The sequence below is a fragment of the Notolepis coatsorum genome, assembly GCF_963971535.1.
Source record: "Notolepis coatsorum genome assembly, chromosome: 5".
In the NCBI taxonomy this organism is placed as follows: Eukaryota; Metazoa; Chordata; class Actinopteri; order Aulopiformes; family Paralepididae; genus Notolepis; species Notolepis coatsorum.
Genome location: NC_140169.1, coordinates 4,359,377 through 4,431,465, shown reverse-complemented (window position 1 = coordinate 4,431,465; position 72,089 = coordinate 4,359,377). Strand labels below are relative to the sequence as shown.

The 72,089-nt window shown below is 45.9% G+C and overlaps 1 pseudogene across 1 annotated transcript; it reads left to right on the top strand.

Moving 5' to 3' along the window:
- Positions 1–37,361: 37,361 nt before the first annotated feature.
- Positions 37,362–48,578, top strand: LOC311229316 (retinoic acid receptor RXR-beta-A-like; annotated as a pseudogene). The gene is made up of 2 exons: positions 37,362–37,820; positions 48,021–48,578. The product of its transcript is annotated as a retinoic acid receptor RXR-beta-A-like (transcript).
- The last annotated feature ends 23,511 nt before the right edge of the window (positions 48,579–72,089 follow it).

The following is a 72,089-nucleotide window of genomic DNA, read 5'->3' as shown; positions in this document are numbered from 1 at the left end:
GAGGTGATTAGGGAAATAGGGAATAGCAATGTAATCATAGGGGGGGACTTCAACCTAGTTGGAGAAACCTAGATAAATCCTCTCAACCCAGGAACACTGACAATACAGGGAGGTTGGCGATCAGTGTATTGGTAGATGAACCAATTTCCCACAGGAAAGAGACTATACGTTTTACTCTCACCCACATGCCTCATACTCTAGAATAGACTATTTCCTGATCTCTAGCACACTGGTGGAACAAGTAGCAGATAGTAGGATAGGGAACATTGTACTGTCTGATCATGCTCCAGTTGAATTTATAATCACATCCGTAGAGGAAGGACAGCGGTCCTTGAGATGGCGCTTCAACAACCTAATGCTGAATGACGAGGTATCATGTGCATATATTAGAACTATATTTAAGGAATTCTGGGAATTTAATGAGGGATCAATAGATGATAGTGGCATAATGTGGGACACATGTAAAGCATATATGAGAGGACGACTCATACAATACGGTGCATTACTAAAAAAAGGCAGAGAAACAGAAAATGACAGCATTAGATCAAGAAATTAAAACACTCTCGAACCAGCACAGCCAAAAGACCAGGCCCAGAAACATGGAGGAAACTGAACAAATTCAAATATGAGATGAACAACATATACCAAAAAAAGGCTGAGTTTGCTCTATTTAGGACCAACGAAAGATATTATGAACAAGGGTGTTAACAGAATCCGGCTATAGGGCGACAATAATGTGGTCAAGAGGCATGGTTTCCAGTCTTTAGCCTTTAACTGTCTTGGTTTGTTTATTTACATGGTGGGAGCATTAACACATGAGTCCTCTCTTACTGAGAGACGGGGGGGGGGGGGAGAGCGAAAGGGGTGTATACCTTTCATTTTATAGTTGCCATAAGGTAGAGTACCTGGGTTGCTCCGCCTAGAGCACCCTCCAGTGGGAACAGATATATATGCAACTAGGCAATCACTGGTGGAGACAATTGTATATGCAGGTAAACAGTTACTAGTGTAAACAGTCATATGTAGTTAGACAGTTACTAACAATCCTACACAGAGCCTCTACCTTCAACACTCCCACTTTTTAGCATACTGGCTGACTTCTTGGAAAAACATTTTTACAAAGGAAATAATATAATCACAAAAACATCAACAGAACAGGGCAGTCAATATCTACACACCAAACATGGCCTTTGCAAATCTCTTCAATTTCAATTTGGAGGCAGGTTTCGTCATTGCATCTGCTACCATGCCGTCCGTGGGACAATACATCAGTGTCATCCTTTCTTCTCTGATGACAGATCTAATGAAATTATATTTTATATCGACATGTTTACATCTCTGCCGACACACAGGGTTTCTAGCAATCGCAATGGTTCCCTGGTTGTCCTCATAAACAACAGTCTTCTTATATACATAGGTATCCATCCCTTCGAGCAGTTGTTCCAGGTAGATACACTCCTGTATGGTCATAGCTAGAGCCATATATTCGGCTTCACAAGTTGATAAAGCCACGGTGGGCTGTTTCTTTGTTTTCCACGAAACCAATGAGCTGTTTGGGTTCAAACTCACACAATATCCTGTGGTACTCCTTCAATCTGTTGTGTCAGCTGCCCAGTCTGCATCACTGTAGGATTTAAGCCCTAGGCCCTCGCTGCTCTTTCTGAAACACAGTTGTCTGTCGGCTGTACCTTTAAGATAACGAAAAACATGTTTTACCGTAATCCAGTGCTCCTCTGTGGGATCAGCAAAATGCTGTGACAACTTACTCACTACAAAACATAGGTCAGGACAAGTACATGTCGTCAAATAGATGAGGCTACCCACTGCTTCCCTATACATTTTTACATCTGTCCGTTTCTGACCATCCTCCTGGTAGTCCAGCTTTTGATCACATCGTGTATCCCTTGTTCCTCATTCCTGCATGTCAAAACGTTTCAGAATCTTTTCCACATATCTCTTCTGGGATACTGTTACACAATTGGCAGACTGCTCAAAATCCATACCTAGAAAGTGTTTTAACCTCCCAAGGTCTTTCATCTTAAATCTATTGGAGAGCATCTCTTTGACCTGAGCTAGGCTCCTGGGCCCTCATTTATCAACGTTGCGTACGCACAGATATGTGCTTAACCCGTGCGTACGACCATTTCTAAGCAAAGTGTGGGATTTATCAATTTGAACGTGACCTTCCTTGACTTTGTGCTTATATTTACGCACAGCTCGGAGCATGCGTAGCTGACGCCCGTGGTAGAAGATCGTTACTGCAGACGGACGGCATTATGCGCTCCTCAGTTCATGCAGTTTCAACGCGGAAATAAGCTTTCGTGCATTACTCCCGACACTGGCGCGTGTTCTGTATGAACCGTAATTCATTATAGTTCATTGTGAAATAGTGACAGTAGTGTAATTATAACGGGCTCATGCGCGAACAATAGGTTGGCTTGCTTGTTTGGCACAGGGGGCAGACGCAGAACACCGACCTCCAAACGCGATTAAATATTGTTTTAAATAAAAAGCGACATACTATTATTTTGTGTCATGTTTCCAAATAAGATTGGCCACAACGAAATGCTTTCTACTTCAATTTGTTGGTTAGAATAGATTACCTCGCTCCGTTGAAACTTCACTGAGACTAACAGTAAAAGACAGTTTTCTTTTTTTTGTGAGCTCTGCGCACATACGTGATAATAATAATAGCTTCATTTTATATAGCGCCTTTCAAGAGACCCATGCAAGGTCGCTTTACATAGATAGGGGGGGGGAAATAACAAAGTAATAAACATAGTGGACAGACTATGTAAATATGATGATGGGATTCAATAGCCCCTTGCGTGACTGTGATGCACCGAGTGAATCCACAGTCACTTGCTCCTCAATGGGAAAACAACCTAGATTTACCATGAAGGACTGGTTCTGGCCGAACCGTTCTATATACAAGAATCACAGAGACGTTTCAAAGGTACTCACAGTTGCACGAGGGTTTCGGACACAAATACGGGATGGTTTGAAAGCTTGGCGTTGCTAATAAACATTTTAAATATATATATATATATATATATATTTTTTTTATTATTGCAAAACAAAATTGTTAAAAGTCAGTACTCAACACACAATGCATAATGAAACTAACAATTAAGGTGGCTAAAATGACATGCAAGTACAGTAACAGAAAACAAAAAAAAGTATATAATAATATTTTACCGTATACAGTGTATATCCAACGAAATTACCAATTGTACCAATGTCTTATACAGGATATACTCCTAATACCTATTATCTAAAACCCTACACACATATGCTCCAGCTCGAACCCCCCCCCCCCCTCCCGGACCCCTCCTTGGATAGTACCTCCATTATCCCTCACTCCTAACCAGACACCACCATTATAAGCTAGCTTTTATTCTCTCCACCACTTCTAACCACATTGACATTTTGGATTTGTTGAGTCCCAGAATTCTTGCTGTAGATATTTCTTGATAAATCACATCGAGATATGTAAGAAACCAAACCTTCCGGCAAATTTTTTCCGGTTGAAACCAGCGTGATGCGATCAGTTTTTTAGCTACTGTGATACCCGATAGAACCAATCTCTTTAGCTGTGGATTTACTGCAAACTCAAAAACATCATTCAATAGTAATACAGAGGGGTGTACTGGTATATTCCAAGATACGAGTTTTGATAATTGATGGGTCACATCTTTCCAGAATGCCTTAACTGGTGGGCAGTCCCAATACATGTTCATAAATGTTCATTCGTCTCCATTTGTACATTGGGAGCATTTTGAGTCTTGTTTGAGACCCATTCTGTTCAGTCTTATAGGAGTCAAGTATGTCCTGTGAATATAGTTAAGATTGATTTGTTGATGGTCCGGGTTCCTTGATGTAAGACGGACATTTGCCCATGCTCATTGCCAATCAAAGTCACTTTCCAGGTCTGGTATATCCCTCCTCCAGACAGAGTCTAGTTGGAGGGTTTCATACGAGGACGTTAGTAATTGATAATAAAAACCTGATACAAAACCTCTCGATGTCTCTCTTTCATAGAAGAATTTGTGGTATCTGTGGTGTTCAACTGGTATGTCTAATGGAACACCGTGAGACTTCAAACATAGCTGTAACTGTATGTAAAAAAGCCATGTGGACTCGGTGAGATTACATTTTGTGCATATTTCTCCATAACTACAAAAACCCTGGTTGTTAAAAACATCCCCTAATGAGTGTATGCCTTGCTCTTCCCATATAGGGAATCTTATAGGACGTTTTTCAATTAAGAGTGCATTGTTATTGAATAAGGGAGTGTGATTGTGCCATTTTTGTGGGTTAGGATATTTCTTTTGTGTTTCACGCCATATCCGGATCGCATGGGTAATTATGGGGCCAAATTTTCGCTCACAGTGCTTGATTGGTAGTTTAGTGTGTGCTATGTCCTTCAGTCTATGTGGGGCTACTATGTTTTCTTCCAATTTTCTCCAGGATACTAATGCTTGGGGATCAAACCATATTGTCAATGGTCTTAATGTGTACGCCTTAAAATATTGGAAAAAATCTGGAACTGCCATGCCACCGTCTGCTTTATTTCTCTGTGCGGTGGATCTTTTTATACGTGGTGGTTTGTTATTCCAAATAAATTTGTATGTGGAGGAGTGTAATCTTTTCCAGTAACCCTCTGGAGGGGGTAACGGTAGAATTGAACTGATGAAGTTGATTCTAGGTAGTACACCCATCTTAACTATTGATACCCTTGCCTGTACTGAGTTTTTAAGTTTTGCCCACCTGTCCAGGTCGTCTTTGATTTTGTTCTGTATTTTTGTGTAATTGTGCTTCACCGTTTGTCTTATGGTGGGAAATATTTCCACACCCAAGCATCTAAAATGTTTTACCATAGGTATCTCACCTGGGAGGGTTGTATCTTTTTTTGCATGGGTGTTAAGTGGAAGGAAAGCTGACTTCGGCCAATTTATTTTAAATCCCGATAGATCACCAAAGTTCTCAATCAACTTGAGTAGATGAGGCAATGTGGTGTTGGGGCTTTGCATGAACAATATTACGTCGTCCGCATATAAACTAATTTTATGTTGTGTGCCCTTGATTACGATTTGTTCTATGGATTGGGATTGTCTTATATATTGTGCTAAAGGCTCTAATGATAGATTGAATAGTCCGGGACTAAGAGGGCAACCCTGTCTGGCTGAGCGTGATACCGGAAAGATTTCGGAGATGAATGTACCTGTTGTAATCATGGCCGATGGGTCTTTGTATAATACTTTAATCATATCAATGAATCCTTTTCCTAACCCCATCCTTTCTAATACTGCCCATAGATACGACCATTCCAGCCTGTCAAAGGCTTTCATAGCATCCAGGGACAGCATCGCCTTAGGTATGGTGTCGTCCTTGTCTGCATCTAGTACGTGCAGTATTCGTCTTATGTTATCAGTGATCAGGCGACCTCTTATGAAGCCAGTTTGGTCCGGATGAACTAAAAACGTCATATGCTTTTGTAATCTGATGGCTAATACCTTAGAGTACAGTTTGACATCGGTTCCGAGGAGGCTTAAGGGTCTGTAACTACCGCACTCGGTGGGGTCTTTGTCTTTTTTGAGAAGGACTGAAATGAGTGCAATATTGTCGTTTTTATGGAAGCTCCCCTCCTTGACTGAGTATAAGATCATATTTAGTAATAAGGGTCCAATTATGTCCCAACAAGAAAGGTACATTTCTGATGGGATACCGTCTCTTCCAGGAGCCTTACCATTTTGCATTTCGGATATGGCCTTCTTGAGTTCCTCTAGTGTGATCGGTGTTTCTAACTGTTTAGCGTCATCCTCTGAAAGTTTAGGGAGAATAATTTGATTAAGATATGTGTCCATTTTGTATTGATCGAAGGTCATTTCTGATTTATATAAGTCGGAGTAGAATTCTTTGAATGTATCGTTTATTGTTTTGGGGTCTGTTTCAAGTACTTGTTGTGCTCTAATGGTAGTTATATCTGCAAATTTTGCATTAATTCTTAATCGCATGGCTAATAGGTGACTAGGTTTAGAACCTTGGGAGTACTGCTGTTGTCTTGTGCTGCGTATTTGCATTTCCGATTGTTGTCTGTATATGGCATTGATCTCTGTTTTTAGTACGTTATTTTATACATTTTAAATATTTTTTATAAACTGGTCAACACTGCATTATTTCCGGCGTTGGGTGCATGATGCGCATGCGCTGTGATCACAACCAGGCAGCCAACGCCGAAAATAATGCCGTTTTGAGCAGTTTATAAAAAATATTTAAATGTTTATTAGCAACGCCAAGCTTTCAAACCATCCCGTATCTCTGTTTGAAACCCTCGTGCAACTCTGAGTACCTTTGAAATGTCTCTGTGATACTTGTATAACGAACGGTTCGGTTAGAACCAGTCCTTCAGGGTAAATCTAGGTTGGTTTCCTATTGAGGAGCAAGTGACTGTGGATTCACTCCGTGCATCACAGTCACGAAAGGGACTAGGGATTCAAGTTCACGTTTTTATTGATCACATAGGCAGGCTATACATGGCGTATAGGCTACATCATACATGGCAGTGAGATTCATTGTTCTTGTATATGCTCTCGTATTATTGTTTATATAGGCTACCCAATACTGACATCAAAATAGATTGTATGCCTCTAGAAATCATATGCAGCAGGTAGAAAAAAGACGGAAAATCCGTTGCGATTTGGAATGAAATTGAGGAGAACTTTAATCCCTGGGTATTAATCGAACAAAACGGGAAAAGGCAGTCATATTCCAGCACGGTCTTTATTAGTGTTTGCGCTGCCCAGGCAGCAATGGTTAATATATATCATATCCGACTCACCGTACGTGTACATGTCTGTCAGCCTGTCTCGTATTTCTCCATAACACCCTTCCCTCGGGTCAGTCCACTTTTCCACATTTCATGGGGGTGTTCCATTACCGTATATGGTTAATCGGGGCGGTTCTGGTATGCAAATACTTAAAACAGTGCACAAGCTCCAGCTTAGGAGCAAGGTGATATTTATGAAGACAGGTGTGCGTAGGACCTGTGTACGCACGTGTGATAAATCCCGTTTTTTTTGTGCGTGCACACATTCAAAATTCTGTGCTTAAGAACGAAAATAGAATACTTTATAAGAAAACTTGATAAATAAGGGCCCTGGACTATAGCTTCCCTCTGTCCTGCAGGTACGCATAACACTCTGATCCAAAACGGTGCATTCTGGTTAGACTACACTTTTTTCCTGTCAGTGCTGTATATGGGGTGGTGCCCGTGTGCTTATTGAAGCACCTGTTTCTGGTGTAGGCGACTTCTTGTACCGCATAGTGCCATAGGCTCTTAGGTAAGTTACTGCCTACTAGCTTACACCTAGCCATCCCGAAAAGGGTGCGCCATTCTCTCTCTGCCACTCCGTTCTGGTGTGGGGAGTATGGACATGACGTCTCGTGTCTTATCCTGTTCTTCCTCAACAGTGATTGAAACTCTCTGTTTGTGAATTCGGTCCCGTTGTCGGACCTCAAACATCTTACTGTACCATAAGGGGCTATGTCCGCCAGGAATTTTTCTGTGGCCTGGAGTGTGTCACTTTTGCTTTAAGAAAGTAAACAAACACTTCCCCTGTGTACACGTCTTTAAAAGATTGTACATATCTAAAGCCTCCTATGGACTCGTTCCTTACTGGCCGGCAAGGTCTGTGTTAACCAACGCAAGTTGTACTTTTACTTTTTCTGTCGGATTCCTGTTTCTCGATTGAGCAAACTTTCCCTTTATGCCCACGACACATTCTTTATCAGGTCTACGCTTATCGCCTTCAATGTGCATGCCTTCTGTCACCGTTTGCATTTTCAGTAAATCCTCGTAATTACAATGACCCATAATCTCATGCCATGTCTGAATATTGTGGCTGACGGTTACTTTACACATATTATTGTCATTACAATCTGTTTTCAGGTAATACATTCTCTGATACACGTCTATGTCAAATTGTATACCGTTGGGCTCTACAAGAACATGTTTACCTTCCATGAAGGACACTCTGGCCCCGTTCGCAGCAGCAGCCATTACAGAGAATAGTCCTTGTGGGAATGATGGCACATAGAGAGAGTTCCTTAACGTCACTGTGAGGTATACCTGTGCGTCCCCTCTTCCTCTCGCCAACCCGTGGATGCGCCTTCCGTCTGCCAGCTCCATGCTGTGTCCCTCCGGGCGGACGGTCTGTCAAAGTTCTTGAACAGACTCCTGTCATTGATGACGTGGGACGACGCACCTGTGTCCACGATCAGTCCCTTCCTTTGGGCCTGTTGCAGCTGCGTTGGCCTAGTGACGTACGCCGTCTGCGCCCTGGGGATGAAGTCCTCTCGTTCCGCTACTCTCCAGTCGTCGCCGCGATCCGTCTCACACCGACCATCGCCGCCATCTTGTCCATGTGCGTGTCGCGCGCCCTGGTCACGTTTCATCATGCACGCTCTGCTTGCGTGCCGCGGCGATCTGCAGGGGCCACACCAGACAGTCCTCATGCAGTTTCTTTTCCGATGGCCTTTCTCTCCACATCGCCAACACGCCTGCTCCGTCGTGGTCCTGGTCCTCTCCCTTGGCATCGCTCGGACCTTTAGCGCCCTCTCTCTCGCCTCCGCGGTGGCTGGTTGGGTATCTTCTGAGGCCTCGAAGTTCCTTAGCTTAGCCTAGCACTGTCCCAACGTCCGTCATGTCCGTTGAACCGTATGTTACCAGGAGTGTGAACGGTTTGTACAGCTCCGGTAGTCCTCTCATTATCATCGCTATCATTAGCCCATCGCTTGGTGCTTCTCCGGCACCTTTCAATGACGTCGTGATTCGCTCCGCTCTGTTGACGTATTCGGTCACAGTCTCGGTTGGTCCCTTCCTCAGGGTCGTCAGTGCTATGTAGAGGGCCATGACTCTGGGTCTTCCTCGCCCGATGAAATGCTCTCTCAGTACCGCCAGGCTTTCTCGGCCTCTGTCTTTAGTGTCGTGGAATATCAGCCCCAGGCTGGTGTCGTCGAGCATCGGCGCTAACTCACAGTACGCGCTGGCATTCCGTTGATCGTCCAGGGCTTCCTCTTCCGCGGTCAGTTCTCCCGTGGGGGCCGTCAGGATCGTCTCCTTCAGCCCCGTACCATGCATGTAGCATAGCATGCGCTCTTCCCAGAGTTCATAGTTCTCTGCTTTTCCATTGAATGGTGGCCCTTTGTTCCTCCCTCTGGCCGCCACGCCTTCCAAGGTGGGGTTCTCCCCCTCGCCTTCGCCGTGCCCAGCGGGCGCCACGCGCTCCGAGGCGGGGTTCTCCCCCTCGCCTCCGCTGTGATCAGCATGCTCCGTCTCCCCCGGCGCCGCCTCCTCGGGGCTCTTGGTCGCTGCCTTCCAGCGACTCCCGGCTGCTGCCTTCTTGGCTCTCCTGTGGGTCTTCTTGGCTTTCATCCTCTTCGTTAATGGTATGCTTAGCTTTTACTCTTGTTGGCCTAGCGACTAGCCATGCGGTGCTCCCGGTGCTATCCTAGTCTATAGCTTCAGCTAAGCTTACTACAGTACCTCCACTATTTCGCCAAGGCGTTATCTGGGCCCATAACCTGTTAACAGAATCCGGCTATAGGGCGACAATAATGTGGTCAAGAGGCATGGTTTCCAGTCTTTAGCCTTTAACTGGCTTGGTTTGTTTATTTACATTGTGGGAGTGTTACGACCCTGGCGCAAGGCCCGCAACCTATGTGCAAAACCGACACCAAAACCTGTGTATTAACTCAAGTGCTACTATATTAAGGAATTACTAGTGTAAGCTAAAAGGATAAGGACTGGAAGAACGTGACAATCTATCTGGTAACCCACACTCTTCTAAACACAGACCCTGCATGTGTGTGTGCCTGGCTGGTTTTAAACCTCCCAGCAGGTAACCAATCAGCACTAATTAACTAAGTGGCAGCCCTCACCTACATGCCCCGTGACACAGAGTGATCAGGCCTCTAGTACATAACACCTCCCCCACCAAACTGGTTGCCCAAGAGGCAACCACTACACAACAACTCATAGACAAAACAAAAAAACAACTGTGACCCCTTAGTTGTCAGGGCCACTACCACAACAGTGATAACGGGTACCACAAACACCGGTACTATGATCGTGAGAGGGCGTCTGCTAGCACGTTGTCCCTCCCACGAATGTGGCGAATATCCAAGTTATACGCCTGGAGGAACAAACTCCATCGCATCAAACGATGGTTCGAGTTCACCATGCTGCGAAGAAAAACCAAAGGGTTATGGTCTGTATACACAACAAGGGGTAAACTGGAGGATCCAACGTAAACATCAAAATGGTTCAAGGCAAGAACCAAAGCGAGCGCCTCCTTCTCTATAGTAGAGTAGTGCAGTTGATGCCTGTCAAACTTTTTAGAAAAGTAGCACACTGGGTGCTCCACCTCTAATGCATCCTCTTGCAGGAGGACGGCTCCAGCACCGAGGTCACTAGCATCCACTGCCAACTTGAATGGCAGTTGAAAATCGGGAGCTGACAGAACGGGAGCGCTAATCAGAATACCCTTGATGCTCTCAAAAGACTGTTGACAAGTCTCAGTCCACACGAAAGGTACCTTAGGACTGAGCAGATTGGTCAAAGGGGCAACAACAGAAGCAAAGTTCCTACAGAAACTCCTATAGTACCCTGCCATACCTAGGAAGCGCTTTAACTCCCGCCTGGTGATGGGAGCAGGGAAGCCCACTATAGCCTCCACCTTAGCTGTAATGGGGCACACATGCCCACGTCCAACCACCTTACCCAGGTAGGTAACCGTGGCCTGTCCAAATTCCATCTGACTTCAAACCAGGCCAACAAAAATGTCTCAGCACACGGTCATAAGTCTTCCTGACCCCCATGTGACCAGCAAGATCATGATCATGTGCTAGATGCAGTATATCAGGACGATACACGGCTGGAACAACAATCTGAAACACACTGCCCCAGTCATCCAGACTGGACAGGTTAGGTGGTGTCCACTTTCTCATGAGCACGTCATTGCTAACAAAGTATCCTTGAGACGTATCTACCATTGCATCCTCTAAAACCGCCTCTTCAAAGAGGGACGACAAGGAGACATCCTTGTTTTGCTCTAGTACCAACTGCTCATGAGACGGTATCACCTTACCAAAACCCTCATCAGGGCCACTTTTCAACTCAACAAAGAACGTGTCACTAAGTGTCATATCACTATCTAAGTTAACAACCTCATGGGTGTCACATTTGACCTTTGACATTGCGCGTGTTACCGCACACACAGGAAACACTCCTGGATGCTTCTGTGCGAGCTCATCAGGAACCTCAGAAACTACAGGAACGGGAACTACAACTGGAGTAGCCAGCACTTTGCCACCGGCCAAATCGTTCCCTAGAATGAAGGACACCCCCTTTATGGGAATGTGAGAACACACTCCTACGACAACATTGCCTGATACTAAGGGAGAGTTTAGCGAGACCTCATGCAAAGGAGTATTCACAAAGCCTCCTCCAAAGCCCTGAACAATGGCACCGGAATGCAATGAAGAATCTTCCGAAAATGGCAAAATCCCATCCAGAATGAGAGACTGGAAAGCTCCTGTATCTCTCCATATTGTAATAGCCTGCCTTGATCCTAATGCACCAACCAGTGAAACAAATCCATCCATCATAAATGTTGAGGAGCCCTCTAGCTCCCTGTCTGCACCTTTGATACTTCGCACCCCACCCTCTAATGTCGGCATAGGTGTCCTGTCCATGATTTCTACCAGAGCCACCGTTTTTACATTTTTCTGCTTAAGCACAGGGCATCCAGCAACGATATGACCAGGCTCCTTACAGTAAAAACAGATAACCCCCTCTGGGAATGCACTAGCAGAGCCACCTTGCCTAGGAGTCGAAGTAAACCGACCAGCAGACACGGGTGCCGGGAACCGGCTCCCCTGAGAAGGATGCCTACTACCCCTGGACTCCACACGGCCCTCCTCTACAAAGACAGATTTGTGTGTTAACACAAACTCATCAGCCAAGACAGCAGCGTCGGCTATCTTCGATACCTTATGCTCATTTAGATGTGTGGAAACGTTATCAGGAACACACCTTTTAAATTCCTCTAGGAGAACCAACTGTCTGAGCTGCTCCCTTGACTCTGCTTTCTGCGAGGTGCACCACCGGTCAAACAGGTTCTCCTTCTCTTTTCCAAATTCAACATAAGACTGCCCCTCCTGCCTACGATAACCTCTAAAACGCTGACGACAGGCCTCGGGGACCAACTCATAAGCCCTCAATATGGAAGCTTTAACAAGTTCATAATCAGCGCTTTGTTCAAGGGACAGAGCAGTGTAGGCTTCTTGTGCCCTACCAACCAAAACACATTGCAGCAGCAGTGTCCAGGCGGTATCAGGCCACTTCAATGTGGTTGCCACCCGTTCAAAAAGGGGGAAATATCTTTCCACGTCTTTCTCAAAAAACGGAGGCACCATCCTAATATTCCTGCCTACATCAAAACCGGAACGTGACTCTGGATGCAGAACACCCGCCTGTAAGGCAGCATGCTTATACTCAAGCTCCTTCTGCGCACGCTCGTGCTCCAGCAACATTTGTCTCTCCTTAAGCTCCCGCTCCTCTTTCCTCTCTTTAAGCTCACGCTCCTCTCTCCTCTCTCTCTCCTTAAGCTCACGCTCATGCTCACGCTCCTCTCTCCTCTCCTTAAGCTCACGCTCCTCTCTCCTCTCCTCACGCTCTTGGTGTAGCTGCCTCTCCTTAAACTCCAACTCTCTAACCCTCCATTCACCCTCTGCACCAGATAAAAGCGGAGAGGCGTCAGACGAAGGAGGCTGCTCCACCCTCTCCTCAAGCACCTGCCCTCTAATGAGCAACACCCTTAAAGCACTCAAGGCAGATGGCTTCAACCGTTTCTCACTGGGAGAAAGCTCCACCTTGTAGTGTACAGCAAGCTCCAGAAGCTGTTCTTTGGAAAACCTCTCCAACAAGTCATGCGAAGGGAGATCAACAAAATCCCTAACGGAAGCCATCTTTCCTACACCAGCGCCACCACCCGTTCACCATAGAGTCACCAAAGAAACACCAAAGAACCACCGAAGAACGACTAAAGAACCACGACGAACCACTGAAGAACCATACTGAATGCCAAAGCCACTAATAACAACCATAAAGGGACGCTGTGGCAATGTGTGCTACGGAGCGCACATTTCAAGGACGTAAAAAAAACCAAAAAAAAAACACACCCACCCTAAATAGACGTGACATACACTCAGGGTGTTAGGTGCTACCAGGTATGCCCAACAAACACTCAAACAAACAAAACAAAATAAATCCAACAAACAATTCCAAACAGGTGCGCCTTCTAACCTGATGTGACCACATATGCTTCTACGTCTAAACTGCAGGAAAAAAAAAAAACCCGGCCTACCACATGTCTACCCTAAGAAACACTAATTCAAGCCCTACCACACTACCTGTGTTTCCTGGCCGCCCTAACCTACCTACCCTTAAACTAATGCCCTGTAGACCTAACTTTCTTCAACCACACCTGCTACCAGTCAAAGATCATATACAATCATTTCATTGACCGCCCCAGGAGTACGTGGTGCACCGGACGCTAACCCACAACCAGAAAATAATGTCCCTATCTACATGTGGTGCCTACTAAACTATATATTTTAACAGCATAAGCAGTCACATCAAATTACAAACAAATACGGCATACTCACCTGTTTGATGAAATGGCTCAGCCCCCACGTTACACCAAATGTAACGAACACCACCCAAACCATAATATGATGACACCCCGTGCAACAAAAAAAAAAACACCAAACAAAGTTCTAGGGGTAAAAGATCCCGGATGAGCCCCCAATTGTTACGACCCTGGCTCAAGGCCCGCAACCTATGTGCAAAACCGACACCAAAACCTGTGTATTAACTCAAGTGCTACTATATTAAGGAATTACTAGTGTAAGCTAAAAGGATAAGGACTGGAAGAACGTGACAATCTATCTGGTAACCCACACTCTTCTAAACACAGACCCTGCATGTGTGTGTGCCTGGCTGGTTTTAAACCTCCCAGCAGGTAACCAATCAGCACTAATTAACTAAGTGGCAGCCCTCACCTACATGCCCCGTGACACAGAGTGATCAGGCCTCTAGTACATAACAGGAGCATTAACACATGAGTCCTCTCTTACTGAGAGACTGGGGGGGGGGGAGAAAGTGAAAGGGGTGTATACCTTTCCTTTTATAGTTGCGATAAGGTAGAGTACCTGGGTTGCTCCGCCTAGAGCACCCTCCAGTGGGAACAGATATATATGCAACTAGGCAATCACTGGTGGAGACAATTGTATATGCAGGTAAACAGTTACTAGTGTAAACAGTCATATGTAGTTTGACAGTTACTAACAATCCTACACAGAGCCTCTACCTTCAACAAAGGGGAGAGAGCGGATAAAATATTAGCAAATCGGGTAAAACAAATGCAAAATCTAAATATTATATCCTCAATTCATAATAAAGACGACAAAATTATTACAGAAATTAACAATGTTTTCAGGTGCTTCTACCAGGATTTATATACCCCACAAGCGGCGGTGGATCAGGTAAAAATGGATGCGTTCTTCACCAAGATTAAGCTACCATAGCTATCAAAACAACAAGTGAAGTCAATGGAAGGGGATGTCTCCATAGAGGAAATACACGCGGCAATCAGTAGCCTTAAATTAGGTAAAGCACCAGGAGACGATGGGTTTACTCCCGATTTCTACAAACAATTCAGTGATATAATTTCTCCAAGATTATTAAAAGTATATCAAGACTCGCTATTAAAAGGGAGCTTGCCCACTAGCTTGAGGTCGGCCACTATTACTTTGCTACAGAAAAAGTGCAAAGACCCTCAATATTGTGGGAACTATAGGCCTATTTCCCTGAGTAATTTAGAAGAAAAAGTACTAGCAAAAATACTAGCAAATAGAATAGAGAATGTTGTGAAGGGCCAGATTAAACCGAATATATATATTTATTATATATATATATTTAATTGTATTTGTATATTCTCTAATATTCCTTGATATCCCTTGTATATTCCTTGTACAATATGCATTGAATATCCATTCTAGCCTACTGAACATCCCATAATAGTCTCCATTCTACTATTGGTCGAGACCTTGGTGCCAGGCTGCCATACCCCCCAGACCCAGTTCAAACGTACCGCTCAACATGTACGAACAAGTCCTAGTTCCGCGTAGGAATCTGGCTACCGCACCACTAACGGTACTATTTGTTCATAGTGCGTATATATACTGCGCTACTAAAGTAGGACTTCCTTTTCAGTCCAGTTTCTTACCCTCCAATAGAGTCACAGACGTAAAGCCTCCCCGCGACGCCACGTGTGGGAGTAAGGCCAAGTTCGGCCTACCATCGGTATTGAGACATCGTGTATATTAATATTTGAATAGTCATATTTGGCACTATATCGTCGAGTTGGACGTAGTCTATTAAGCTAATAATAGTCTGTTAATATATAGTGCTTCGTACGGTGAGAATACTACCGTAGTCAGCACCCCATCGTTTCGGGCAGAAAACTGGCTGCTTATCCAGGATGATCGACCCCATGTGAGATTGCACCCGAGGAGCCCCAGAGCCGACGAGCGAGTGGACCTGTATACCGGATTATTCTACCGACGACAGCCCGCCTTCCCAGGCACGGATTATGCTTTGTATACGTTGATTATTCCATGGATAAAGACCCCCGACACTGCCGTGTGTTGGAACCCCCCCCCCCTGGAGAGGACGCAAGGTGAGGAGACGCTCTGCAAGACGAGGTCGCTTCACGTCTCTCCTCCGTGGACCGGAGGACGCCGGCCCACAAAGAGTCCACCTGCTTTCATCTGTGGTCCAAGGATCGCCGGCGCATTGAACGGCACTACAGTGGGTTCACCTGGGATACCCTTGGCCGGATGAGGCAGCCGGACTCTACCCCCCCCCCCTTCCTACTCCTGTCGGCTTACAAGCGACCGGATTAACCCCCCCTAGTGTATCCAGTCTATAATCATTAAAGTATCATTGCTGTTATTCCTTAACTATTCCAGGTCGTATATGTACCACCTGCGCCTTCAGAGATTGGACATTCTCTATTGATATACCGACGAATACTCTTGCCATAAAAGTGCATACTAATTCCCATTCATAAATGTGATTGATTTGATTAAGTGCTTGCTCTACACACCATCGCTGTGTAGAAATAAAGACCTATTTCTAATTCGTACATTTGTGTTGGATCCGTTTCATCTACGTGACAGTGTTCATCATAATATATTTATGCCGAGTACTGGGTGGCCGAATATTAAGTACAAAGGTAGTGGTAGTAAGTATCATATCTAGTAATACAGTCAGGGAATTGTACCCCTCAGTTACAATTGGTCCTTCGAACCGGATGGTAATCAGTGTAATATTAATATAGTGTTATTAATATTGAAATGGCCTATGATGAACACTCCACGAAACGATCCTCCTAACCAACACCCGCAGCGCGAACGACGGCTCCCTCAGTACTTAGAGGCTTACGCTGTCAGTCAACAACCTAGTCTTCTACTAACAGTAAACGCGGTAAAACTAGAAAGTAAAAGTATGTCTAACCCCAACGCCCAGACTACCCCGACCATAGAGGCCCCTACGGGTTCTAATGTAACTGACCAAGTTCACGGTGGGGACCAGTGGGAACCAGACATGACTTCACACCCCGCCAGTACTGAAGAAGTAGTCCCCGATGAGTCCCGGGAGGAATACAACGCTACCGAGAGAGAACTCGGCACGGAAGAAGACGGGGAGAGCACCGTGGAGATAGAGCTCCAAGGCTCCGCAAGGAGTACCCCGAGGGAAGGCTCCCCTATACAACCGCCTTCTCACAGCGAGGCAGAGAGGACCCTACAGCAGGCCTTCCTCATCAGCCTGAACGCCGCTGCTGAACGCGACCGACTGCAGATCCAGCAGCGGAGCGAAGAAGAGCATATACGTCTAGAAATAAGACGCATTCAGAGGGAAGAGAATGTGGCCCGAGACCGAGCAGACAGCCAGCGAGCAGCTGCTGGTGCTCTACGGGACGCAGAGCGCGACAGACAGCAAGCGCAACTAATAGAACAGCTGATCAGACGGACAACACCCTCTCCCTCCGCCAGAGGCTCCAGGAACTCGTCTAGACACACCTCCAGGGCGGCATCCCCTAGCCGAGTAAACAACCCTGAACTTGACCAACAGACGAGGTCTATACCCCCCACAGACCACCTCCCCCCACCGGTCCAAGCGAGACCTAGCAACCGGGAAGGAGCAGCATATCCTGTGGAGAGGCTAAACCAGAGACTACAAGCACTGGATGACCTAACTGAAGACGAAGAGGAGGAGAACCACGCCCGACGACAGCACAGTACTCTACCGGACCAGGAGGTCCGGTACAGCCCAGGCTATACTCCCGCGGAGCTGCGCTACAGACCCCCGACTCTATACACGGGTGAGCACGACGCACGACCCGCACCGAGGAACAGCACCTGGACAAGCGGGCCATGGTACACTGCCGGTACCAGCCCATACCAAGGAGCGGGAGGAGACTCGCCTAGGTGGCCTCTCCCCCAACGCTCGCCGATGTATCCACAGTCAGCGTCATACATTGGCACGCCTATGGTACCCGACTTCACCCAAGAGAACCGGGCCCAGTATACAGAACTCCGCATGTGTCTGGAGACCATGTTGGTGGATGTATTGGATGAACGCCATAAATACGCCATCCTACTGAAGCACTTAAAGGTACCCCGCGCACATAATATAGCGCTCGCCTACGCGACTTCCACCACCCCATACACAGCAGCGCTGGTAGCATTGGACCAGAGGTATGGGCGCATATGGGATTACGTGATCCAGGAGATCCGACACATCGACCGCTTACCCCCAGCAATAGACAATCGAGCACTGGACGACCTGTCCATCAGAGTGCAGTCCCTGGTAGGGATGTTGGGAGCGCAGAGAGAGAAGGGGAGGCATGAACTTTACGCCAACTCAAATGTGGAAAGGATCTTGGAGAAGCTGCCGCCCGCTCGACAGGAGCGTTTTAGGCGGCAGAGAGACCACCGAGACCCGAATGGCCCCGAACCGAACCTCCTCGATCTAGCGGACTTCCTGGCGAGAGAAGTCAGCAGCCTACGGCTAGATACATTCGGACGGAGCACCCCTGGCTCCAGAGAAGGAACCAGACGACTAAATGATGGAAGAAGATCGGTGACTGTGATGCACCAATCGGAGTCAGTACCGAGCAGCAGGAGCCACAGTACCCCCTCCAGAACGGAGAAGTGGAAGATAGTGTGCCCCTACTGTGAGAAAGAACACTGGCTAGCGCAATGTGACTCCTTCCCCAAGCTGAACGCGGAGGAAGCAAGTCAATGGATAAAGTCCAACAAGCGCTGTTTTCGCTGTGCGCGCTCACACATGGCAGCCGAATGCCGCTTAAAGAAAAGGTGCACCAAGTGCGATGGAGCCCATCTGGACATACTTCACGACAGTAACAGACGGCGCCCTTCACCCGCACCATCCAGCAGCAAAGCGAGCGTCATGTACATCGATCCCGCCAGCAGCAGTGGAGCCCGAGTACTCCTAAAAGTAGTGCGTGTGACACTAAGCTACCAGAATAAAGTCCTGGACACTTACGCCGTCCTCGATGACGGGTCAGAGAAGACCCTTCTGCTCGCCTCCGCTGCGGCCCAGCTAGGGCTGCGGGGAAGCGAAACCCAAATGACAATTCGGACAATAAGACGAGATTTGAAGACGATAAAGGGCGAGAATGTCTCATTCTCTATCGCAGCAAGCGGCCAGCCTGAGCGACGGTACCGGATTACGGACGCTTTCACCAGCCAAGAAATAGGACTGTCGCGGTACACATACCCCGTCGCCAAGCTGATGGAGAAATATGCACATCTGCGCAAGTTACCGATCCCGCTCATAGACAATGCTATGCCGACCCTGTTGATAGGCTCCGACCATGCAGACCTCATTGTCCCGATAGACCGGGTTCATACCGGACCCCGAGGCTGTCCTGCAGCAGTCGAGACCCGTTTGGGATGGACTCTCCAAGGCCCGCTCGCCAAATCTCTCAACCGAAGTACAGCCACTAGATGTCTTCACTCCCGAGTCACAGAGGGAGAAACCGCACTCCTGCAACACGTAGAGCGGTTATGGACCTTGGAACAAATGCCCTTTAAGAACGGAAAGAAAGACATTCGCTCTAAAGATGACATTTACGCCATTCACCTCCTCGAGACAGGGACCAAGAGAGTCCCGGTCAACGGCGTGTTGAGATACGCCACGCCACTCCTGCGGCGAGAAGGAATGCCTACTTTCCACGCCAAGACAGACGCCACAGAACGGTACCTGCTGAACACGGAGCGGCGCTTAGCCAAGAACCCCGCCCAAGAGAGTGTATACCGCGCTGAGATTGAGAAGCTCATCACAGCGGGACACGTCACAAAGATGGACATTAAAGAGGCTGACCAGACCACTGAATCGTGGTACGTGCCTCACCACAAGGTCCATCACAACGGTAAAGACCGCATAGTATTTAACTGCAGCTACCAGATCGGATCCCAAAATCTGAATAAAGAGTTACTGCCCGGTCCCACACTCGGCCCCTCCCTACTCGGCGTTCTACTCCGCTTCCGCCAGGAAAAGGTGGCCATCAGCGGGGACATTAACGGAATGTTCCTGCAGGTGAGATTAGTAGAGGAGGACAAGCCCCTGTTACGGTTCCTATGGAGAGAGAAGCCAGGAGATGAGCACCCAGCCATCTACCAATGGGAAGTCCTCCCCTTCGGAACGACGTGCACCCCCTGCTGTGCTACATTTGCACTACAGAAACATGTAGCAGAGGACCCAGCAGCGGACGAAGAGGTCCGACACAGCGTAAAGAACAGCTTCTACGTAGACAACTGTCTACAAAGCCTTTCAACCCAGGAAGAAGCCGAGGCTCTCCTGATTAAACTCCGCGCCTCATTGATCAAAGGCGGCTTTGATCTCAGGCAGTGGGCCAGCAGCGATCCGCAAGTACTGCGCAGCCTCTCCTCCGAGGACAAGGCAGCCAGCAGCGAGACCTGGATGGCTACAATCCCGGGAGAAGCCCAGGAGATGACCCTGGGATTGGTGTGGCGATTCAAAACAGATTCGCTTCACTACAGACACAAGCCCCTGACTACGGACCAGGGAAGGCCGGCGGCGGCGCCGACCACCAGACGGAGTGTGTACACAACACTCGCCCGACAATATGACCCGCTAGAATGTATTCTACCGTACACCACCAGGGCAAAAATGATTGTACGAGCATTGTGGGACAAGGACCAGGGCTGGGACGACCCCATTCCCGCACACCTTGCATCCACCTGGAGAGAGTGGGAGATGGAGCTCCACTCACTCCCAGGCGTTAATATGCGCCGAAGCTACTTCCCACCCACGGTGAGGCCAGAGACATGTAAAATGGACTTACACGTCTTCAGTGACGCCTCAGAGGTCGCATACGGATCAGTAGCCTACTTGCGGGCCCAAGAAAAGGGGGGAGAGATCTACACAGCATTTGTCCTCGCCCGCTCAAGAATAGCCCCACGCAAGCAACAATCTATCCCACGCCTAGAGCTCTGCGCAGCCCTAGCCGGAGCGCACCTAGCCACGCTCATCCAACGTGAGCTCACCATACCGGTGTCTAGAACAACCCTGTGGTCAGATTCCACGACAGTACTCGCCTGGATCAAATCGGACTCATGCAAGTACAAAGTCTTCGTGGGAGTCAGAGTCACCGAGATTCAAGACTTAACCGAAGAGTTAACCGGAGAAACAGAGTGGCGCTACGTTGATACAAAACAGAACCCAGCTGACGTCATCACCCGGGGAATGCCCCTAGATGACCTCACCCATCACAATGCTTACAGTGACGGCCCCGCATTCCTAAGACTCCCGGAAGGACAGTGGCCCATGCCTATCCCGAGGGAAGCAAGTCCAGAGGAGGTGGAAAATAAGAAGTCTGTGTTCTGTGGATTGAGCACCGTAGCCTCCACCGACCCTAACATAGACGATTGCACGTCCATAGAGAGTGCACAACAAAGGACATTCCTGCGGCACCACCCGGAGTGTAAGTCCCCCGCTGAAATGTCAGCAGCTAACTACGAGGAAGCAGAATTGCTTCTACTGCAGCGAGCCCAGAGAGACTCGTTCCCCGATGAATTGGCCTGTCTACAGGGAGGAAAGCCCGTCCCATCCGACAGCAGATTAATTCATCTGGCCCCCGAGAGCGACGCTCATACCCTCATCAGAGTGGGTGGTCGCCTACGCAGAGCCCCCAATCTACCGGATGACATTAAATACCCGATCGTATTGAACAGCCGACACAAGGTCACAGAGCTGATTATAAAGAAATACGATGATGATGTACATCACGCAGGAGCAGAAAGAGTCTTCGCGGAAATCAGACGTCGTTACTGGATCCTACAAGGAAGAGAGGCGGTACGACGCTTCCAGCGAACATGTCTAGACTGCCGCAAGTGGCGCGCGCAGCCCAGCATACCAAGGATGGCTGACCTTCCTCCATGTCGCCTCCGAATCGGTGACAAGCCATTCCACTCAACGGGTATGGACTGCTTTGGCCCGCTGCACATAAAGAAAGGAAGAGGAACCGAGAAGCGGTGGGGTATTGTATTCAAATGCATGACCACCAGAGCGATACACATCGAGCTTCTCCCGACCATGAGCACAGACTCATTCCTTATGGCCTTCCGTAGATTCACATCACGGAAAGGAAGACCGTCTACCCTATTGTCCGATCATGGGACAAACTTCAAAGGCGGCGAAAGAGAGCTGAGAGAGAGCTTCCAAGCTATGGGCCCAGAACTTAAGACCCACCTCGCTCCAGCACAGGTTGATTTCCAATTCAACCCCCCAAACGCACCCCACTTCGGTGGCACTTGGGAACGAGAAGTGCGCTCCATAAAGACAGCCCTGTACGCAGTACTTGGGGCCCAGACTGTGGCGGAAGAAGTCCTAATGACAGTCCTCACGGAGATTGAGGGAGTACTTAACTCGAAGCCCCTCGGATATGTCTCCAGTGATGTGGCGGATATCGACCCAGTTACCCCCAACACACTCCTGATGGGGCGGCTAGATCCTGCATTACCCCAGACAATGTACCGGCCTGAAGAAGCGAACGGCCGACGAATGTGGAGGTACAGCCAAGTATTAGCCGACAAGTTTTGGAGCAGTTTCCTACTGCACTACCTACCGTCTCTACAGACCCGCCAGAAGTGGGTAAAGGAGAGAGACAATTTGACAGAAGGAACAGTCGTCATGATTATTGATCAATCACTGCCCAGAGCTATGTGGCCGGCCGGCCACGTAAGCAAAGTGATCACCGGTGCCGACGGCAAGGTCCGAGCAGCTGAAGTGCTTGTCCAGGGTCGCACTTACACCCGTCCCGTGGCGAGGCTCATAGAACTGCCCCGACTCCCAGACACAATCGATGATGACCATGACCCTATAACCCTATGACTTTGTGAAGTTGACTGACCCTACAGCAAACCCTTATGTATAAATAGACAACGCGATTAATCTGTCTCTGCTTAACTGATTAGGTCTGGGACCAATCAGGGGGTGGCTGTTGTGAAGGGCCAGATTAAACCGAATATATATATTTATTATATATATATATTTAATTGTATTTGTATATTCTCTAATATTCCTTGATATCCCTTGTATATTCCTTGTACAATATGCATTGAATATCCATTCTAGCCTACTGAACATCCCATAATAGTCTCCATTCTACTATTGGTCGAGACCTTGGTGCCAGGCTGCCATACCCCCCAGACCCAGTTCAAACGTACCGCTCAACATGTACGAACAAGTCCTAGTTCCGCGTAGGAATCTGGCTACCGCACCACTAACGGTACTATTTGTTCATAGTGCGTATATATACTGCGCTACTAAAGTAGGACTTCCTTTTCAGTCCAGTTTCTTACCCTCCAATAGAGTCACAGACGTAAAGCCTCCCCGCGACGCCACGTGTGGGAGTAAGGCCAAGTTCGGCCTACCATCGGTATTGAGACATCGTGTATATTAATATTTGAATAGTCATATTTGGCACTATATCGTCGAGTTGGACGTAGTCTATTAAGCTAATAATAGTCTGTTAATATATAGTGCTTCGTACGGTGAGAATACTACCGTAGTCAGCACCCCATCGTTTCGGGCAGAAAACTGGCTGCTTATCCAGGATGATCGACCCCATGTGAGATTGCACCCGAGGAGCCCCAGAGCCGACGAGCGAGTGGACCTGTATACCGGATTATTCTACCGACGACAGCCCGCCTTCCCAGGCACGGATTATGCTTTGTATACGTTGATTATTCCATGGATAAAGACCCCCGACACTGCCGTGTGTTGGAACCCCCCCCCCTGGAGAGGACGCAAGGTGAGGAGTCGCTCTGCAAGACGAGGTCGCTTCACGTCTCTCCTCCGTGGACCGGAGGACGCCGGCCCACAAAGAGTCCACCTGCTTTCATCTGTGGTCCAAGGATCGCCGGCGCATTGAACGGCACTACAGTGGGTTCACCTGGGATACCCTTGGCCGGATGAGGCAGCCGGACTCTACCCCCCCCCCCTTCCTACTCCTGTCGGCTTACAAGCGACCGGATTAACCCCCCCTAGTGTATCCAGTCTATAATCATTAAAGTATCATTGCTGTTATTCCTTAACTATTCCAGGTCGTATATGTACCACCCGCGCCTTCAGAGATTGGACATTCTCTATTGATATACCGACGAATACTCTTGCCATAAAAGTGCATACTAATTCCCATTCATAAATGTGATTGATTTGATTAAGTGCTTGCTCTACACACCATCGCTGTGTAGAAATAAAGACCTATTTCTAATTCGTACATTTGTGTTGGATCCGTTTCATCTACGTGACAGTGTTCATCATAATATATTTATGCCGAGTACTGGGTGGCCGAATATTAAGTACAAAGGTAGTGGTAGTAAGTATCATATCTAGTAATACAGTCAGGGAATTGTACCCCTCAGTTACAGAGAATGTATTACCGAGTTTGGTACACTCAGATCAAGTGGGTTTCGTGAAAGGGAGAAATTCAGCTGATAATATTCGCAGACTCCTACACATAATGTGGAAGGTTAGGAACGATGTAGAGCCTACAGTGGCCTTCTCATTAGACGCCGAAAAGGCCTTTGATAAAGTGGAGTTTGCGTTTTTGTTTCACACGCTAGAGCGTTTCGGATTCGGACCATCATTTGTTGGATGGGTAAAACTGTTGTACACAAATCCGATGGCCTCTGTCCTGACTAACGGGATCGTATCCTCGCCCTTCAACCTAGGACCGGGGACGAGGCAGGGCTCTCCGCTTTCTCCCCAAATGTTTGTGCTTTTTCTCGAACCACTTGCCATCGCACTAAGAACAAATCAAGACATCAAAGGGGTAATGGCGGGACAGGTGGAACATAAAATTGTTTTATATGCAGATGATATTTTATTGGTGTCCAGCAATCCCCAAACAGCAGCTGGGGTCATTGGAACAGTTATTGAGTCCTTCTCAGCAATATCTTGATACACAATCACCTGGAGCAAATCAGAAGCAATGCCTCTCTCTAAATGCTGTCCCTCTGCTATCAGGAGGGGGTAGCAGTTCAGGTGGATGCTGTCAGGATTGATATATTTAGGAATAAAGCTGATCCCAGGTCTGAAAGAGCTAATATTGCCCCTATAATCGAACACGTTAGTGCTTTAACCCAGAATTGGGCCAAGATGAATATGTCCCTTCTTGGTAAGATAAACTTAGTAAAATTATATTGGCTCCCAAATTAAATTATATCCTATATATGCTTCCACTAACCCTCCCAACTCAATTACTCAAACAATATGACAAGGTAATTAATATATATTTGTGGGGGGGCAAAAGGCCTCTATTCGGTCGGGCCAAAATGTATGCAGCTAAAGAAGATGGCGGCTTATCCCTGCCTAAACTAGACTGGCATCACTATGCGTTCTCACTCTCCCAGCTCTCCAAAATGAACCACTCGGCTGAATAAGCACCTGCTTGGGTCAGGATGGAGGAGGAAATGGTATATCCCTCATCTCTGGAATCCTTCCTTACACAATCAGACAGACCTATACCCAGTGATGCCACAGATTACTTGTAAAAGTAATCTGATTACTGATTACTGATTACTCCTTTAAAAAGTAATCTTAGTTACTTTACTGATTACTTGATTATCAGAGTAACTTAGTTACTTTGAAAGTAACTAGGTTACGAAGTTGTCCCCCCTGCTGCTGCCACAACATAAGAATGACAAAAAAATTTTAGTAAAATGTACTCAGTTTGAGTAAAATGTACTAATAGGGCAGGTAGGCCTATCTTGCTATCTATAGATCTATAGATTTCACAAAAGATAAATGGTCAATAACACCACATGTAGGCTGATATGTAGCCTACCTTTGAGGCCTGCCCCATTCAGATATGGTTCTACGTTATTATTATTTATTATTGTGTGAATGAATGAATGAAAACTTTATTTAACAGATTGCAGAATGGGTACAATACAGTACGGCTCAATACATACAATTGTTAAGGGGATGCAGACCAGAGAAAGACTTTTGTCTTGTTTCCATCAGGGTCCCCCATTTTCAATTCATATAGACATTTATGACATACACAACATACATGACATTTATGGCATAGGGACATATAGGTATTTAGTACTGATACATTTGTGACATAAGCGGTATTCAAATATACAGTACTGTTACCCCTAGATCCTGACAGAGTATATACATATGATGGGGAGGGGACTGTACATTAGGAGGGGGTGGGTGGGTGGGAGGGAAATATACATACGGCGGGGAGGGAATATATATACTGCAGTGTTGTCAGTGTGCTACTGACAACCTACATACTGCAGTATGGTGTTCCATGTTCATGAATAGTGCAATGCAAAAGATGTTTAACTCAAAGGTGGAACATACTGTTTGGCTGGTGCAGCTCTGACTCCGAGTCCTGTAGAAGTCGATGGTCGTGCTGTGCTGTATATTCCATATGCGGTAGACAGTATTTTGTTTCCTCCGCAAAGTGAATGTTTTTTTCACCCGGCTTAGCTTACACAAACGTTAAGTAGACTAGTGAACTTCCAGTGAAAGAAAGCGTTACGAGCGCGAGCGTCTCCCTGCTAGCTCGCAGGTCAGCCTGATAATAACAATAACAGCCGCGCCCACCAGCATGGATCAACACGCGAGGTTGCGTGCTGTGACGTCACTCCCCAATACAAGGAAAAGCTTTCCAAACGTATATTTGACTGTCGAAAACGAAAGAAAATACTGCATTCCGCCTGCATTATGATGAGATAGTAACGAAATAGTAACGCACAGCCACTTGGACAAGTAACTGCAATCAGATTACTGGCTTGTAAAGATTAACGCGTTAGATTACTATTTTCGGGGAAAAGTAATCAGATTACAATAACGCGTTACTTAGTAACGCGTTAGTGGCATCACTGCCTATACCTTTTAAGAACCCTCTCCTGGCATTTACCAGAGAAACTTGGAATCAATCACACAGGCTAAGTAAGGGATAATGTATAGCTACGAGGTCATTGTCGCAAAATAATTGACAGACACAGAGTTTAGAACACCGAGGTTTTAAACGTCAGTGAAGGTCAATTATTTTGCGACAATGACCGAGTATAGGCTATACATTATCCTGCTTATTACATGGCTAACTTACTAACAATATACCTAATTCATCGACAAGACGAGATAAAATGCAGACGCAGTTGTTCTGTGGCTCTGTCAGCCCAAATAAAGTGATTATTATTATCTGCAGCCGGCAGGTCTGTGGTCTAATTGCATGACTGAGTGCAGCTGTGCATATGCTGAGCAGCACTGATACAGTGTGTGTAGTGGGCTTGATTGGTCCAGCTGCGCACAGCGGTCATTATTGTTCAGCAGAGGTCCGTTATCGAGTAATAACGGACCTCTGACGAGCGCTATTGACCAATCACAAGCAAGCATTTCGGTGAATGTGAAAACGCCATGTAATAACTAGAAGAGCCTCTATATGGTTTAATAAAAACTAAAGATTGGTAAGAAATCAGTCATATGGGATGACTGGGTTAAAAAGGGGATACATACGTACTAGGTGATATAGCTGGGGAAGATGGGGTATTACCGTTTGAAGATATTAAAGATTATTTTGGCATAGATAATAAAAACGTCTATAGATTCCTGCAGATTAGACATTGTATATCGTCATCAGTAGTTGGGTCAAAATGTGGCCCGATTACTGTAATTCAAGAAATATTTTATAAAGGATGGCATAGGAAAGGCGGTGCATCAAGGTTCTATGATGTTATAAGGGAACACAATGCACCCAAATTGGCGGGTCTGAGGTTGAGCTGGGAGAACGATGTACGTGAGGATATTACTGAAGAAATATGGGAGAAGCTGGTGACCAAAAGGGGGTAAATTCTCTCGGGAGGCACAGTCACAACTTATCTTTTACAAAGTCTTAAACAGAAGCTATTGGACGCCTCGTAAACTAGCCAGACTAAAATTAAGAAACAGTGACATCTGCTGGAGATGTGAGAAGGAGACAGGTACTCTACTGGCCACCGTAAATGCCCAAAACCCCCACCACCTCCTAATAGACAGTCTCCTCCCCACCGCATGTATATATTCCCTCCCCGCCGTATGTATATTTCCCTCCCACCCACCCACCCCCTCCTAATGTACAGTCCCCTCCCCATCATATGTATATACTCTGTCAGGATCTAGGGGTAACAGTACTGTATATTTGAATACCGCCTATGTCACAAATGTATCAGTACTAAATACCTATATGTCCCTATGCCATAAATGTCATGTATGTTGTGTATGTCATAAATGTCTATATGAATTGAAAATGGGGGACCCTGATGGAAACAAGACAAACGTCTTTCTCAGGTCTGCATCCCCTTAACAATTGTATGTATTGAGCCGTACTGTATTGTACCCATTCTGCAATCTGTTAAATAAAGTTTTCATTCATTCATTCATTCATGTTATATGAATGTGAGAAAGTTCGGAAAATGTGGGATCAAATTGTTATATTCCTAAGTAAAGTTCTGAATGTAAAGGTGAATAACTCCCAAGCGGCATGCATATTGGGTATAGTACCGAAAGAGATTTAACTGTCTAAGTATCAATGAATGTGGTATAGAATGGCCATGATATCAGGATGTAGAATTGCCTTACGACATTGGAAATCACCCATTGATATTACTTTTAACCTGTTAATCTGTAGACCGTTTTCGCCTAAAGGTAAATGGAAGATTGCTCCACTTCTGCAAGGTCAATTGGCATGTTCTTGGTATCTAGGAACATCTAGGGACCTGGGTGTATGTATTTCCAGTGTCAGAAATATTGTGTCTGTTACTAGGCTGAGTAAATTGTAATGAATAAATTAATTATGATTAATTATGATTTATGATTTTGATGATGATGATCAAAAATTTTAAACATTTTCTGAAAAATGCTCACTGAGCTCATTCACCACCTTATTGAGATCATGTGTAAAAAAAACCTAAGCAAATGAACTGCGGGAAGATGATTAAACAGAAGGATTTGTAGATACAGTAATTAATGATAATCGACTTTAATTATAAATTCATATTTGACCTTGAACTTGACCTTGACCTTATTATGGCCAAATCATACATCTATGGATAGGGAAAATGCTCCTCTTTCCAATGGCAGGGTTGAATCTGGATTTAGTCATTTCTTGTGTTTTTTACGATAATTAGCATTTTCCGATACGTTTGTATTTCCGATAAAACATATAAAACATCGGTAAAAATGAAAATATACACTTTGACTACTGTTATGGTATTTACTCTTGGCTACATTTTTTTTTTTAAACATTAACCTCTTAACATCCAAGGACCCACAAGTGGACGATTCTTTGCCGACCTCTAGTGGCTCGGGTGTGCATTTATTTTAATACAATATATAGGTCGAATTAAAGCCCTATTTGTTGCCTGTCGATTTCCCTGTCAGGTGACAAAATCCGTTCAGCGGTTCTCGAGTTACATGCCGATATGTGAGGCGTGCCCCAAAGTACGCAAAAGTACACATTTCCACCCCCGACTCCCGGGGCTCTAGCTCCGTCAATCATTTGGCGATCTCGAAGATCTTTGCACAGGGTTGTAGCCAATGATGATGATGATGATACCCCATGATATGATAATTGGGGATCTAATACGGTCTCTATTGATAAAGGAAAAAAAAGTCCTCTATAGGGGGACCTTAAGGCTTAACAGGTTAAGGAATGGATGGAACTAATGTTCCGGACAGCATCATAAGAAAGGGTGACATATAGAGTCGCAGGGAGAGAGTATATCTTTGCTGAGATATGGGATAATTTTCTACACCTAACTGAACGGTCTGGTGATGAATGATTGAGGTGGTGTTTCAGTATTATCGATGATAAATGTGAAAAGTAGGATCTGGATGGTACCTATATTTTATTTTGTATTATGTATGTGTAGAAGGGTGGATTATCCCTGCTTCGTGGGAACGGGTGTGCACCGTCACTGGGTAGCAGGACACAGTAGAGCTCCGTCTGACTGCACCCTCGTCTTTGGGCCTGGAGCGTCACACTGGAAGCCGGCAGTGAGAGTGGATGGGGCCCGGGATTTACCAACCTGGTCTGGTACTCTGGTCTTCCTCGCCTCTCCGGGGCGGTCAGCAGTACTCCCCAACTCGCTCTCACTTCCCCCAATACCTCTGTAACCCTCCCACACCTAGTGACTGATAGATGAATAAATAGATTAGTTCCCCCCGCAAGCAGTACCCTCCCTTGATGACCACTAGAAACCTTAATGACTGTAAAGGGAAAGTTGGATAGGAAGGGGTTAATTGTATTAACGTTACCCACACCAAAAGAGTTATTCATAGGCTCAGGAATGGATACGCGCACAGAACTCCCATCTAATTCTTTATAGTTAATGGTACTGGTCAGTTACAAAGATTTAATGGCAATGGTTTAAATAGAATGGAATCTTACTATTACCGAATGTGTAACTCAATACCTTCTAGACACTTATATTATACACCAATGTGCTTGACTCATCACCCACGTCTGGGTTAGTACCAGGGATAATACCTCTCTCAGGCTTTAATTATATGGTAGTGATAATACCTCTCTAAGGCTTTACTTATGATACAACCGGTTGGTAACCTTCCCGCAGGGGAAGGGTTAATTAGATGGGAAATTATTATTAAAGAACAAACACGTTATCACACTCAAATAAAATGATAAGGTGGGCCCACTTTACCAAACCAAAAGTCCTATACTAATGCCGGCATGTAATGTTTATGGGGTACCCCTATGAACTGTAGTTAGCAACATTAGCTTCGCCCGTAGGCCGCATCACACTGTGTACGGTGCAATAGGATCCTGAGCCCCGAAGCTCTAATGTACTCAACCAAGATGGCGGCCTCGCCGCGCCACCACTGTCCGGGTGGTAAGATGGCGTCGAACGCTCTCGTCACGGGCGCTAGCAAGCGGGGCTGGAGCAGAGGGAGCAGTAGCTGGCTGAGAGCGCGTGCTGGGTGATGGCGACCTCTGCTGGACGGGACAAACTCCCGTGCTGGGCTGAAGACAGCCGGTGCAGAGCAGATGCAGAACGCCGGCGAAGGCAGGCTGTTGACGACCGGTGCTGGGTCGACGCGCGACAATAATCTGGCCCTACCTTAACTGAAGCTACTCTGTGGGTCCCAGACAGCCCTCCTGCTAGCCGCAACATACAACGACGCAGGGTGCCTCTAAACACCGGTCCTCTTCAAGCCACGCTGGCTGGGCACCTCACTGGAGGGGATATCGTTAACATAAGCCAACACTTGGCTATACCGCTTGTCTTCTAGGATAACTCGTAGTATACTCAAGTTCAATACGTTCACCCGTGTGGTCCACAATGGGGCTCTGTCAAGACACGACCGACCAGATCCAAGTCCAATGTCGAAGAGACTGGCTCGCCTCACTTCCGTTCCCGTTGACTTGCTTCTCCTGCTGTGTCTCTCTCGTGCGCTCCGCCTGCCACCGCCGCCCCCTGCTGGTACCGCTAACTAGCCCCACAGAAAGCACTGGGTGGAAAGAATATGATTCAGTTCACTGTTTATAATCCATATTCCAGCCGGTGAGAGAAGGACAAACCCGCGTCATTGTTTGAGGGAATATCAATGGAAACTAGTTAATATGTCTTTGTGCACAAAGGGGGGATAAAAGGCAAGTCAGCACTTCTGAATAATAGCCACATATTCAGGGTGCTATATATGTATATACATATATTGTATGTCCGAATGGTGTATCTATGGCCTAGCCACTTGCTCTATCACACTCTCACATACGCATATCTAGCCGCATACGCATGTCTAGGACACACACTCTTATGTACACATAACTGAGCTACACACACTTACATGCACATGGCTGAGATATACATATCTAAGGCACACATACACTCATATACGCATTTCGGAGATACACTCACATATAGGAAGCATGCATACACACACATACTTACACACATATCTGAAGCATACGCTCTCACTTACACATATCGGAGATATACACATGCATATGGGACACACACACATACATAGCTGAGACACACATCATATACACATCTGAGATACACACTCACACACATGGCAGAGACGTACATGGGTACGAGACACACACAAAATGTAGATTCACAGTCACATATCTGAGAAGTGCACACACATATGAGACATACACACATACATACGTGAGACACGTACCCACCAGGGGCGGATTTAGGATTGTAGGAGATCCGGGGCTTAGCCCAGATAGATTTTTTTTACTTCGACACCACAACCTTTAACCTTTAATATAATAATAATAATAATAATAATAATAATAATAATAATAATAATAATAATAATAATAATAATAATAATAATAATAATAATAATAATAATAATAATAATAATAATAATAATAATAATAATAATAATAATAATAATACACTGTGTTTGTATAGCACCTTTCATACAAGAATTGCAGCTCAAAGTGCTTCACAGCAGTACAAAAAGACAGGCATAAAATGAGCACAACATTGGCAGATCAAGAGCAATGCATAAAGTGCAGACATAAAGCATAAAATAGATAGCAGTAAAATAGACAGTCAAGGTAAGACATAGAACATTAAATCACATCGTTTTTCATATTAGGATCTAAGATCTAGGGTTAACTCGCCGAACGTTGAGCGCCAGGACCCCCGAAAACCAGAGTATTGTCGGGTTTTCATCGTTGTTTCTTTTATTCGATATTTCCATTCATAAAGACATGCCGGCAGCCTGTGTTATCACTGGAGATGGGTCTGAGATCTCAAAAGTCCAATACCGCCGCCTAACACCTTGCAGCCGTTATTGCACTCCATTTGAAACGATGTGGCTTGGTGTCTGTCATTTTGGAAATGACACCATACCACCCTGAAACTACACTCATATTCACAACGATATAAAACGGAAATGTATGGATGGAAAAATGATCTGTTTTTTACATCTTTGTTTACGGTTTGATTATCACTGATACAAAGTAAAATAGTGCAGTGCAATAAAATAGTTAGTAAAATAGAATAAAATAATGCAATAGTGCATTGCAATAAAATAGTTATCATCGTATTTTTTCGGGAGGCCGGTAAGGAGTGCATTACAATAGTCGAGTCGGCTTGAGATAAAGGCATGGATCTGGTTTTCAGCGTCCTTTTGATTTATAAATGGCCGTACTTTAGCTATCTTTCTAAGGTGGAAGAATTATGTTTTTGTCAACTTGTTGATTGTGATTTAAAGCTTAGGTCTGAGTCTACCATAACACCATGACTTAACTCACTCAAATACAGTTAGCAGCTGGATAGACTACAGATGGAACTTGGCTTCTGCTAAATCTGGTGCAAACATATTTTCATGTAACAATGATTAATTGTCAAAAAAATCAAAAATAAAAAGATTATATATATATATATTTTTTTTAAATAGATTCGGGGCTTTTCAGAAAACATTCAGGGCTTGAGCCCAAGTAGCCACCCCCTAGCCCCGCCCCTGGATAGAACGCCAGCCCTGATTCCAACCTCTAACCTTAACCAACTGCGAAAGAGTCGCCTAAGCTTAACGAGTGATAAACTAGGCGTTAGGTCGTTTGCAGGCAATGGGCTAAGACACTGCTCGTCACGCGATTGGGCACCCATGTCACATGACCAGAAATGTGCGTGGCCAATCAGATTCGCAAAACGCACGAACCGTTTGGTAAAAAAATTGACGCTTCGGGGACAGCCTTACCAAACATTATTTATATTATTCAAATGGCACTCAAACATGTTCCGTTGTGATGTCACAGTATGATGTCATAATATAACATTCTAGAACATTTGTGATGTCACAGTATGATGTCATAAATAGAACATTCTAGAACATTTGTGATGGCACAGTATGATGTCATAATAGTACATTCTAGAACATTTGTGATGTCACATTATGATGTCATAATCAAACATTCTAGAACATTTGTGCTCTATATATATTCAACAATGAGAAGAAGAAGATTATGGTTGTTATGTGTACGGCTCTGCGGCCAAGTTTAATTTGCGAAAGCTGGATGTGCTTCAGTGCAAGGCTTTGAGAATCTGCTGTGGAGCTTTTAAGACCACCCCTGCTTCAGCACTATTGGTGGAAATGGGGGAGTTGCCCCTAAACCTGAGGAGAGTAAAGTTAGGGCTACAGTACTGGGCAAAATTGAGTGGGACAAGTCTGTCCTTCCCAGCTAGGTGTTTACTTTCAGGAGATGGGGATAAGTATAAACCTTTTTTGGCCAGTATTGATCAGTGGGCCAGGAAGTTGAGACTGCATCAGGGGGGAGTGGCGGAGCACACTCGGTGGCTATCAGTGCCATTTTGGCTATTGCCTGATCGAGTCATTGAACTTAGGTTCTTGAAGGAGGAGGATAAGGGCGAGATTGTGGAGGAAATAGAGAGGTTCCTTCTGGAATCAGGGGCTCTGGAGGTGTACACTGATGGCTCTGTGGATCCTGAAAGTGGGAGGGCAGGATTTGGGTGGTGGGTGCCTTGGTTAGGGATCGGTAAGGGACAAAGAATATCCGATGGCAGCTCAGTATTTGTGACAGAGTTGCTTGCCATCCTCTGGGCATTGTGGTGGGTGGAGGAAGTGGGACCAAGCCAGGTGATTATATGCTCTGACTCGGCTGCTGCACTGATGGCTCTGAGTGCAGGTGGGTCTAAAGCTCGCCCTGATCTCATTCAGGAAATAATGTTGGTTTTATATAGGATTGCGAAGGCAGGCTGGTCAGTGGAGTTTTGTTGGGTCCCGGGACACGCTGGGATTGCGGGGAATGAGATGGCTGACTCCCTTGCCAAACAGAGCCTGGGAAGGGAGGAAGAGATAGGTATTTCAATGGGAAGAGTAGAACGGAGGGATATGGGTCAAGGAGTGATAGGGTGAAGATGTGTAGACTGAGGCTGGGGCACTGTGGGTTGAACAGTAGCTTGTTCATTGTGGGCAAACATCCAGATGGGGTGTGTGAATGTGGAGAGACTGAAACTGTCGGGCATGTCTTCCTAGAATGTGAAAGGTATAGGAAAGAGAGGGAAATCTTTTATAAAAGTCTGGTAGAGCTGGGAGTATCTTCCTTCTCTCTTAAATCATTCTTTGGCATGGATAATGAGAACCACCAGTTGATCACAGAGGCAGTGCTGACATTTCTGCATGCTTCAGAGTTGTACCAGAGGATATAGCGTTAGTGTATGTATTAGTATTGGACAGGCAAGAGGAGCAGAGAAGAAGGAGAAAGTGTGAGTTGAAGAGGCCTAAAGATGGAACACCACTAGTGTAGTATAAGAAATCCCGCGGAGGGGGGCTCAGACAGGAAGTAGCAGCAGTAGCTGCACTCCAATGGACAATGTAGGTGATGACGGGGTCCAGTAGAAGAAGAAAAAGAAGGAGAAGAAGGAGAAGAAGAAGAGCCCATAAAAAGAATTGCGGAGGGCAGTAATACGCCTCGATGCGTCTACTCTGCCGGAAATTCAAATAAGAAGAAGAAGAAGAAGAAGAGGGTAAACAATCAAAAGTTGGTATACCAGAGGCCTAACTATGGCACACCACTAGCGTAGTATAAGAACTGAGGAGGGCAGTAATACGCCTGCGGGAAATTCAAAAGAAGAAAGAAGAAGAAGAGCTCATCAAAAGAATTGCGGAGGGCAGTAATACGCCACGATGCGTCTACACGGCCGGAAATTCTAAAGAAGGAGAAGAAGAAGAAGATCTCATTGTGCATCTTTGAACAGTACTGCACAGTACTGAACAGATAGACTAAACAACATAGATTGAAGCCTGCATTTCTCAACCAAGGTACCTTGCCGACCGTTTTGCTCTGGAAAGGTGAGTGTCCACACCGGCTAGCGAGCTGTTGTACTTGAATACTGAATGTTAATATTGAATCAGACAATATTGAATACTGAATGTTAATTCAGGTTGACAGTTGACAGGGGGCTGGAAAGTTGATTTAATAAAAGAAAAAATACTAATTTAATCAGATTAATCACTTTATTCAAATTGAGGATTTAGTTTGAGGATTAAAAAATAAAAAATAAAAAATTGAATAATTTTTTTAATTAAATTTTGTTAATTAAAAGCGAAGGTTCGAACGTCCGTTCGAAAAATCCTGGCGAAGAATTGTGGTGGATTTTGACGTCTCCAGGGATGCTTAAGTAAAATACAGAGACAAGATATTGGCCTTATGAGCGTGCAAACCACCAGGCTCTCCACGGGCAGTCTAAAACAGCGCAACACTGCGAATCAGGTTTTCTGAAATGAAGAAACAGGAGCAGAAAGACAGCCGGAATACTCACGTTAAATGAACACAGGTTTATTAGAGAAGAAAATATATATATACAGTACGCCCGTACGGACGGACTTCTAGTCTGTCAGAGTGCATATCACAGGTCTGTCAGAGTAAAAGTGAAGACAAAGCAATATTGTAATGGCTTAACACAGTGAGATAGAGATGCCTCCGTCTCTGATTGGGTTGGCTTTATATGGTCATTTGGGGAGTCGGATGGGATGGGCCCTTGCGGAGGGCTCGCTGCGGCCTTGGATGCAAGCGTTATCTGGCCTGCTCTGAATATAATGAATGGATAGTGTTTTAACAGTTTTTGAGAGAAGGATAACATGACTTCATGGATTTAACGATCACCCTGTTGTGGGGCCCCATAGGATTAAGACTCTGAAATGACACTCACATTACCTCACTTTGTGCCATTTTTGGCACACAACCTGGTAATTTCAACCATCAATATCACTAAACCACAGTCTCAAGACACTATGCAGAACATCAAATCAATCAACATCAATACATCACAATTTCACACTTGGCAGGAAGTAGCACGATAATTCTAAGCATCAATATCACTAAACAACAGTCTTAAGACACTATGCAGGCAATTGTAAAACGTTGCATTCTTAGGTAGAATAAAAAAACAACCATAATAAGCACTAGGTAGAACAATAGCTCTTGAGAAAGAAAGAGAAAAAAAAGAAAAAAAAAGAAAAAGAAAATAGTAAATGAAAGGTCAGGTGCAAATTGAAAAGGGAGGAGTCCCAGGCTGGGGACAGTTTAGTCGCTGGCGCCTTACTTTAGCGAGTGAACATAAACATTAAGTACAGAGGAACTAATGAGGAGTAGAGAGACGCCCAGGAACAAATATTCTTGTTCTATCGATAGTTTACTTTTGCATTTAGAGGTAAGCAGGTGGAAAATGAGAGTTTAAAAAACAAATGGAAAACAATAAACAGAAAATGAGAGAATTTTTTTTAATAAAAAACGTGGTATCACATCTATAAAGCGCTTCTCAGTGACCCGAAGCGCCGACAGTAGTTAATAGGAAACAAAGAACAAAGAAAAGAAAATGGCAGTCTTAATATAAGTAGTATTTTCAAACTCTGAATATGTACCCATATCTAAATCAGAAATTTGACTTTTTAATATGCACACTGGCTTCTGCAATCAGTGTTGTTTAACTTCCCTTGAGCGTTGCGGCCTGTGTTACCTCGCGCATCCCGTGTCTTTGGAAATTCACAATAAAAAATTAGTTTTGTGATTTTTTAACAATGTGTTGAAGGTGTGCCTGATTGTTGTCCTTCAAACAGATCATCCTCCTCTCCGCTGGGTAGATAAATAGCCATGTCCTCCCAGCAGGACATGCTCTCTCAGAAGCGCCTCTGTGCCATCTGTGGAGACCGTTCCTCTGGCAAGCACTATGGAGTGTACAGCTGCGAAGGTTGCAAGGGCTTCTTCAAACGCACCGTGGGCAAAGACCTGAGTTACACCTGCAGGGACAACAAAGATTGCCTGGTGAACAAGCGCCTGCGCAACCACTGCCAGTACTGCCGCTACCAGAAGTGCCTGGCCATGGGCATGAAGAGGGATGTGGTCCAAGATGTACATCAAAAATCAGTGCAGGAGGAGCGTCAGAGGAACCGCGAACGGGAGGGAGAGCTGGACTGCAGCATTGCGGTGAACGAGGAGATGCCCGTGGAGAAGATCTTGGAGGCGGAGACCGCCGTGGAGCAGAGGACCGAGCTCCACTCTGACGGAGGCTCTGCGGCCAACACTCCCCATGATGCCGTCACCAACATCTGCCAGACTGCAGATAAGTAAGTAAGTAAGTAAGTAAGTAAGTAAGTAAGTAAGTAAGTAAGTAAGTAAGTAAGTAAGTAAGTAAGTAAGTAAGTAAGTAAGTAAGTAAGTAAGTAAGTAAGTAAGTATTTATAAAGCACCTTTCATACATGTCATGTAGCTCAAAGTGCTGTACACAAACATAGGCATATATAACGATAAAAGCAATAAAGTCAAAAAAAAATAAAAATAAAAATAATAATAATAATAATAATAATAATAATAATAATAATAATAATAATAATAATAATAATAATAATAATAATAATAATAATAATAATAATAATAATAATAATAATAATAATAATAATAATAATAATAATAATAATAATAATAATAATAACGTAAAAATGAAAACAGTCATTTGCTGACCAGTTTGGGAGAACAGGTCCACACAAACATGTCCGTTCAGTAGCAACCGGAAGTAGGAAATGCACTAAACCAATGCACTTGTACAGTAGGTAGCAATGTTAGCTCTTATAACGTTAGTGTAGTTACGTTTTTATTAGTGGTCAGAGTTGGGTCCATAAGTGTTGTGAAGGGCCAGATTAAACTGAGAATCTACCTTTATTGTTTGATATACTTTGTATATTATTTATATATATACACTGAATATCCCTTTACCTGCGTTCAAACCAGAGTAATATTCGCTCTCCTTATTGGACAGCGCCCCCAGGCGCCAGCGCGCAGGCCCCCAACGGCAGGTTCAAAGACAAGTTCAGGCATGTCAGGACATGCCCGGAGTCAGCGTATTGATACCAGACAAAGACTGCGGTTTGGGACTAGATATTCACTTAAGTATAAATACAGCGCAAGGTGCGCACACCGTTACATTCAGTACCTTACCCCACCTTCATCACGAGTCAACGTGCAGTGAAGTGAGCAACCTTGCGTCTAACAGAGCGTTGAGAACCACGTGCGAATAGAATAGTAAAGTGTCAGAGTTTAATGCAGTAACGTCGAGTTCGACCTAATCTAATGTGAAGTAAATAGTCGTTCATTTATTGTATATTGTGCGGCCACAGTTCGTTCGTGTGTAGCATTACCCAGCGGTTCGTCGTGTCTTTAGCTAGTGTACTTAGCCAGGGTGTGTGGCCTAAATACGTCGCCCACACCCGAGGAGTCCTAGGCGGAGAACCGTTGGACATGTACACAGGAGAATCGGCGTTGGCGATTGCAGAACCATTACTGTTTGGATTATATTGATTTGGAACGTGGTACCCGGAGAAGAGCATCGTTGATTTCCACTATCGTTTGGGATTCAACCTTGTGAGGATTACAACTCGGGCTGGCCTCGTGGACGGAGGCTGGCTAACTGTCATCAATGCTATCGAGCATTTGGATTACAATTATTGCTTTGCTGCTGATCAAGGGAGTTTACAAGGACCGACTCCTGTACCTGGAGTCTCTTTATTCCTCATTGAATCAGACGGAGTACCCGAACATTCCTCTACCCTCCAGGCCTTACACCCCTGGAGGGAACCCATTGTCTCCAGGCGGTACCAGTGTTGCCCTATATAGTTACTACTATACGACAGGTGGTGTCAACTTAGACCCATCGTAGGATTCCTGCTATTCTTAGTGACTCATGCTATTGACTGACTTTACGCATATTCTTCGCCATACAAGCGCGACCCTAATTCTCATTCTGTAACCTAATGTTGCCTAATAATAATAAATTACCCTCAAATACTATTTCTTTGTCAATGCCGTGTTCTTGTGGGTGTTCACCATCTATATTTGATGTACTGTCTGGCCAGTAATTAAAGTACATAACTAGCAGTGGTTTAATCTATCACAATCTTTAATACAGTCAGGGTTTTGTAACCCCTCAGTTACAATTGGTCCTTCGAGCCGGAGGGTATCAGTGTAATATTTAATATAATATTAATATTGACATGGCCAGTGGTGAACACTCTCCAAGCGGCTCCCCTAAGCTAGAACGCCCGCAGCGCACACGTCAGCTACCTCCATATCTGGAGGACTTCGCTTTCGTTCTACCCCCTAGCTTATCTAAACAGACGTTAAATACGGATAAATCGGATAGTTTAAGCATGTCCAATCCTATCGACTTGGCGACCCTGCCAGTAGAGACCCCAGTGGGTTCAAACGAAACTGACTTAGCTCACGGGGGGGACCAAGTGGGACATGACGTGACTATACCTCCAGATAGCGTCACCGGGATAGACCCCGGAGCGCTCCAGGATAAAGAAATCGCTCCAGGGATAGAACCCGACACACAACCAAGAGAAGAGTACCGCGCCCAGGAGATAGATCTCGGAGCGCGCCAGGAGAACAGATCTCCAACAAGCCCTGTCAGCACCCGATCACCTCCGTCAGTGTCATCCCCCAGCGAGGCGGACTAGAGACTGGCGCAAGCCTTGATCGCCACGCTGACAGCCTCAACCGAAAGAGACCGACTCCAGGGTGAGCGCCACCGGCTTCAAGCAAAGACGCTTAGTGAGCGCGAACACTCTGCCACGGAAAGAGAGCGCCTCCACGCGCAACTCCAAGCACAAGCCCTTAGTGAGCGCGAACACTCTGCAGCGGAACGAGAGCGCCTTCGGGCGCAACAATTAAGTGAGCGCGAACACTCTGCCGTGGAACGAGAGCGCCTCCAGGCTCAACAGATGAGCGAGCGCGAACAACGAGAGCGCCTCCAGGCGCAACAATTAAGCGAGTGCGAACACTCTGCAGCGGAACGAGAGCGCCTTCACGCGCAACTCCAAGCGCAAGCCCTTAGTGAGCACGAACATCGAACGAGACCGCGGCAATGCACAGCGCGATGCCGCCAATGCGCAGCGCGAAGCAGAGCGCGACCGGCTGCAGGCGCAGATGATAGAACAATTGATCGCCAGGGCGACACCCCCTCTCTCCGCACGGAGCTCCCGGAGATCATCACGACAAGGGTCTAGGGCACCTTCCCCTACCCGACAAAGCTACCCGGGACCCGGCCAACAGGAGGAACCTGTCTACGTCTCCGAGCCCCCTCCCCGACCGGTCCATACGAGACCCAGCCAACGGGAAGAACCGGCCTACGTCGCCGAGAGACTAACTAGAAGACTCCAGGACCTAGAAGAGGAAGAGGAGGAATATCAAGCCCACCAGCACGAACGTACTCTGGACCAGGAGGCCCAGTACAGCCCCGACTTCAGCCCCGAGTCACTGCACTACAAACCCCCGACCCAACTCACGGGTGAGTTTGACGTACAGTCAGCACCGAGGAACAGCACCTGGGGACCCGGCCTCTGGTACCCACCAAGTACTAACCCACGACCACACGTACGGGGAGACTCGCCCAGGAGGCCTCTTCCCCTACGCTCACCAATGTACCAGCCATCCATGGCATCGTACCTTGGCACACCGACGTTCCCAGACTTTACGCGCGAGGACAGAGCACAGTACACGGAATTACGCATGTGTTTGGAGACTATGATGTCCGATGTCCCCGACGAGTCGTACAAATATGCCATCCTCCTCAAGCATCTCAAGGTGCCCAGAGCGCATAACATAGTGCTGGCATATTCCAACTCAAGCACCCCATACTCCGCGGCTCTGGTGGCCCTCGACCAGCGTTATGGACGCATATGGGATTACGTGATCCAAGAAATACGGGATATCGACCGTCTCCCCCCAGCCAAAGACAATAGAGCACTGGATGACCTCTCTATCAAGGTACAATCCCTCGTGGGGATGCTGGGGTCCCAAAAGGAGAAGGGGAGATATGAACTGTATGCAAATTCTAATGTGGAGCGAATACTGGAGAAGCTCCCTCCAGCCCGCCAAGAGCGTTTTCGGCGGCAGAGAGACCACCGTGATCCCAACGGCCCAGAGCCATCCCTCCTAGACCTGGCCCCTTTCCTCGCAAGGGAAGTTAGTAGCCTACGACTGGACACATTCGTGTGGAGTGGATCTAGCCCAAGAGATGGAACTCGGAGGTCCAACGATAACCGCCGGTCAGTGACAGTTATGCACCAGGCCGAGTCAGTGCCGCAGCACAAGAACCACAGCACCCCCCAGACCAAGGGGAAGTGGAAGATTGTATGCCAGTACTGTGAAAATGAACATTGGCTGTCTCAATGTGACACCTTCAAGAAGCTGACCGCTGACGAGGTGAGTCAGTGGATCAAAGCCAACCGCCGCTGCTTCCGCTGCGCGCGCAGCCATATGGCAGCTGAGTGCCGCCTAAAGAAAAGATGCAGCAAGTGCGACGGCGCCCACTTGGAGGTCCTACACGACAGCAACAAGAAGAAACCCGTACCCCCAAGCAGCTCGAGAGTGAACGTCATGTACATAGACCCAGCGAAGAGCGGGAGCTCCCGAGTGCTCTTGAAGGTGGTCCGAGTGCTCTTAAGCTACGAGGACAAGGTCATGGACACTTACGCCGTCCTAGACGATGGGTCAGAAAAGACTCTCCTCCTCGCATCCGCCGCAGCCCGGCTGGGTCTGCGGGGGAGCGAAGAAACAATGACAATCCGTACCATTAGAAGAGACCTGAAGACCATAAAGGGTGAAAATGTCTCCTTCACGATAGCAGCGGTCGGGCAGCCCGAGAAGCAGTATAGCATCACTAACGCCTTCACCAGCCACGACATAGGCCTGTCACAGTACACCTACCCCATCCCAAAGCTGATGGAGAAATACGTGCACCTACGTCAACTACCTATACCGCTCATCGACGACGCCACCCCTACCCTGCTCATAGGATCCGACCACACACACCTCATCGTCCCAACGGACCGGGTCCACATCGGGCCCAGAGGCTGTCCAGCAGCGGTCGAGACCCGCCTGGGTTGGACACTACAAGGCCCCCTCTCCGGGTCTTCCAACCGACCGACAGCCACTCGTTGTCTCTACACGAGGATAAACGAAGAAGACACCACCCTCTTGCAGCACGTCGAGAGGCTATGGACATTAGACGCGATGCCCTTTAAGAATGAAAAGAAACTTGTTCGCTCAAAGGAAGACACTTATGCCATAGCCCTCCTCGAGCAGAAGACAAAGAGAGTCGAGGTCAACGGAGTGATGAGATACGCAACTCCACTCTTGAGGCGAGAGGGTATGCCCACCCTCCACGCCTCAAAAGAAGCGACAGAGCGATATCTACTGAACCCCGAGCGGCGTCTAGCCAAAGACCCCACTCAAGCCACTGTGTACCGCGCTGAGATCGACAAGCTGATCACAGCGGGACACATAAAGAAAATTGACATTCAAGAGGCCGACCAGACGATTGAATCCTGGTACGTGCCCCACCACAAGGTCCACCACAACGGCAAGGATCGCATTGTATTCAACTGCAGCTACCAGATCGGACTACAGAATCTGAATAAAGAACTCTTGCCCGGCCCGACACTCGGCCCTTCTCTCCTCGGCGTACTACTACGTTTCCGCCAAGACAAGGTGGCCATCAGCGGCGACATCAAAGGGATGTTCCTGCAGGTGCGACTAGTGGAGGAGGACAAGCCCTTGCTGCGGTCCCTATGGAGAGAGAGGATCAAAGATGAGCAACCATCCATCTACCAATGGGAGGTCCTCCCCTTTGGCACCACATGCAGCCCATGCTGTGCTACGTTCGCACTTCAAAAACATGTGACAGAAGACCCTGAAGCTGACGAGGAGGTCAGACAAAGTGTAGAGAGGAGTTTCTACGTGGACAACTGTCTGCAAAGCGTCTCGACGCCAGAAGAAGCCGAAGCCCTCCTGCTCAAGCTCCGCGCCTCACTGATCAAAGGCGGCTTTGATCTCCGGCAGTGGGCCAGCAGTGACCCTCAAGTACTTCGCAGCCTCTCCCCAGAGACTAAGGCAGCAAGCAGCGAGACCTGGATGGCGACCACCCCAGGTGAAGCACAGGAAATGACATTGGGCCTAGTCTGGCGCTTCAAAACAGACTCGCTCCATTACAAATACACACCCCTGACCACAGAGCAGGGGGGGTCGACCCCTCTGCCGACCACCAGACGGAGCGTGTGCAGAACACTCGCAAGTCAATACGACCCGCTGGGGTGTATCCTACCTTACACCACTCGGGCGAAAATGATTGTACAAGAGCTGTGGGACAAGGAACAGGGCTGTGACGACCCCATACCCGACCACCTAGCTTCCACCTGGAGAGAGTGGGAGAGAGAACTCAGCTCGCTCCAAAATGTGAACATACGCCGAAGCTACTTCCCACCCACAGTGCGGCTGGAGACGTGCCAGATGGACCTGCACGTCTTCAGTGACGCCTCGGAAGTGTCCTACGGCTCGGTGGCCTACTTGCGGGCCCGAGAGGAGGGAGGAGAAATACACACAGCCTTCATCCTGGCTCGCTCAAGGATAGCCCCCCGCAAGCAACAATCGATCCCGCGTCTAGAGCTCTGCGCAGCTCTGGTAGGCACGCAACTCGCCACGTTAATCCAAGGTGAACTCACCATCCCGGTGCAAAGAACAATCTTGTGGTCAGACTCCATGACCGTACTCACATGGATCCAGTCCGATTCTTGTAGATACAAGGTCTTCGTGGGAGTCAGAATCACAGAGATTCAAGACCTGGTAGGATCAGCGTGCTGGAGGTACGTGGACACGAAACAGAACCCAGCCGATGTCATCACACGGGGGATGTCCCTAGATGACCTCACACGTCTCAATATCTATAGTGACGGTCCTGAGTTCCTCAAGCTCCCGGAGGAGGAGTGGCCTACCCCCACCCCACGGGAGGCTAGTCAAGAGGAGGCAGAGATCAAGAAATCTATGTTCTGTGGGTTGACGCACATCCCAGTCCCCACTGACCCTAACATAGACGACTGCCTCACCTTTGAGAGTGCGCAGCTAAAAACATTCCTGTGGCACCACCCTGAGGTTCCCCCTACTACAGACATTGACGCATCGAACTACGCAGAGGCAGAACTCCTTCTGCTACAGCGAGCCCAAAGAGACTCGTTCCCCGACGAGCTAGACTGCCTGCAGGGAACAAAGCCAATCCCGTCAGACAGCAGACTGCTCCACTTGGCCCCCGAGCGCGACACCCATGGCCTCATCAGGGTGGGTGGTCGTCTGAGACGGGCCCCGGACTTAACGGATGACGTCAAGTTTCCTATAGTCCTCAACAGCCGACATAAGGTCACTGAGCTCATCATAAAGAAATACGACGAGGATGTGCACCACGCTGGGGCAGAGAGAGTCTTCGCTGAGATCCGACGTCGCTATTGGATACTGAATGGAAGAGAAGCAGTACGTCGCTTCCAGCGGACTCGTCTAGACTGTCGCAAGTGGCGAGCACAACGCCCTCGAGTACGTCTCAAGTGATGTAGCAGATGTCGACCCAGTCACCCCCAACACTCTCTTGATGGGGCGGCTGGACCCTGTGCTTCCACAGACGGTGTACAGACCTGAAGAAGCGAACGGCCGAAGAATGTGGAGGTACAGTCAAATATTGGCTGACAAGTTTTGGAACAGTTTCCTCCTCCACTACCTACCGTCTCTCCAAACCCGTCAGAAATGGGTAAAGGACAGAGACAACTTACAAGTGGACACAGTCGTTATGATCATAGACCAGTCACTACCCCGAGCTATGTGGCCGGCCGGCCGCGTAAGCAAAGTGATCACTGGTGCCGACGGAAAGGTCAGAGCGGCAGAAGTTATTGTCCAGGGGCGGACCTACACCCGACCCGTGGCGAGGCTGATAGAGTTGCCGAGGCTCCCTGACTTCCCTGATGACGATCATGACCCACTGACTTTGTAGATTGCCCTACTCCCCACAACAGACATTGAGCAGTTGACTGGACTATTAATCTGTCTCCTTTAACTAATTAGGTGCGGACTAATTAGGAGGCGGCTGTTGTGAAGGGCCAGATTAAACTGAGAATCTACCTTTATTGTTTGATATACTTTGTATATTATTTATATATATACACGGAATATCCCTTTACCTGCGTTCAAACCAGAGTAATATTCGCTTTCCTTATTGGACAGCGCCCCCAGGCGCCAGCGCGCAGGCCCCCAACGACAGGTTCAAAGACAAGTTCAGGCATGTCAGGACATGCCCGGAGTCAGCGTATTGATACCAGACAAAGACTGCGGTTTGGGACTAGATATTCACTTAAGTATAAATACAGCGCAAGGTGCGCACACCGTTACGTTCAGTACCTTACCCCACCTTCATCACGAGTCAACGTGCAGTGAAGTGAGCAACCTTGCGTCTAACAGAGCGTTGAGAACCACGTGCGAATAGAATAGTAAAGTGTCAGAGTTTAATGCAGTAATGTCGAGTTCGACCTAATCTAATGTGAAGTAAATAGTCGTTAATTTATTGTATATCGTGCGGCCACAGTTCGTTCGTGTGTAGCATTACCCAGCGGTTCGTCGTGTCTTTAGCTAGTGTACTTAGCCAGGGTGTGTGGCCTAAATACATCGCCCACACCCGAGGAGTCCTAGGCGGAGAACCGTTGGACATGTACACAGGAGAATCGGCGTCGGCGATTGCAGAACCATTACTGGTTGGATTATATTGATTTGGAACGTGGTACCCGGAGAAGAGCATCGTTGATTTCCACTATCGTTTGGGATTCAACCTCGTGAGGATTACAACTCGGGCTGGCCTCGTGGACGGAGGCTGGCTAACTGTCATCAATGCTATCGAGCATTTGGATTACAATTATTGCTTTGCTGCTGATCAAGGGAGTTTACAAGGACCGACTCCTGTACCTGGAGTCTCTTTATTCCTCATTGAATCAGACGGAGTACCCGAACATTCCTCTACCCTCCAGGCCTTACACCCCCGGAGGGAACCCATTGTCTCCAGGCGGTACCAGTGTTGCCCTATATAGTTGCTACTATACGACAGGTGGTGTCAACTTAGACCCATCGTAGGATTCCTGCTATTCTTAGTGACTCATGCTATTGACTGACTTTACGCATATTCTTCGCCATACAAGCGCGACCCTAATTCTCATTCTGTAACCTAATGTTGCCTAATAATAATAAATTACCCTCAAATACTATTTCTTTGTCAATGCCGTGTTCTTGTGGGTGTTCACCATCTATATTTGATGTACTGTCTGGCCAGTAATTAAAGTACATAACTAGCAGTGGTTTAATCTATCACAATCTTTAATACAGTCAGGGTTTTGTAACCCCTCAGTTACAATAAGGCTTATCCAAGCCCCATGGATCCATCAGTGGTCGCGTATTGTATGCGTATGTACCCGTTCCCTCATCTAAAGAGTTGGGTCCATAAGGCTTATCCAAGCCTTACGGATCCATCAGTGGTCGCGTATTGTGTGCGTATGTGCCCGTTCCCTCATCTAAAGAGTTGGGTCCACAAGGCTTATCCAAACCTCATGGATCCATCAGGCTTTTCCAAGCCATAGCGTCTTTGTGTTATGTCTCATAACGTTAGCCAGTTAGGAAGTAGGAAATGCACTAAACCAATGCACTTGTACTTGTTTAGCAGAAACTGGAAGTAGGAAGTGCACTAGACCAATAACTAGTAGGTAGCAACGTTAGCTCTCATAACGTGCACTAAACCAATGCTAAACCAATATCTAGTAGGTAGCAACGTTAGCTCTCATAACGTGCACTAAACCAATGCACTTGTACTTGTTTAGCAGCAACCGGAAGTAGGAAGTGCACTAAACCAATGCACTTGTACAGTACGTAGCAGCATTGGCTCTCATAACGTCAGTTAGCCAGCAGCTCCGGGTACAGCAGGTAGCAACGTTAGCTCTCATAACGTTAGCCAGTTAGCAGCTCCGGGTACTAAAAATAAAGCATCACATTAATAAGACAACAGTAATAAAAGTACGGTAATAGGCAAAGTACAGTAAAATAACATTTCAGTAAAAGATCAATACATAAAAAATATAAACATAATAATAAAAACATTTCAATAAGATACTCGCTTTCCCTAAGGCATGGTACACTATTTGTAAGCTAGACTGTATAGGTACGTTTTTAATTTTCCTTTAAAAATGTGTATGGAGCTGGCGTTTCTGAAATGTGTTGGTAGTGTGTTCCATAGTTTTGGGGCATAGTTGGCAAATGCCATACTTCCTATCCTCTTTTGGTTTCTGGGTGTGTCTAGTAAACCTGTAGTGGATGACCGTAGCGTTCTTGAGGGCAGATAACTAACTAGGGAATTTGCTATGTATTTTGGCCTTGCTCAATAAGAGCTTTATATGTCAGGAAAATGACCTTAAAAAGCAGGTGTTTGCTCTGGTGGAGTGGGCTAAAAGGATCCCTCACTTCTCTGAGCTGCCCTTGGATGATCAGGTCATTCTCCTGCATGCAGGCTGGAAAGAGCTCCTGATCGCCTCCTTCTCTCACCGCTCCATGGCTTTAAAGGACGGGGTCCTGCTGGCCTCCGAGCTGCACAGAGACAACGCAGACAGTGCAGAGGTGGGCGCCATATTTGACAGGGTTCTTACCAAGCTGGTCAGTAAAATGAGAGATATGCAAATGGGCAAGACGGAGTTTGGCTGCCTACAAGCCATTGTTCTCTTCAACCCAGATGCGAAAGGGTTATCCAACACCGGTGAGGTGGAGCTCCTTAGAGTGAAAGTCTATGCATCACTGGAGTCCTACTGCAAGCAGAAGTACCCAGAGCAGCAGGGAAGGTTTGCGAAGCTCCTCCTTAGACTGCCAGCACTGCGTTCCATTGGCTTGAAGTGCTTGGAGCATCTCTTCTTCTTTAAGCTGATTGATGACACCACTATCGCCACTTTCCTCATGGAAATGCTTGAAGCGCCCCATCAGTTGTCCTAGGTCGTTGGAACAGGTGCACTGTGGGTTTAGATAGCTGGGGTCTGGGAATTTGCTGGAGTGGGACTGCACTTTTAGTTCTCTGAAAAATTCAGCAATTTGTCTCACTGCTGTGTCTGAGTTACACTATTCTAGTGCACCACAGATTTGCTCTTTAGACCAAACCCAAGACTTGCCATAAACTAGGCTGGTGCTATATATTAATATAACTTCATGAATAACTAAGATTCAATTTTTTTTTTTTATTGGAACCTTTTAGTTCCCATACTGGCTTACTGGAGCAAAACATTTGGGTATACATTTTTATATAACTGTGTATGCTTTTTAGATTCCCCCAAATGATGAGCTTCAATTGACCTATCTAAAACCCCACCCTCTTTTCCCGATCCTCCAATAAAGCAACCGATGTGAGAAAGGGAAGAGAGTGGGTTTGAGATAGGTCAATTCTGTCTCTCTGTGATCCCTCAAACCTATTTTTAAAATGAAGGTAACCCGGATCATGGTTATGCAATGAGGCTTTGTAATTTGAACCAGATCTTAGAAAAATATGAAAAGGTTTTATTGTCAAATCTTGGTAAAGTATATTACTGTACCAAGCACTCACCGTGTACTGTGTCCGACCATAGCTCCTAGTGTATTTGTATCCCTTTCAGATGATCAGAATAAAACACGTTAACAGTGAATCTGGGATACACAATAAGTGGGTGATCACAACTGAACAAGGCCAGGCTTGTTTGACTGTGTTGAGTGTGGACTAGCTTTATTTGTCTGGTAATATACTATTAGTGTTGTTTATTTCTTAGCTGTTTTTGTAAATCTAATCACCTTGCAGTTAATGATTAGACTGCACTGCACACTTGCTATGTACTATTTCTAAAACATACTATCAAATGTCTGGCCAGCAAACAGTAGATTGTTTGTATTTTGGTGCTATATAAAAAGAAATTAAATAAAAAACGTGGTATCACATCTATAAAGTGCTTCTCAGTGACCCGAAGCGCCGACAGTAGTTAATAGGAAACAAAGAACAAAGAAAATGGCAGTCTTAATATAAGTAGTATTTTCAAACTCTGAATATGTACCCATATCTAAATCAGAAATTTTTACTTTTTAATATGCACACTGGCTTCTGCAATCAGTGTTGTTTAACTTCCCTTGTTGTCGTTCTCAGTAGCAGTCACAGTGGACTACAGTAGCAGTCAGGTGTCTTCTCACTCCTTCACACACAGAACGATATATCTGTTGCAAGGAGGCTGGATGCCGTTGAATACAGTAGCAGTCAGGTGTCTTCTCACTCCTTCACACACAGAACGATATATCTGTTGCAAGGAGGCTGGATGCCGTTGAATACAGTAGCAGTCAGGTGTCTTCTCACTCCTTCACACACAGAACAATATATCTGTTGCAAGGAGGCTGGATGCCGTTGAATACAGTAGCAGTCATCTCCCGATAGTTGAATACAGCAGCATACCAGGTGCAGGGAGTAGGGAGGTAGGATATTCGTAGCGGGCATTGTTTGTACAGGCCGGGGTCGTCGTTGGTGTGGTGGGGTAGGTCCTACTTATGCATAAGGGTTTGGGACGTTGTCCATGGGTGGGCCCGAATCTTTGCTGGCGTTGAGGTGCAGTAATGGTATTTCCTCATTTAAGAGGATGTCATGGTCGTTGTTACGATCGTTGTTTCCGGCCCTCCTCTTTACCCGCTGCTCGTACTTGCGGGTCCTGTCGCTCTTTGGGGCCTGGCACTCAGAGGCTATGTGGCCTGCTTTATCGCAGTTGAAACATTTACCATCATTTATGCGTTCCCTTCGTCGGGTTGTTGCAGGGTATGGTGGCTGGTGTGCCGATGGAGATGGGGCCCCTAGGTGAGGTGGGGCCCCAGGGAAGGCATAGTCCTGCTGTGGGGATGGGGCCCCCAGATGGGGTGGGGCCCCAGGAAAAGCGTAGTCCTGCTGTGGGGATGGGGCCCCCAGATGGGGTGGGGCCCCAGGAAAAGCATGGCACTGCTGTGGGGATGGGGCCCCCAGGTGGGGTGCTTGCCCAGGGACAGCGTGGCCCTGCTGTGGGAAGTACGGCCCTGGTGCATATTCGTTATCTTCTTTCTTCTGCGCTGAGAAAAACGCACCATCCTCCCCCTCACATTCCATAGATCTGAGATCCACAGCATTGATTAGTACTGCATCTTGGATGTCATGCGTTGCGTTAATGAGTTGCATGATTTCACCGGCCAAAGGAAAAGAAATCAAACAAAAAAAACAACAACAATTTCAAACATGGTCAGTGTGTTACATGTCTGGATATACAACAGGGAAGTAGGGACTCCCTCAAATACAGTTAGCAGCTGGATAGACTACAGATAGAAATGAGCTTCTGCTAAATCTGGTGCAAACATATTTTCATGTAACAATGATTAATTGTCCAAAAAAAAATATTAATAATAAAAAAATTATTTACATTTTTTTTTAATAGATTCGGGGCTTTTCACTAAACATTCGGGGCTTAAGCCCAAGTAGCCACCCCCTAGCCCCGCCCCTGGTACCCACATACATATATCTGAGACACATCCTCTCACATGCACTATGGAGAAAGATGGCATCCTGATAGAGATGCAGCACATACTTGCATCGCAGGTAGTATACGTCTTGGTTATATATGCATAATATATGTTTAAAACAAAAATTAAGTACTTTTTTAATTTCGATGTCTGTTTTTGGTATGTCTGTATAAGTCCTATGTAGGTTTTGTATGTCTATAATAAAAATACAAATCTTTGACTTTGCATGTTATGTTGTTGAAAGTTCTTCCATGAAGATGTGTAAGATTTGTGCAAAAATATTAAAAATATAAAGAACATTTTAATTATGAATCAATTATAATAATAACTAAGTAATTATTTTTTCCTAATCATCGGAAATACGTTTGATTATTTTTGATTTAGCTTTGTCCATTTTGAAGGTACAACCATCTACTGTAACGTCTCCCATTTCAGGATTGGAGGCCCTGCCGCCATTTTGAAATTCTCTCTCTCTCTGTCTCTGTATTACCTTGATTGTCCTCACCTGCTGTCTCAGTAATTACCTTGATTGTTGTCACCTGCCTGTAATTATGTCACTGGTGCTGATTGGGTCTGCTGGCTGTACTGAGGCCTTTATAGTAATACTCTGTCCCTCTCTCCCTGTCGGATCTTCAGCAGTGTTACTGGGAACAGCCGTCCACGGGCAGAAGTCGGATATCTCGCCTGTTATCATGCTTTATAGTTATCCTTGCTTTAGGTCGAGAAGTCGGATATCTCACCGCCCTATTCTCTTTTGTTGTGAAGTTCTCTTCTAAGTATCTTCCTTATTGCTACTTCCTGCTTTACCTGGTAAAGTATTGTTATCGCTCAAAGTGTTTCTGATAATGAAAATAAAACATATTTGAGAAGAGCAGCACCCTCTCCGTCTCCATTCTTCCATGCCATACTTGAACTCAACATTCTTTCCTGGATCCCTAACAATCTACTGTATGAAGGAGCTCTGCACTCCCTCTCTCTGTTCAAAAACACTGTCTCTCGCCCAAACAGCACCAATGCCATGATGGGGGATTAGATTACTCTTCTCTATGTTGTGGAAATTGGGTCACAGTCATGTAACCTTTTTCAGCTGATTTAACTCTTCATCATAGTCTGTACATCAGACAGAACATTGTTTTTAAACATTTCATTAGTGTGGATTATGCTTCTCTCCCCCAGTGGTCAAGTTCCTTGTGAACTGAAAACACTGACAGTTTATTTGGCCAGCTCAGTCTGACACACTGAGTGAAACATTGTAATGTTGAGTGAATGTCTACAGATGAATAGAGTGTCTGTGTTTGAGTTGGGGTTGGTTGATATGGAAAGTGAGGTGTTCTGGCTCGGGAGAGGGGGGGGGGGGTTGTAATCTGTTGATATGGAGTGTGAGGTGTTAAGAGAGGAAGGATGGAGTGTTGAACACAATAGGGTTATATGAACTCAGGATATGTGATTTATATCAAAGAGAGAAAAAGGGACCTTTTGGTCTCATCAAAGAGGAGAGACGGAGAGTCTGTCTCTCACAATGCCATCTAGGAATCATAAGGACAAGTCTACCATACCTGCCGTAATCACTCGATTAGCCAACAGGAAAAACAAAGTTGATTTACTTAGACAGGGGAGTAATCGGAAAGGTTCACAGGTTGACATTAACGAGCACCTCACCAAGATAAATTAATATGTTGCTAGGAAAGCAAAGCTACTTATGAAGCGGGGCAAGATTCATTCCACTTGGACAGTCAGCTACAAGGTCTTCATCCAAACAAAAGGTGCACCAGAGGGCTGAGTATCAGGAACATAGACCAACTTGACAGGAATGACAGAGACTGGAGGTATGCTAATGTAGTGTGTCCATCATTATGCATTCTCATGTACAATATACCGTATTGCTATACTCATTGTTGTTACATGGACATAACAAGATTATTATATTTTACATACATTACAATAACATTATATGAAATATACATTACAAGATCATTATATTATATATACATTACACATGCTAGAATTTGAATCTGGATCATAACTTGATAATATCAGCAATACCAACTGCTACTATTATACAGAGGAGCAGTTTAGGTAATAATAATATCAAATATGAGCAAGGGATATCTATTATTCATTTTAACAGCAGAAGTCTCCATGCAAACTTCCAGAATATAAAATAATACTTAGCTCAATAAAAAAAACTTTAATATTGTTGTGGAATTTTTAAGGAGCCAAGACAGTGAACTGTAGAAATTCAGATAAGTCAAATTGTATAAAAAGAACATCGTTTTCTTTCTGTGGCCACAGAAAAGTATCCTGGGTTTACAATCAGAGACAAGTGTAATACAAGCGTCTGACCAGAAAGCTGGGAATGACAAATGAAAACAAAGATGAGAAAATGAAAACAAAAGATGGGTTTAGGGGTTTTGTCGTGTCACACCAGACTGGAGACAAGGCCACATGTCATATATAAGTCAAGCTGTCCTGAGCCTTGGCTGTTGTTTTAAGAACACTGTTAAGACTGTCGCCCTAGTGTCTGAGCTGTATACTGATTAACTATATTAACTAGTCAAGGCTGTACAGATAATATGTATTTAAACAGAGCTGTGAACTAATAGGCCCAGTAAGCTGTACAAATGATGTAATACGATGACACATATAATAATTACCATTACAATATTATACATGTATCAATAGGAAGAACAGAGGTGGCTTGTTTCATGGACAACAGTCTCACATACAAGGTTGCTGATGCATGTCTGTAATCATTGATGATATGATGAACTGTACTACTGAAATATGTATAGAAATAATGAAAAATGTAATTGTTAGCTCTGTATATAAAAAGAAAACAGGATCTAATATTGAAATCACACATCCCACTATGCCACCCTGATTTTCACAAACAATATGGAAAGCATCACCGTGAGTGGATTATTAATGAATGACATTAGCGGTCACCTGCCTGTATTCTCAATTCATAAATGTAATTATACAAAAAAGGGCAGTTTAAGAAAGTTTAAGCCTTTAACAAAACACAGCAGACTTTACCAAAACTGGTAAATAATAAATGGTCAATAAAATGGTAAATGGCGCATTTATATAGTGTTTAAAATGTAGTTCCTCACATTCACCCATTCACTCACACATTCACACACCAACGGCAGCCATGCAAGGTGCCAACCTGCTCATCGGGAGCAATTAGGGGTTAAACTTAAGTGTCTTGCTCAAGGACACTTTGACACGCTGCCCGGGAGGAGGGGGAATCGAACCTGGAACCTTCTATCAGCATGAGTGTTACATCCCAATGTATATATTCCCCAGTGTGTGTCTCCATGTGTGTGTGTTCTCCATTTTTCTTTCCTCCCTCCAGCCATTGTTCCCTCCACCATTGGTCCCTGCCAGGCCTGCCCTTCCATTACCCAGCACAGCACCGGATTGGTGGATGGTTTTCCAGACTCCAACACTCAATCAACACCACCCAATCATGGATCACCACACACCTGTTAAAACATGGCTTCTCCCTTCAGTCTTTCTCTCTCTCTGGCATGAGGCTAGGCCTAGTGTTATTTTGTGGCATTGTACTTTGATAATATCCCTTTTTGTTTATAGGCCTTTGTAATAGTGAAAGTGCCTTTGTGATTGTATGGCAGCAGAGAGAGCATTGTTACCTATAGATTGTTTTGTTATGTTTCCATTTTGTTGTATGTATCATTAATGTGTTTTTCTCTCTTTCTCAGGAAGCACAGATGGGGTGAGCTGCCATTTCCTTTGGATATTGTTTTCTCCTGTTTTGGTTAGGTAAGAGTAGTTTAGGTAATGTAATTTCTTTTACCATAGATTAGATTGGGTTTATTTGGAGTATAGTGGTGTTTGTTTGTTGTTTTGGCCTGGGCTCACCCCTGAGCTACATGTGCTTCCTTTGCATCTCTCAATAAATATCATTGTTGTTTACAAACGTGGTCCATCTTTTCTGTCAACGAACTGTTATGTTACAGCCCTTTACCCTTAGACACACAGGGGTCGTAACATAAATGGGGGCTCTGCCTGGATCTTGTAACCCGTGTTCAATTGTTGGTTGATGGATTTGGTGAACTGTGTTTGTTTACACTTGTATAGTAATTAATTGATTTGTGTGTAAAAATGGCATTTGTGTAAAAAAAAAAAATGGCAGTTAGTACTTTTGATCTGGGGAAATTCTTGAGCAATCCTACTTGGGAAGCGCTAGATAGCTGCCGCAAGGCGGACTTAGTGGAGATTGCCACACATTTTAAACTCTCGGTTCAACAGAAGCATCTTAAGCAGGATATCGGGTGTCTTGTGGTAGATAAGCTGTTGGAGCAGGGGATGCTTGTTTTACCTGTGGTCTCTGATGAACATGCAAGTCCTCCTGGTGAACCTATGGAAGCACAGCCTTCTGAGGAGCAAGCTCATGGTGCTGAGAAGGCAGGTGTGAAAGTCACATTGCCACATTTTCACTTGACCTCTCCTGTGTCATCTGGGTCTCGAGAAGGGGCCCAGGTCAAGGTTAGAATAGCACGTCTCCAGATGGAGGCTCAGGAGAAGGCACAAGCACGTGAGGCGGAGTATTGGCTTCGTAGAATGGAGCTTGACGCAGAAAATGAAAGGGCTGTTAACATTCGTAGGTTGGAGCTTGAGCATGAAGTGGAAAAAGAGCTCAGACTGCGGAGGTTGGAGCTGGAAGTCCTAAGGAGTGAATCCAACTCTGCTACACCGACTCCTCCACAAGGCCCGGGTATGTCCTCCTCCACAGCTTATTCATCACACACTTTTGATATAAGTAAACACATTGCTTTGGTGCCTCCGTTCCGAGAGACATAAGTTGATACTTATTTTAATGTGTTTGAGCGTATTGCTGCTTCATTGCGCTGGCCAAGAGAGGTCTGGCCTTTGTTGCTTCAATGCAAATTGACTGGTAAAGCCCAAGAGGTTTGTTCAACACTTTCCCTAGAAGATAGTCTCAGTGGTTCCCAAAGTCGGGGTCGCGACCCAAAGATGGGCCGCGAGCAGCCACGGATGGGCCGCGAGATGATTTAAAAAAAAAAAAAAAAAAAAAAAAAAAAAATTATTTTTATTTTTATTTTATTTTGTCAGGCCACTGAACTTAGAAGCAGGCCAGGACAGTGTTTCTAGTTGTATTCTAAAATTCTATTCTATTGTATTCTAAAATGTGACTATATGGTTTTATATTAACTTAATAAATAAACAAAAACGAAAAATCTACTTATTTCAACGAACATTTCAAACTAAATAACAGATTATGCACATAAAACACTGAAAACAACCGAAGCAACAATAGTATTTTAATGAGGCTATTATTATTATCATTATTATTTTGCAACAAGTTAGCCCTCTCATAAATAGCACATATAAATGAATAACTAACTTGAACTAACTTAATAGGATTGAAGTGATATTTGGCTTAAAAAATCGGTCACATGACAAAAAAAAAAAAAAAAAAAAAACAGACGATGTGCATTGGGCCGCGGCTCTCTGACGCCTTATTTTCTGGGCCCCGGCCTGAAAAGTTTGGGAACCCCTGGTCTATTGTATGATACTGTGAAGGCTGCCATCCTTCGTGCATATGAGCTTGTGCCCGAAGCTTATAGGCAGAGGTTTCGCAGTCACAAGAGAGCTGTCAACCAGACCTTTGTAGAGTTTGCTAGAGAGAAGGGAACTCTCTTTGATAAATGGTGTGCAGCAAGCAAGGCCTCAGATCTTAACTCTCTCAGAGAACTCATTCTATTAGAAGAGTTTAAGAATCGTTTGCCAGAGCGTATTGTAATTTACCTGAGTGAGCAGAAAGTGTCCACTCTGCAGCAGGCTGCTGTATTAGCTGATGAGTTTGCGCTAACTGTGTTTGTAGATAGGCGTGACTCGTTTCTCCCCCATGATTTCGCTCAGAGACCTTTTGTCCCCAACCATCCAAAATTCACACACCCCCGACCAAAAATGTCACCTCCACGCTCAAAAGAGGAGCGGACATGTTACTACTGTCATAAATCTGGTCATGTTATTTCTGACTGTTTAACATTGAAACGTAAGCAGCAACCGTCCTCTCAGAACTTTAGGCAACCCAAAGGGGTTGGTCTGATTAAAATGGCACCTGATTCCGATCAACAGATGCACAATGATCAGGATGTTCTCGATCCTTGTTTCAGGCCATTTACTTCAAAGGGTTTAGTTTCCTTGACAGGGGATCCAAAAGATCAGTGTACAGTTCAGATCTTACGAGATACTGGAGCCTCACAATCCTTTATCCTCTCTGATGTACTACCTCTGTCTGAGAAATCTTCCTGTGGTTCTAGTGTCCTAGTTCAAGGTATTGAGATGGGTTTCGTGCCAGCCCCGTTACACTGTATTCATGTACAATCTGATTTGGTCACTGGTTTCTTTAAAATAGGGGTGAGACCTTCCTTGCCAGTTAAAGGCATTTCCTTTATCATGGGAAATGATTTAGCTGGAGGACAGGTGAACGCTGTGTTGGATCACCCAGACACAGATTCTCTGCCTGATGACTTGTCACAGAACTTCCCTGAAGTTTTTTCTGCAAGTGTTGTCACTCTGGCTCAATTGAAAAAGAGAGGTGATGAAATTAATTTGTCTGACTCTGTTTTTGCTTCAGCCTTTGTCAGGGAGGAGTTGCTGGCTCCAACGTCTGATACCGCTGACAAACCACCGACTCATAGTAAGGTACCCCCACAGAAAACTGTAACTAGTTCCGACGCATTGAAGTTACCCGTTACTCGTGAAATGCTAATTACTGCCCAGAAGGCTGACCCTTCTCTTGCAAAATGTTTCTCTTCTCTTGAAACAGAACAGAGGAGAGAGTTGCATTCTTATTTTGTGGATGAAGGAGTTTTGATGCGTACATGGAGGTCCCATGGTACTAGACTGGCAGAGCATGCACAATCGGAGATAGGGCTACCAGATCAGGTACCAGACTGGAGCACTGTTTATCAGATTGTTGTCCCTGCAGTTTATCGTCAGCATGTACTGTTCTTGGCCCATGACCACCCTTGGTCTGGACACTTGGGAGTCACTAAAACATACAACAGAATACTTCAACATTTCTTTTGGCCCGGTTTGAAGTCCGATGTAGCACAGTACTGTCGTACCTGTAGTACTTGTCAGATCACCGGAAAGCCAAACCAGGTAATTCCACCTGCTCCCCTCTGTCCTATACCAGCGGTCGGTGAACCATTTGAACATGTCATAGTTGACTGTGTTGGTCCGTTGCCAAAGACCAAAGCCGGCAATCAGTTTTTGTTGACAATAATGTGTACCGCCACCCGTTTCCCTGAGGCTATCCCTCTTCGCAGAATTACAGCTCCTGTAATAATCAAGGCTGTCGACTTGTTGTCTGTTGCTGTCGACTCGTTGTCTGTTGCTGTCGACTCGTTGTCTGTTGCTGTCAACTCGTTCTACTGTATGTTGCTGTCGACTTGTTCTATTTTGCTGTCTACTCGGTCTATGTTGCTGTGGACTCGTTTTATGTTGCTGTCAACTCAGTCTCTCTTGCCGTCACTCTCGTGTTTGCCACATCAATATGCTTAAACCATATTTTTCCAGAGATAGTGTGCAGGTGAAGACCTCAGACCAGACAGCCGGACTGGCCGTCTCTGCTGTTGCCTCAACTCCAATAGTTCCGGACTCTCCTGACGTTAGTGGTGAGGATGTAGATGGCTTAGAGTTGCGCAATGCAGCCCATCAGGGTGCTAGATTGTCCAACACTGAGATGTTATTGAACCTGCCCACTCACTTAGCACACTTACCTGAGGAGCAGGGAGAGGACATCACAAATTTGATTCAGGCCTACATGGCTCTGTTTGGTGATGTTCCCTCCTGTACTTCTGTATTGGCCCATGATATTAATGTTAACAATGCTGTGCCTATCAAGCAACATGCATACCGTGTTAACATCACCAAGAGGGCCATGATGCAACAGGAGGTTGACTATTTGTTAAAACATGGTTTTAGCCAAGCCAAGTTGCAGTCCCTGGAGTTCACCTTGCTTGTTAGCTCCCAAATCGGATGGAACTCCTAGATTTTGTACTGATTTCCGAAAGGTAAATGCTGTCACCGTGCCTGATTCCTTCCCACTGCCCCGCATGGAAGATTGTATTGACAACCTTGGATCTGCCACCTATGTTAGCAAACTAGATTTGTTAAAGGGTTACTGGCAGGTCCCTTTGACCCCCCGTGCCTCGGAAATCTCTGCGTTTGTTACTCCTGACAATTTTTTGCAATATACTGTAATGCCTTTTGGAATGCGTAATGCCCCGGCCACTTTCCAGCGACTGGTGACCCTAGTCCTGGCTGGTGTTCCAAATTGTAATGCCTATCTCGATGACCTGGTTGTCTATTCGACCAACTGGCGTGACCACATGACAACCTTACAAACTGTCTTTGACCGCTTAGCTGGAGCCTCCCTGACCCTTAACCTTGCCAAGTGTGAGTTCGGCAAGGCTACGGTTACCTATCTTGGTAAGCAGGTAGGACAAGGCCAAGTGCGTCCGGTGGATGCAAAAATATCTGCAATCACAACTTTTCCAGTGCCTACTACTAGGCGGGAATTGCGTAGATTCCTTGGGATGGCTGGGTATTACCGTGGTTTTTGCCGAAACTTTTCTTCTGTCGTCACTTCTCTCACTAGCCTGTGTAGCCCGTCCAAACAATTCATTTGGACAGCTGATTGTCAAAATGCATTTGATGGTGTTAAAGCTCTCTGTTCTCTCTGCTCCAGATTTCTCCCTGCCGTTCCAGCTGGAGGTGGATGCCAGCGGGGTGGGAGCTGGAGGGGTGTTATTACAGGAAGATCACGATGGTGTCAGTCACCCGGTTTGTTATTTTTCCCGGAAATTTAACAAACATCAACTAAACTATTCCACTATTGAAAAGGAGACTTTGGCTATGTTGTATGCGTTGCAACATTTTGAGGTGTATGTCGGTTCGAGCGTATTACCAGTGGTAGTATACACCGACCACAACCCATTGGTTTTTCTGTCGCGGATGTACAACCACAATCAGCGCCTCATGCGTTGGGCGCTCATAGTGCAAAATTATAACCTCAGCATAAAGCATAGGAAGGGGTCTGAGAATGTGTTGGCGGATGCTCTATCTCGGAGTTAAATCTCTCGTGCGGTCGACTCGTTCTACTGTATATTGCTGTCGACTTGTTCTATTTTTCTGTCTACTCGGTCTATGTTGCTGTGGACTCGTTTTATGTTGCTGTCAACTCAGTCTCTCTTGCCGTCAACTCGTTCTGTCATTGTTGACCCGAGTGGTTGTTGTACCAACTGCTAGTTTTTTTCATAGCTCTTTGTTTTGAAGTACATGTTATCTCAGAGATGGAGATCTCGTTGTTAAAAAAAAAACATGTTTAGTTGGTGTTATGTGTCAAACATGTTTTTGTCTTATTGTTACAAAGGGTCAGATTAAACCGAATATATATATTTATTACTTGAGATATATTGTATAGTATTTGTATATCGTCTGATATCCCTTGTATATTATTTGTACATATACACGGAATACCCTTTTACCTAGGTACAGGCCAGACCATAATATTCGTTCTCCTATTGGACAGCGACCCCCTAGGCGCCACGGCCATACCCCCAATGTCTAGTTCAAAGCCACCGCCAAGGCTTGTCTCAACATGCCCAGGTTTGCGCAGTAATACGAGACAGAACTGAGGTTGGCACTAGATTATTCACCTTACGTATAAATACGTCGCAGGTGGATACAGCAGTAGTCTTGTCTTATCCTAAAACGTTCGTTCAACGTATCGTTCGTTCCTTACTAGTAAAGCCTTCACCACGAGTCAACGACCAAGTGAAGTGAGCAACCTTGCGTCTAAATAGAGCACTTAGAACCGCGTGCGAATAGGATAGTAAAAGTGTCAGAGCTTAGTAAAATAACGTCAAGTTCGACCTAGTTAAATGTGAAGTACCGTGCACAGGAGAATCTACACCGGTGAATGCAGAGCCTTTTCCGGCTGGATTATTATTGCTTTGGTACCGTGGCTGCTGGAGCAGAGAACTGTCTACCCCACTGCTGTGTGGGATTTACCCGTGAGGAGCATAACTCGAGCCCGTCTCCAGGAAGAGGCTGGCTGGCTTTCATCCATGCTGTCCCGCATACTTGGATTATAGCTGCTGCTTTTGTCTGCCGATCGAGGGGAGTATATGTACCGTCTCCCGTAGCTGGAGCTTATTGATTCCTCGTTGATCCAGACTTTTGCTCCCGAACATTCCTCTCCCCTGCTGGCTTACAACCGGAGGGAACCCCCCTAGTATCTCCAGCTGACCTACGAGTGTACCTTATATAATTCTTATGCTACCGGTGGAATCAATTATCCCCTTCGTAATATGCTCATGGACTTACGCTCTTGACCTATTCATGCACATTCTTCGCCTTACAAGCGCAACTCTAATTCTCAATAATGTAAGATAATATTGATGCTCTTCTAATAAATATTACAGACAGTACTTTCTTTGTTAAGCCATGTTATTGTGGGGGTGTTCATCACATATACCTGTGTACTGTATGGCCAGTAGTAATGTACATAACTCAGTAGTGGTTTAATGATACCATACTTATTCAATACAGTCAGGGAATTTTACCCCTCAGTTACAATTGGTCCTTCGAGCCGGAGGGTAATTAGCGTAATATTAATATAATATTAATATTGACATGGCCACACTCCACAAACGGTTCTCCTAAGCTAGATCGCCCGCAGCGCAGAGGGCAGCCACCTCCTTACCTAGAGGACTACGCTGCCAGTCTACTACCTAGCTTTATACAGACGTTAAACGCGGAAAAAGCGGATAGTAAAAGTATGTCAAACCCTACCGACCAGGCGACCCTGCCAGTAGAGACCCTAGTGGGTTCTAACGTAACTGACCAAGCTCAAGGGGGGGACCAGGAGGGACATGACATGACTTTACCCCCAGACAACGTCAACGGGACGGTCCCCGGAGAGCTCCAGGATAAAGAAAGCGCTCCAGGGACAGAACCCGACCCACTACCAGAAGAGAAGCGCGCCCAGGAGACGGACCTCGAGGCGCGCCCAGAGAACAGATCTCCAACGAGCACTGCCAGAAGCCGATCACCTCCATCAGTGTCTTCCCCCAGCGAGGCGGACAAGATGCTGGCGCAGGCATTCATCGCCACCCTGGCAGCCTCCACCGAACGCGATCGACTTCAAGCGCAACAACTAAGTGAGCGCGAACATTCTACCATGGAAAGAGAACGCCTCCAGGCTCAACAGACGAGCGAGCGCGAACACGCTGCACTCGAGCGAGAGCGCTTCCAGGCGCAACAAAGGAGTGAAGACGACCGCATAAGACTGGAGACCAGACGCCTTCAGACGGAAGAGAACATTGAAAGAAGCCGCGCCGATGCGCAGCACGCCGCCGCCAATGCACAGCGCGACGCCGCCAATGCACAGCTCCACGCCGCCCATGCCAGCGCCAATGCACAGCGCAACGCCGCCAATGCCCACCGCGAAGCACAGCGCGACGCCGCCCATGCCCAGCGCGAAGCAGAGCGCTACCGGCTGCAGGCGCAGATGGTAGAACAATTGATCGCCATGGCGACACCCCCTCTCTCCGCACGGAGCTCCCGGAGATCATCCCGACAAGGGTCTAGGGCACATTCCCCTACCCAACCAAGCGACCCGGGACCCCGCCAACAGGAGGATCCTGTCTGCGTCTCCGAAACCCCTCCCCGGCCGGTCCATACGAGACCCAGCAACCGGGAAGAACCGGCCTACGTCGCCGAGAGACTGAACAGAAGACTCCAGGACCTAGCAGAGGAAGAGGAAGAGGAAGAGGAGGAATGTCAAGCCGACCAGCAGCAACGTACTCTGGACCAGGAGGCCCAGTACAGCCCCGACGTCAGCCCCGAGTCACTGCGCTACAAACCCCCGACTCAACTCACGGGTGAGTTTGACGCACCGTCAGCACCGAGGAACAGCACCTGGGTACCCGGCCCCTGGTACCCACCAAGTACCAACCCACGACAACACGTACGGGGAGACTCGCCCAGGAGGCCTCTTCCCCAACGCTCACCGATGTGCCAGCCATCCATGGCATCGTACCTTGGCACACCGACGTTCCCGGATTTTACACGCGAGGACAGAGCACAGTACACAGAGCTACGAATGTGTTTAGAGACTATGATGTCCGACGTCCCCGATGAGACGTACAAATATGCTATCCTCCTCAAGCACCTGAAGGTGCCCAGAGCGCATAATATAGCGCTGGCATATTTCAACTCAAGTACCCCATATACCGCGGCTCTAGTGGCCCTCGACCAGCGTTATGGACGCATATGGGACTACGTGATACAGGAAATAAGAGATATCGACCGCCTCCCCCCAGCCAGAGACAACAGAGCATTGGATGACCTCTCTATCAAGGTACAGTCCCTGGTAGGGATGCTGGGGTCCCAAAATGAAAAAGGGATATACGAACTGTACGCTAACTCTAATGTAGAACGGATATTAGAGAAGCTCCCTACCGCCCGACAAGAGCGTTTTCGGCGGCAGAGAGACCACCGCGACCCCAACGGCCCAGAGGCATCCCTCCTAGTCTTATCTGACTTCCTCGCGAGAGAAGTCAGCAGCCTACGACTGGACACGTTCGTGTGGAGTGGACCAAGCCCAAGACCAGGACCTCGGGGATCAAATGATAACCGCCGGTCGGTGACCGTTATGCACCAAGCCGAATCAGTACCGCAGCACAAGAACCACAACACCCCCTCGACGAAAGAGGAGTGGAAGATTGAATGCCAGTACTGTGAAGGGGAACATCGGCTGTACCAATGTGACGATTTCAAGAAGCTGACCACGGACGAGGTGAGTCAGTGGATCAAAGACCACCGGCGCTGCTTCTGCTGCGCGCGCAGCCATATGGCAGCTGAGTGCCGTTTGAAGAAGAAGTGCCGCAGGTGCGGCGGCGCCCACTTGGAGGTCCTGCATTACATCAACAGGCGTCCACCAGGACAACAAAGTGGGCCCGTCGTGGTGATGTATCAGGCCGAGGCGGTGGCACCAGTACCGAAGATCCACCAGACCGCCCCCTGGTGTCCCGACTGCTACAGCAGACACTGGGAGTCACGGTGCTACTCGGACGACCGCGAGTCGGCACCACCCCAGACGATCCAAGGCAACCGACCAACAGGAGTGCTCCATATAGACCAGCATAGCGGGACCCCCCGAGTGCTCATCAAAGTGGTCAGAGTGCTCCTGAGCTACGAGGACAAGGTCCTGGACACTTACGCCGTCCTGGACGATGGGTCTGAAAAGACTCTCCTCCTCGCTTCCGCCGCAGCCCAGTTGGGCCTGCGGGGTGCCAAAGGAACAATGACCATACGTACCATCAGAAGAGACCAGAAGACCATAAAGGGTAAAAATGTCTCCTTCAAGATAGCAGCGGTGGACCAGCCCGAGAAGCAGTATAGTATTACCAACGTCTTCACTAGCCACGACATAGGCCTGTCACAGTACACCTACCCCATCCCACAGCTGATGGCGAAGTACGAGCACCTACGCAGACTACCTATACCGCTTATCGACGGCGCCACACCAACCCTGCTCATCGGCTCCGACCACGCGGACCTCATTCTCCCAATTGAGGCGGCCCACATCGGACCCAAAGGATGCCCAGTCGCGGTTCAGACCCGACTGGTGTGGACGCTCCAGGGCCCCCTCTACGGACTTGACAGTCAACCCACGTCTACACGCTGCCTACACACAAAGGTGAGCGACACCAGCCACTCTCTCGTACAGCCCGTTGAGAGGCTATTGACATTAGACGAGAGGCCTGTGAGAGAACCGTGGGCACAAGAGGGAGTTCGGAACTCCACCCCCCTCAGCTGCGCTCCAGACGTAGCTGACCTCGAACCCAGCACCCCAAGCGACTCCTTGATGGTGCGGCCGGAACCGGCCCCTCCTCAGACGGGGTACAGACCAAACAAGAGAAACAGACGGAGGAGGTGGAGGCACAGCCAAGCACAGATCAAAGCAGTCTCAGGCCCGCTTCCTCCTAACCCCCCTACCATCCCTTCCAGCCCGGCAGAAGCGGGTCAAGGACGGGGACAACTTAAAAGTGGACACAGTCGTCATGATCATAGACCAGTCACTACCCCGAGCTATGTGGCCGGCCGGCCGCGTAAGCAAAGTGATCACTGGTGCCGACGGAAAGGCCAGAGTGGCAGAAGTGCTCGTCCAGGGGCGGACATACACCCGACCCGTGGCGAGGCTGATAGAGTTGCCAAGGCTCCCCGACTCTCTTAATGACGACCATGACCCCCTGACTTTGTGAATTGCCCTACTCCTCACAACGGACATTGAGTAGTGGACAAGGCGGTTAATCTGTCTCTGCTTATCCAATTAGGTGCGGACTAATTAGGAGGCGGCTGTTACAAAGGGTCAGATTAAACCGAATATATATATTTATTACTTGAGATATATTGTATAGTATTTGTATATCGTCTGATATCCCTTGTATATTCTTTGTACATATACACGGAATACCCCTTTACCTAGGTACAGGCCAGACCATAATATTCGTTCTCCTATTGGACAGCGACCCCCTAGGCGCCACGGCCATACCCCCAATGTCTAGTTCAAAGCCACCGCCAAGGCTTGTCTCAACATGCCCAGGTTTGCGCAGTAATACGAGACAGAACTGAGGTTGGCACTAGATTATTCACCTTACGTATAAATACGTCGCAGGTGGATACAGCAGTAGTCTTGTCTTATCCTAAAACGTTCGTTCAACGTATCGTTCGTTCCTTACTAGTAAAGCCTTCACCACGAGTCAACGACCAAGTGAAGTGAGCAACCTTGCGTCTAAATAGAGCACTTAGAACCGCGTGCGAATAGGATAGTAAAAGTGTCAGAGCTTAGTAAAATAACGTCAAGTTCAACCTAGTTAAATGTGAAGTACCGTGCACAGGAGAATCTACACCGGTGAATGCAGAGCCTTTTCCGGCTGGATTATTATTGCTTTGGTACCGTGGCTGCTGGAGCAGAGAACTGTCTACCCCGCAGCTGTGTGGGATTTACCCATGAGGAGCATCACTCGAGCCCGTCTCCAGGAAGAGGCTGGCTGGCTTTCATCCATGCTGTCCCGCATACTTGGATTATAGCTGCTGCTTTTGTCTGCCGATCGAGGGGAGTATATGTACCGTCTCCCGTAGCTGGAGCTTATTGATTCCTCGTTGATCCAGACTTTTGCTCCCGAACATTCCTCTCCCCTGCTGGCTTACAACCGGAGGGAACCCCCCTAGTATCTCCAGCTGACCTACGAGTGTACCTTATATAATTATTATGCTACAGGTGGTATTAATTATCCCCTTCGTAATATGCTCATGGACTTACGCTCTTGACCTATTCATGCACATTCTTCGCCTTACAAGCGCAACTCTAATTCTCAATAATGTAAGATAATATTGATGCTCTTCTAATAAATATTACAAACAGTACTTTCTTTGTTAAGCCGTGTTATTGTGGGGGTGTTCATCACATATACCCAGTGGAGGTTTCTCTATGACAACACGTGAAACACAAATTCACTCATAATTCATAATTATTATTAATTTACATATACCTATATATATAAAAAAAAAAAAAAAACTATATATATATATATTTTTTTTTAATTATTATTATTATTTTTTTTTATTATAAATGTTTTCCTCTGTCAAAAAAATGCCAGTGAATTTTTTTTTCTTCAAAAATGGCCAAAATTGACAGCTCTGAGCAGGCCTGCACTGCAGTATTGCCTGCAGTAATTATTCGTGAAGAAAACTTCACAGGTGTGACCCATTTTTAAATAAATAATAAATAACAGCGAATCAAAATAGGCTATTAACTTCATCTAAGAACGGTCTGTGCAGTTAAACTCTTGCCATTGAATGGAGGATTGATTGATTGACAGCCCTTGACATCCAATACACGGAGGTTGAATATGATTGGCAGCCTTGCAAATCCAATCAGAGATTTCTGCATTGCAAAGTCAAAATGGGTCCAGCTGCATGTGAGGAGGATAGGTTTAGCTCGGGCCAATCTCAAGTTTCTCAAGTTTCTTTATTAGTTGTCATACAGAAGTACAGAATACTTTTATACAAAATGTAACATAAAGAAGCATTTTGTATAAAAGTATTCTGTACTTCTGTATGACAACTAATAAAGAAACTTGAGAAACTTGAGATTGGCCCGAGCTAAACCTATCCTCCTCACATGCAGCTGGACCCATTTTGACTATGTGAAAGTTGAGACTATGAGAAAGTTGTTGTTTAGTAGTTAGTAAGCTGTACAGCTATAACAAGTCAGGCTAAATTAAACTTTGCACCAACATTAGGACCGAAGTATAAACCAGCAACAGAGCAACATGAAGAAGTGGATTTATCTGGATCAGAAAAAACGTTGTGGATGAAAAAGTAAGTAGGCTACAGTGCTTGTATGCTAACAGTAGCTAGGCAGCTTAGCCTACATCACAATGATAATCACCAAGCTAACTTACTGTACACACTGTAGGGCTGGGCAATTAATCGAAACAGAATCGCGATATCGATTCATAGACCTATGCAATCTAATTTCTAAGTTATGACTATTTTCTTTTATTTAAAAAAAACGTTTTTTTTTTTTTTTTTTTTTATTATTATTATTTTATCTGGGTTGAACATGATTTGTGGAACTCCCTCTGGTGTTGTGGTCGTGGTATTCACTGACCTTTGGGAAGTATTTCGACATGCACATGGGTATCTTAGTGGTGTAGTGTATCTTGTAGACCAGGCCCATTGCAAGTTGCTGTACTCTGTCGTCTACTCTAAGCCATCCTAGGTTGTCAAAGTGGACAGGGGTGAGGTGGGTTTTAGGAGTAAGGTCAAGCAGTAGTCTGACCAGTTTGTTTTGTGATGTTTGTAATCTTGTTTTTAGTGCCTTTGAGGTGCTTTGGTACCATGAGGTGCAAGCATAGTCGTAGTACCCTTGAATGAGTGCTCCTGTTAGAGTCTTCAAGGTATTCTTGTTTACCAGAGAGGAGATCCGGTACAGGAATCTAGTTTGTTGGTTGACTTAGTTTTATTACATTGGATCCCATTTTGTCACAGGAAAGATTTGCCTCTATAGGATGGAACCCAGGTAGGTAATTTCATCTTTCCTTTTAAGATAAGATAAGATATTCCTTTATTGATCCCCTTGGGGAAATTCAGGCATCATAGCAGCATGGTGGAAGGGGGGGGTACAGGTAGTGAAAACAACACAAGCAGTGTAAACAAATAGGTCAATATAATTTACTATCTAACTAACTGAAATATACATTATTCATTATTCACAGTATCACAGTATCACAGTATCCACATAAGGTGCAGTATGCATAAGGTAGTGTTATTGTCCTACTTGGGTTCCTATTAGTTCTAGGTCGATGTCTGGCAGCAGTCGCTGCCCACTGTTGTGGAGCCTGATGGCCACTGGTATGAAGGACTGTCCGAGGCGGTTAGTTGAGTGTCGGTGGGGTATGAGTCTGTGGCTTCCTTGTCACCTTCACCTAATATGTTTTGATCTGGTCAGGTGCGCTGTCACCTAAAATGTTTTGATCTGATCAGGTGCGCTGTCACCTAATATGATTTCATCTGGTCAGGTGCGCTGTCACCTAATATGTTTTCATCTGGTCAGGTCCGCTGTCACCTAATGTTAATATGTTTTCATCTGTGTCCACTGACCACTGACACACAGTGGGGGATGTTTTAAAAATATTATTTAATATATAATATAATATAATAATTTGTGCTTCACCTAAAAATTTGGTCAGCAGCCTCCACTGCATATACCTGTGTACTGTATGGCCAGTAGTAATGTACATAACTCAGTAGTGGTTTAATGATACCATACTTATTCAATACAGTCAGGGAATTGTACCCCTCAGTTACACTTATGTACGGGGGTGTTACATCCCAATGTATATCTTCCCCAGTGTGTGTCTCCATGTGTGTGTGTTCCATTTTTCTTTCCTCCCTCCAGCCATTGTTCCCTCCACCATTGGTCCCTGCCAGGCCTGCCCTTCCATTACCCAGCACAGCACCGATTGGTGGATGGTTTTCCAGACTCCAACACTCAATCAACACCACCCAATCATGGATCACCACACACCTGTTAAAACATGGCTTCTCCCTTCAGTCTTTCTCTCTCTCTGGCATGAGGCTAGGCCTAGTGTTATTTTGTGGCATTGTACTTTGATAATATCCCTTTTTGTTTATAGGCCTTTGTAATAGTGAAAGTGCCTTTGTGATTGTATGGCCGCAGAGAGAGCATTGTTACCTATAGATTGTTTTGTTTTGTTTCCATTTTGTTGTATGTATCATTAATGTGTTTTTCTCTCTTTCTCAGGAAGCACAGATGGGGTGAGCTGCCATTTCCTTTGGATATTGTTTTCTCCTGTTTTGGTTAGGTAAGAGTAGTTTAGGTAATGTAATTTCTTTTACCATAGATTAGATTGGGTTTATTTGGAGTATAGTGGTGTTTGTTTGTTGTTTTGGCCTGGGCTCACCCCTGAGCTACATGTGCTTCCTTTGCATCTCTCAATAAATATCATTGTTGTTTACAAACATGGTCCATCTTTTCTGTCAACCAACTGTTATGTTACAGCCCTTTACCCTTAGACACACAGGGGTCGTAACAATGAGATAGTATGAATCCAGGACCATTACAGTTACTGTAATAATTATATATGTTTGTGGAAATGTCAGTAGGGATCCTGATAGGATGAAATGATCTCACGGAGAGACATCGCTCTCATCAGCCATTGCAGTCCCTGTAAACGTCCACCCCCCCCACCCCCTCCTAATAGACAGTCTCCTCCCCATCGTATGTATATTTTTTCTTCCACCCACCCACCCCCTCCTAATGTACAGTCTCCTCCCCATCATATGTATATATTCTCTGTTAGGATGGGTAACAGTACTGTATATTTGCATATCGTATGTATCACTAATGTAACAGTACTATATACCTGTATGTCATGTATGTCCCTATGCCATAAATGTCATGATGTCATGTATGTCACTATGAATTGAAAATGGGGGACCCTGATGTAAACAATACAAACGTCTTTCTCTGGTCTGCATCCCCTTAACAATTGTGTGTATTGAGCCGTACTGTATTGTACCCATTCTGCAATCTGTTAAATAAAGTTTTCATTCATTCATTCATTCATTCATTCATTCATTCATTCATTCATTCCTGACCCTTATACTGGTAGCAACCTATACACTCTCGTCTCGCCTTCCAACCTCTCCCCCTCTTTCATGTAATATCCTGTTTTAACCACTAGATGGGGATATAGGAATAGAAAAGGCTCCAATGTAGAAATCTCTCTATACCTGAACCTGGTATAGAGGCTTTACAGACTGTCAAGTGAATGAATGAATGAATGAAAACTTTATTTAACAGATTGCAGAATGGGTACAATACAGTACGGCTCAATACATACAATTGTTAAGGGGATGCAGACCTGAGAAAGACGTTTGTCTTGTTTCCATCAGGGTCCCCCATTTTCAATTCATATAGACATATATGACATACATGACATACAGATAGTCAGTACTGCTACATCTATACATTTATGACATACCAGATTTGCAAATACAGTACTGTTTGTGATACAGAAGGAGTCAAGAAAAGGGAGTATATACATTTGACGTAGAAACTGTACATTGGAGGAGGTTGGGTGGGGGGGGTTGGGTACATTGGGATATTGACAACCATACTGGGTAATTTACATTGGAGGTGGTTGGGGGGGCGGGGGGCACACTGTATAAACAAGTAACACTGTACATTGAGGGGGGGGGGGGAGGAGACACTGTACAAACAAACACAATTGTACATTGAACTATTGACAACCATACTAGGTAAATGACTGTACATTGGAGGGGGTTGGGTTAGGATATTTACAGGGGCCAGTGTTGAATTGCAGTCTCCCGTAGGTGTCCCTTGAGAGAGGTTTTGAAAGTGGGTAGTGATCCACATTCCTTTACAGCTTTGGGTAGGGCGTTCCACATTGATGTGGCATAATTGCGAAACGTGTTTAGTCCCTTATTTGAGCCGAATCTGGGTTTAACATGATTTGTGGAGCTCCCTCTGGTGTTGTGATCGTGGTATTCACTGACCTTTGGGAAGTATTTTGACATGTACATGGGTACCTTGGTCAAGTCAAGTGTTCCCTTTGTCTCTCCTGGCCTGGCCGTGTGGCAATAAAAGAAACTTGACTTAACTTGACTTGAAGTGAATGATGCCACAAAATGTTTGTTATAGTTTTTAAATTGTGTTTAAATATATATAAACCCACTCATACCAGCTTCATCAACCCCAGTTATTGATGGCAAAGTGTGGTTTATGTATTATGTTATATCTCTACCTATTTATACCTATAGTATATCTAACTATCTTTCATTTGCAGTATGTTTATATGACACATATATCATTAATTTGTACATCCACTGCACCAGTTCCAGTTTTAATAATTAATAGATTCATATGTCAAGGTTTTTGCATTTAAAAGAGAAACAAAATCGTATTTGTGTCTGTTTTAATGTGATGTGTAGAAAGTTCACCAGAATCTGAGGAGACTGAGGCTTTCCTCAGGAAGAAGAGACACTGATGAGTCTTCTTGACCAGTGATGAGGTTCCAAGAGGTCCTCTGAGATGTGGACACCCAGGAATCTTACAGTTTTTCACGATTGCTAAAACACAAAATGCAATACCCTAAACCAAATTACCAGTTCCCTAAACACATTCAATAAAACTAGCCCCCATTTGCCAAAACCATGAACACATTTCACCTGTAGACACAATTCACAAAACTCAATCCCCTTTTCTCACAACACTAAACACATTTTGTCTTGCTAAAACACAGGTTGCAAACATCTCTGATCAAATGTGCACAT